Source organism: Homarus americanus, unplaced genomic scaffold, assembly GCF_018991925.1.
Source record: "Homarus americanus isolate GMGI-L3 unplaced genomic scaffold, GMGI_Hamer_2.0 scaffold41592, whole genome shotgun sequence".
NCBI classification, from domain to species: domain Eukaryota; kingdom Metazoa; phylum Arthropoda; class Malacostraca; order Decapoda; family Nephropidae; genus Homarus; species Homarus americanus.
Genome location: NW_024740109.1, coordinates 329,085 through 401,173, shown reverse-complemented (window position 1 = coordinate 401,173; position 72,089 = coordinate 329,085). Strand labels below are relative to the sequence as shown.

Genomic DNA, 72,089 nt, shown 5'->3' with positions numbered 1-72,089 from the left:
TAGTTCCTATATTAAAGCATTGGACTTTGATATAGCTGCAATCACTGCAGTATTTGAAATGGACAACATTTTAGCTTGATTGCAGCACCCTTCATGTGCTTGCATCTATTATGTCTTTGTAGTTCAATTCTGGGTATACAGTATGTACAGATAATAGTGTAGGTCAACAGCAAATGTAACTTTTGGTAATAGTGGTAGTGAAAAATAACTTAAGTACTGTACTATTTACTATTGCTGCTATAAAATTTACCTATAATTACTCCAACTGTGATCCCTAGTTGTAGTACTTCCCCAATTTTACTAAAATACATTCATAAAAGTTTCCTCTTCCCTTATAAGTTTGAAAACGAATATTTTGCATGGGCATTCCACCATGTACAGGATGTTGGATATCAATTTCTACTAGAAAATTTGGGATTCCAGTTCCGGGGAAGCTGTCTATTCACTTCCAACTGTATAAACTTAAGTACCCCCCTTCAAATGGGTTAGAAAATAACAAGCAGGTTTACTTCATTTATTCTCCTTTGTGACAGTAACAATGCAGTACAGGTAATGAGAAATTAAACAGATTTACACTCCTGAACAGCATCTTTCATAAAACCAAGTTGATCCATTTAAGTAACAAGTACCAGCAACTGCTTGAAGCGGGAGACTTGAGGAATAAAGTACCTGTGAATGGGAGATTTTATTTTATTACAGTCATAAAAAATTATAACACTTCACCAGCATGAACCCTCAGTAAAATGAAGTTGACATCAAGTCTCAGCCGAAAGATGGTAAAGCATCATGTATATTAATTCATTATCAACTACAGTAGTCAAAACCTTCACTCACCTCTGCTCAATAGGCCAGACAATCTTGCATCCAAAACAAGGTACAAAATCTGAAATAAAAGAAGACGAACATGAGCTACAAGACGTATATATTATTTGTAAATCAAGAGACCCATTCCCCAATTGTGGAACTGTATATTTTCAGCCTTCCAGCTGCCATGATCTTTCAATAAAGTTAATAATTATTTATTATTATAATTTGCAAGTGCAATTTAAGCACTTGCACATCAATGTTTAACACAGTACTTCCACCAGATTCAAAGGGTACAAATCCTTCCAATCCACACTATAATCATATATTGTATACACTAATGGGACTGTCACCGTACCAAGCCAAACCTGAAAGCTTTTCCAAGAGTGGGGATGACACAGGATTGACTCCTGAAGGAAGCAAAGAAATACCCACGAAGTAGGGGATATTAGGGAAAATGGGATGCAATGTAGCATCACCAGTTTTCTGTCCATTAACCACACTAGCAAGGGTTTGCCATGATTACCTGGAGGCCTCTATTACAAAGTAGGAACTGGACATTATATGCAGGATGTCCAAGCACCCTCTCAGCTAGCAAGGCAGAGGTCACTACTCCAAGAGGTATTCACTTGCCTTTAATGATTCAAATAAAATTTACAGAATATTTTGTAAATTTCAGATCATTCTCAAGGTTGTCAAGCAAGTCCATTTAATTATTTTGTCTGGGGGGGCGGAATGAAACCTTCCCTTGTGCAGGGGCATAAGCAAGGTACAAGAACCCTGCAAATTAACCGCTTAAAGTGCCAAAAATCTTTTAAGGATCTTCTGTACATGTACAAGTTTATTAATCCTTCCAAATCTTTTTAAATTTTTAGTAATCCAATGTATTGCAGAAGATCATAGGCTCTTTGTTAATGAGCACCTCATAAAATTTCACTAAACAGTCTACTGCAAGTCTGGGAGATTTCTTTGTGATCCCCAGAAGAGGAACTTCACTCCCACCCACAGTGGGATGTGAAAGTTCAGTTGAAAACCTCTAGGCCTAAGCCCCCAGAATGTAAATTTTTCTAAAAAATATATTAAACCTCGACTTAAAATCAGCTTACCTAAACACAGACAGTGTTGTGATGAAACTGCAGAAGGCAACCTGAAACAAATAAATCCCATTAGTCTGAAGTCTCCCAACTTGAAAAAAACTTACAAAATCATTAAGAAATCAGTGTCAACAAGTTGTCACCACGCAATGCGTTGGAATCTGAAGACCGTCGTGACAATTTCATCATAATATAACTGCAGAACATTATCAATACTTGAATATTCATTGAGGTTATCTTGCTAAAGAAACAATTTTGTCCCAGGATCCTAAGATAGCAAGAAAACTTAGCTAGCACTATTATAAATATTCCACATGGTTTAAGGAGCTATTAGAAAACAATCTCTTTGGTCAAGACCGTGTCAACAAGTTAGATTCTGAAGACTACCATGGGACAATTTTTACTACAGAATTTAAGCCTTTTGTCGAGCTCACCTCAGCCATGCCGAATTGTTAACATCATCATCTCCGGAATGAACCAACCTGGAAAAAAATCAGGAATGTACAGTACTACCCAAATGCTTTTAAGACATTATATTCACAAGCAATATACTAATTATTACAGTAGCTTAGACAAATTCTTAAATTGTCAATATTTACATTGTATTATGTCTCGGGAGCATTAAGGAAAACTTCCCTCACGCAGGTTAGACATAAATTGATATAGCACCTTACAAAATTCCACATGATATAAGGACCCATGAGAATTTTCACGCGCTAAGTGCAAAAAATAATACAGTATACGGACTTTACAAGATTATGAAAGCTTATGACGCTCCCAATTCTCATAAATATGTAAACAATACAATATTTTACAAGATCATAGGCTCTATATTAAGAATAAACTTCACAAAATTTCACTACATAATGACAACTTACCATTTTCTGCACTTATATAATGGGTCCTTCCAACTTTCTTAGGAGCTTTCAAAGCAGAAATTTCACCACACTGTAGACTTGCTGCTCAGTTTACTCACAAACCCCTGCAGAAAAAATATTAAAATAAAGTATTAATCCTGTTTTTAATGCAGAATACATACTTATCTGAAAATCATTACAGCAACATGCAAACTACAATACGAGGAAGAGTAATACAGGTAGTACATGTACTGTGGATATATGTAGTAATGAACATACCATAAACCATGTTTAAACAACCCCCAGAGGATTATATCCCAACTCCCAAATGAAAACCTCTGGCTAAACTCAAAATGTTGCAACATTTATCCTCGACCTCATATTAGCTCACCTAAACAGATGCAGTGCTGTGATGAAACTGCAGGAATCTGCCTGAAACAATAGAATCCAATCAGCTTCCCTACCTAAAAATATTTTATTTATTTAAAAATTATAAATCAGTGTCAACAAGTTATCACCATGTATTGCGTTGGATTCTGAAGACCGTCGTGACAATTTCATCATAATCATTACTTCAAAATTTAATAACATTTTGTCGAGCTCACCTTAGCCATGCCAAATTGTTAACTCTTTTTCCTGGGACGAACCAACCTGGAAAGATAAGGAATGTACATTACTTCCCAACTGCCTCAAAGACACAGATTCACAAGCAATATATATAAAAAAAAAATGTATATTCTAATGTGGCCTGGAGCCTCCCTCGATAGCTACACCTTCGCCACCACTATATTACCTTAAAATTAAATATCCATGCAAACGCAGCTACCCTGTGTTGTGTTAGTCGGGGCCACAGATAAATGCAGCATTCAGCGACTGTCACCTGTGTATATCTGCAACCGTTGTCAGCTTTGGGGCCAAAGATCTCGTTCCCCTGAGGTAAAGCAAAGCAGAGGACAGTCAACACCTCAACTAGGATGTAACAACTTTTGGGCTGCCACTTCCATTCCGATAACACCTCCGCGAGTCTGGCATAGAAACATTTTGCACTTGGGCCCACCCCACCAGAAGTTGTGAACACAACACTCAGAATTCTCTCCCCACATGCCCTGATCTTGTCATTCTCGTTTTTCCTGTGTGCAGCGTCGAGAGCTAGGTTACGGTGACATGCGGCCAGGGGAACGAAAATCCTTCTGTCAAAGGCATGTTGTCCCCGCGTCCAGAATACCAAGCATTGACGTCCACACGAGCTTCGTTGGACGTGTTTGAAGTCCTGGGATGGAGGTTCTCGTCGTCTAATGATAGGAGGGGCGGTTTCACCATGACGTGACAGATTTCCTTCAGTAAATTTGCTGCAAGATCCCTTACTTCATCATGCCTCATGCATACGAATCCCCCTTTCTTGCACACCGTAAATTCTTATTACAGTATGTAGTTTAGGTAACTTCCTAAATTTTCAATATTTACATTGTATTATGTCTCGGGAGCATTAAGGAAAACTTCCCTCACGCAGGTTAGACATAAATTGATATAGCACCTTACAAAATTCCACATGATATAAGGACCCATGAGAATTTTCACGCGCTAAGTGCAAAAGATAATACAGTATACGGACTTTACAAGATTATGAAACCTTATGATGCTCCCAATTCTACACAAATATGTAAATAACGCAATATTTTACAAGACCATAGACTCTATATTCAGAATAAACTTCAAAAAAATTAACTACATGACAACAACTTACCATTTTCTGCTCTTATATAATGGGTCCTTCCAACTTTCTTCTCAGGGGCTTTCAAAGCAGACAAAACATTCCACAAACACCTGCAGAAAAATATTAAAATATAGAAGCATTAATCATGTTTTTAATGCAGAATACATGCTTAACTGAAAGTCATTACAGCAATATGCAAACTGCAGAATGAGGAAGAGTAATACAGGTAGTATATGTACTGTGGATATGTTTTGATTGATTGAAACATTTTATTTAGCCAGCAAGAAACAGATAGAGTGGATAATAACAATATTAACATGGCTGAGCCAGTTGAGAACCTGAGCTCTTTGAGGCACCTGATAAATACTATACATTTATCTCGAGGAAGTGTTATGTAACATTTAGCATCATCAAGTAGGTCATTGTCCGTACAACTCTCTTTTGTGCAGTAACCAGAGATTGTTAGCCAGTTTGAGGCGCCCACCTCCTGCACTACAGCTACTTTTTTTTAAGTTCTGGCAATTGCTGCAGTTTATCTCTTTGGGTATGCTGCGGTTCTGTCGTAATGGACAGCCGATTTTTATTACAGTAGTTTAGATAAATTCCTAAATTTTCAATATTTACATTGTATTATATCTCGGGAGCATTAAGGAAACCTTCCCTCAAGCAGGTAAGATAAATTGATATAGCACCTTGCAAAAGATAATATAAGGACTTTTACAGAATAAATTTCACTACATAATGACAACTTACCAATTTTTCTGCCCTTACATAATGGGCATCCTTCCAACTTTCTTCTCTGGAGCTTTCAAGGCAGATACAACATTACACCACACTGGATTCTTAGTTTAATCACAAACACCTGCAGAAAAATAACATTAAAATCCTAATAAGTACCAAATCTACATTTATGAATATCATCTAATCAGAAACTTCACATTTTCATTATCCAATATTCAAGGTAGGTAAGGTTATGTCATCACATTTACCCAAACTTCACTTTACCCCCAAAACAATAGTAGTCAGAACTACTACAGTATAAGTTTACTATAACTTAGCCACTAAACTTTGGGTTACATGGTAAGGTACTTTTAATTCTGCTCTGAAATCATGATGAACTTGTATTGAAGCACAGAGGACTTTAATAAGATGATGCAAATGAAATTTGGTTTTTTTAATTAATTGAAAGATTATTGCATAAAATCATTCTTCCTTACTGTTCAAGTGATGGTGGAAGACACACCTATACACATAGAATAATGTCCAACACAACCTGAGGAGGAAGAGAGTACACAATTAGACAAAATATTTCTAACAACCCTTCCTGAAAGTATTGTTGCCTTTTCAGATTACCATATCGTCACAAATGCTTTCAGAGACTCTAGTCTGAAATTACGGTAGGATTTCATCATGCTTAATGCTGGTGGGACCTTCGACATTTGGGTGTACATGTAGAACGGTAATTGTGTAACAAAATTAAAAGAAAAGATCACATTTCCCAAAATTTATAAGAATAAAATTCTTATGCAACATTAATAAAGCTTTTGGCTTCTTATATTTCATAAAATAAAATGCAAAACTTCAGTATGCTATACATACTATATATACTAACTTACCAATGCTAGAGAATGCCATTCCTGTCCAATCCAATACCAGATTCTGTAACAATAGATATAATATTGAGTACAAATACATTGAATACAGTACGTTACATTATAATGTATTCACTAAAAGATCTATTTAAAACATGCTCAGTAATTCTATCCCCAACACATTCAACCAAGCAATGACCAGGCTGTGACTGCATACTGGTTAGGGCTCCTGGGCTATCACTTGGCAACGTGTCATCTTTGAGTGACCAATGGGATGCCTGAGCAGTGCAGTGTCCCAACTCCACACACATTTGCAAAATGCATTTGGGAAACCAGCAGTACTGTACAGATTTTCCTCGCCAATTAGTAGTATATTACATTTTTGGTCATTGGAACATGTTTTCACTGTGATCCAAACTAGTAAAATGTCTACTAGTTAATGGTCTGCATGTGACATTATTCTTCCCCGAACTTCTGACCAAAATTTATATTTCCATAAATTTGGTGGATGAACTGTCGGGCGATGAGAAAAAATACAAGTAAACTCACTTTTTTGTAACACTAGTTCCAACAGTCTAGCATACCCAGTCTTCTGTAAGAAGAGATTTGGAAGAATTATAATTTGGACAAACTTAAAGACAGCTAGCAATAACACTACAAAAACTTAACTGGTTTATCACATTACTTGTTCACTTTAAACGACCAAAGTACAGTGGTACCCGATTAATGAGCACAATTGGTTCTAGTCACTTATTAACCGAATATGAAAATTATTATTATAATATGTATATATATTATAATAATAATTATTTTCATATTCGGTTAATAAGTGACTAGAACCAATTGTGCTCATATATATATATATATATATATATATATATATATATATATATATAGATATAGATATAGATATAGATATATATATATATATATATATATATATATATATATATATATAAGTACAGTCAGTATTATCAGACAGGCAGGAGAAATTTCATCATAAGGCTTCAGCAAACAGTTGCGAACCCTCTCCATTATCATCATATATGTATTTACTTAGTCACATAAAACTGTGGTTAAATTAGATCCCATAATCACCTTGTATAATGTCTGGGCCTTGGTGAATCAATGGTGAAGTTCCACAACCCTCTAATGTCTGAAAGAATAAAAAAATAAAAATGTCAATAACCAAAGTTGCAATTAAAGCATGACTGTTTATTATCAAGAACTAGCTTCAACTACGGAAATCTTCAAGTCACAAAAAAGGCCAAAACCATTAGTACGCCAAATTTTGTACTATGGCTAATTCAGAAGACTTCATACTCACAGCAAATCGTTTATTTTACAATCTGCATCCTTGCTCTGAATCTACTCTACGTGATCAAATTGTAATTTACTTTTACTATTGTCCAATCGGCTTAACCAATTCTTAAAAATTTTGACAATTTCTGCTAGAGAATTTGGTTACATCTGCAATTTTAATGTTAATTCCAACATCATAACCTGCTAACTAAACACAAGTTATACCAAAATAAATAAGACACTATCCATGTATAGTCTATTAAGATGACTACCACGACTATAGATTTTTTTTAAGATTACCCATAAATTCAAGACAGCTACACCATTCCCTCTTTCATTTGCATTGTCTTGCATCCACCAAATTTAGCTGTACAGTACTCGGTCATCACAAAAATGCCGACTAATAATTCTTACAGTTGTTAAACATATCGGAATAACATTTGTTTGAAACATTCTAGAAAGACTCTGGTTATTATTAACCAAGCCTGCTGGTTGTTTCTCATGCTCTCCCACGGTGCAAAAGCAGAGACAACAATGTAACCGCTGATCGTCTAGTGGTTCTCATTACCCAGAATACACACATTAAACGTTTACTTCTCAATGCAGTACTTCCTAAAAACTTTTTTTTAAACCACAGTACCCTCCCAATTCACTCCAATCCCCGAGTAGGATTAATTTGGACAAATTGCTGTGGCACCAAAGTACCACTGCAATCACTTTTGTACAGTACCATCAAGAGCACACACTACACTTACTGGAAAATGCCTTCACCCAGACTTTAGCTGAAAACTTCTATCTTCTGTCCACATCCCATATCTAAAATATGCAAAGAACAAATAAGCATAATGTAGAGTATACATAATATTTAATTAACACTTAATGAATCAGATAAATCCTTTTTCAATATCATATATAATCAACATCGCAAGATAATCATCATAAACTTTATGTAAACTACCTTTGGCATTTAAACTTACAGAAACAAACCAAAGTTAAAGAAACAATATTCTAGAAAAGCCAAAGTACTTACCTTTCAAGTTAATTTTATCCATTGTATATCATGAACTGGACATCTCATTTCATCTGGAATTTGTGTCCATCTGTCACCTGGAGAAAGGCAATTGGGATTTGTTAAAATACTGATATTGTTGTAGTGTCTCCATAGCATGGCTAGCCTGACATCACACCATTCCAACTCAATTCTCATTTGCAGTGTGCATGAAAATGCTTACCATATACATTTGTTTGAAACATTCTAGAAAGATTCTGGTTATTATTACCAGAGCCTGCTGGTAGTTTCTCATGCTCTCCCACGTTGCAAAAGCCGAGACAACATCATGTAACGACTGATCGTCTGGTGGTTCTCATTCATTAACCACAATATATTACCCCTTACCAGCCAGATACCAACAAGTTTTCTTTTCATTACTTCCTTAAAGCTAAATGATAAAATCCATTAACTGCTACATTTATGGCTCAAATTATGCTAACACAAAAGCCTTTACCATATAAATAACATGGTTTAACATACTGGGAACATGTAACAAGACTCAGGGACAGTTTCTAGTATCTGATACAGTACTCAAAAACCAAATAAATAAATCATACCAAAGGGCAACAAGAACATAATTATGAAGCACACTTAAAAATATAATCTTCAAACCCAAATCGTTTCTCCAACAACAGCCCTCAGGATTTTCTAGTTGAAATACAAGGGCCAGATCAAGCACTAATGTAGTCTCATTCTATTATGCAATGGGTAATACTGTACTGCACTCCACTATTTTTGGACACTTGTACAGGTAAACTGCTTACGGGTATTTTCAAATAACTTTCTGTGGGGGACTTCATGAAAATTACAAATAATGACAAGGTTTCCTTCAGACAACCTTTTGTCTTGCTTGTCTAACAACCTAACAACCCCAAAAACCCTGCAGAAGCCATTTTGAGTTCATAAAACATATTTCCTAATGATTTTCAATTGCACAAATCACTTCAAGTAACCACCATTACAGTATATAAAATACTTGTTACCAAAAAACCCAGCACTTGGTTGTCATTACAGGTACTGCACTTGCTATTTCCCCAGGGCAGGAAAGTGATCTCCGGTAGATAGCCCCTCAAAAATATGGAGCTGACCTACAACACCAACAGTGTCCTAGTACAGTATAAACATCCAATTTCAAAAAGGCAACTCAGATTTACTTCAATTAGAAAGTAAAATTTTACCCAAACAAACTAAAATGCACATTACTATGGATTAGTAAAGTAACACCCATAATTCTATTACTGTACTTACCCATGACTGCTGAAGTTGATAATCCCTTCTCCAAGCAGTTGACAAACATTAACCACTTTATGCCCTGGCAGGAGAAACTTCCATTAAGATCTGTACTGTATATGTATAAGTATAGTAACATTTAAATAACAGTTTCCTCAGTTCTCCAAGGTAAGACATTGAGCCGTCATCCATTATGTCCAGCATCAAAAAAGAGTTATCATCATAAACTATTGAACACTAGCAAAACCTTTTGACTAAAATGCACAAATTTCTACAAATAAATAAACTAATCTGAATTAGGAAGAGCTTCCATAGCCAATAACCCTGCTTTCAAAAGATTTTTAATGTTTATTAAATTCATGTTAAATTCCCAAAACAAATATCTAATCAAAGAATAACCTGGTTTAACATAATGCTAACATGTAACAAGCCTTCTATAGGTATAGTTTTTTTTTAGTACCTAGTACTCGAACAAATTATTCTTACCAAACCATACGAGGCATGCTAAATATAAATCTTCAAACCCAATCGTTTCTACCCCAAAAGCCAACGGGATATTCTAGCTGAATTGCAAAGGCCAGATCAAGCACTAATGCAAAGGGTAATACTGTACTGCACTATTTTTGGACACTTGTGCAGGTAAACCACTTATTTTCCAATAACTTTTTATAGTCAACTAGCTTACCCCCATGAAATTTTCAAACAAAGACCAGGCTTCCTTTGAACAACTTTTTCACCCTTGTCAATTTATGACCACGCTTAACATTCCCGTCAAGGTCACTCTGACTTTACAAAACTCAAACAAACGTTTCCCAATGACATTCAATCTCACAATCCCATTATGACAATAAAAACTCCAGCAAATCAAATTGGATTCCTTCTCATTACAGGTATTTGCAATTTCCTAAGGCAAGAAAGTGATGTTCAACAACAGGTAACCATCCAAAAGTTGGGAGCCGACCTACAACTGTCCTAAATAAACATCTTGTTCCGAATTGGCAACTCAACCGATTTATTTCAATTAGATTGTAATATCTTATCAAAAACTATAATGCACATTACTATGAATTAGTGAAGTAACACCCATAATTCTATTACTGTACTTACCCATGACTGCTGAAGTTGATAAGTCCCTTCTCCAAGCAGTTGACAAACATTCAACCACTTGATACCCTGGCAGGAGAAACTTCCATTAAGATCTGTATATGTATAAGTATAGTAACATTTAAATAACAGTTCCTCAGTTCTCCAAGGTAAGACATTGAGCCGTCATCCATTATGTCCAGCATCAAAAAAGAGTTATCATCATAAACTATTGAACACTAGCAAATCCTTTTGACTAAAATGCACAAATTTCAACAAATTAATAAGCAACTCATCTGAAGTAGTTTTAAGAACACAACAGAGGCAACCGTTAGGCAGACCAGTTTACTGGTAACTCCTATTGCTCATGTCTATCCAACCTATTTTTGAAGCCTCCCAACGTGTTTTACTTCGTGATGGTTTGACAACTTGTTCCACTCTTCCACTAGAAAACAGTGCGTTAATGTTCGAAATAAGGCAAACAGAGTATTGGGTTTTATGTCTAGAAGTGTAAGTAACAAGAGTGCAGAGGTCTTATTGCAACTATATCTTGCGCTAGTCAGGCCGCACCTCGATTATGCGGTTCTGGTGCCCCGATTATAGAATGGATAATTCACTAGTCGGTGCAGCGAAGAATGACAAAAATGATTCCGGGACTTGGAAACCTTCCACATCAGGATAGGTTAAAGAAACTTAACTTGCATTCCCTAGAAAGACGAAGAGTGCGGGGAGATATGATAGAAGTATTTAAGTGGGTGAAAGGAATCAATAAAGGGGATATAGATAAAGTTCTTATAATATCCGAGCAGGATAGGACTCGGAGCAACGGATTCAAGTTGGATAAATTTATGTTTAGGAGGGAGATAGGAAGAAACTGGTTCACAAATAGGGTGGTGGACGAGTGGAACAAGCTCAGCAACTTTGTAGTAAGTGCGGGAACTCTGGAAAGTTTCAAAAGGAGGCTAGATAGATTCATGGATGATAGAGTGGTAGTAACTCTCGACAGGAGCTGCCATGCACAGGCCAACCGGCCTATTGCAGACTCCTTATGTTCTTATGTACTAGTAATGTAGGGTGTCATACAGAGGCGATTTTTTTTTTTTTGGAGTTTGAAAAATCGGCCCATGGTATTAATGATGTAGTTCTATGTGCAGAATCATGTGATATCTTCAGATTTGAAAAGTTTTCATTTTTTGCTAGGTAAATTTTAACTTGAAATCTTATGAAAATTCAGTATTCCCACCCTTTTACCAACACCACTAAATAGCTTATTTAAAGTAAAGTAAATGTATCAGGTTAATTTATTAGGATGAAAATGATCCAGAATAGTGAAATGAATGATCTTGACACATTTATTGAATTTAATATTCCTTTAGAAAACAAAATCATCAAATACAAAAACCGGTTTTACTACTACTACTACGACCCGGTGTTGCTGCACACCATAGAGAACATGTCTTTCTTGCTTCTGTTTCTACTCATCACCTCCCTGCTGACCACCTGAGCTCGGATGTAGCCTTCCCTCCTCTCCTGGCTGTACACGTGACTGCTGGCCTCGCTCACTTGCTGTACACAACGCTCTATACTCTGGGTGTGCGAGGGCCAGGCAGGGACATGCATGGGGTTGTCCAGGAAAGCTCTGACTTGAACATTGGTGAGGCTGCAGGTAAGAGGGGGCTCACTGCCAGCCTGGATGTTATCCAGATCTATGAGATCAGTGAGGGTCTTGGCACCTAGATTGACTTCAGGAGTCTTCCTGACCCTGAAGGAATCGTCACCAACTGATTCGTCATGCCCAGATCCTCTCATAAGTCTCATATCCAAGATCTTTTTGACTGCCACTCTTCTCTCCTCCTCATCCTTACTGCAGAGCATTGTCTGCAGAACTGCCTCGGGATGAGCATACCAGGAAGATCTCAGTCTGCTCCACAATCTGAATAACCTTCCTTGGCCGACTCCTCAGGAGCTCAAGCTGGAAGAGAACATGCCTCGGACCTTCGGAGAACGATGACTTGACCTTGGTGTTGAACCAATTTGGCAAGTAGACACTCACGATGAATTGGACAACAAGTCTCAGGTTGTGAGGCTGGTTCCCTTTCAGTTTATGATGAGCGACCCAAATTCTGCAGAACCTGAGAGCCATTGTGAGCCACCTAGAATGTGAGACTGGACCTATCTGCAGGTAATTAAGTCTATCAGGCATGACCCCAGTTTTGATGGCACTGCAAATCATGTAACCATAGTACTGGTCAGTACTCAGGTCGTCAATGACAGTATGTGCAAGCTCAACGAGTGGAGGGCCAACTGTGATTTTTTCAAAGCTCGGATTTATTTCTAACTCAGTGGCAGAGTCCAGCATCTTGCCAAGAGGACCAGACCATCTGTTTGAAAGTCTTGCCATCCAGCTCCTGGATCAGATGTCTGAGTGGCAACTCGTTGGTGTGGAGGTCACAAACAATCCAGACCAGCTTCCTCCCAATCTTCCGCTCTATCCACTGTATGACCCCCCCTTGCCACCCTGTGTTCGTGTTGGTGCTGTCCTCCAATGGCCTGCAGGGTCTGGTCTCGTTCCTCTCTCTGAGCCAGTTCACAATGTTATCTGCCACTATCTCAGCTGGTTTCCTGATGTCATCTTTCTCTGGAGTGAAATGCCACAAATACTTCCCTCCTGGTTCACTGCAGCAGGAGTAGTGTTCCTCCTTCACCATGGCAGGGAACAACTTGTCAGAATCTCCAACTTTCATGAACACTTTAGTGTCATCCCTTCTCCCATCAAAGAACAAACAATTGATTCCATTTTCTCTTATCCCCTTATCAAACTCCTCTTCTAGGTTACTGACAAGTTTCTCCTGAGCTCTCCTTACTTTGTTATGATCTCTCACCAGGTGAACATCATCAGGTGTTATCAAACCACCGTCAATCCAGGCAGCTGTTGCTATCTCTGCAGTTTCTCCGAGACCAGTGTGGTGTCGCATGCTGGCCAGAACTATGCTCGGGATATCTTTCCTATTTCGAATCTTATGCCTGGAAGGTTTGGGATCATTATTTTCTGGGTTAGGGACAAAGTCACCGTTCTCCTGGTCAGCACTCGGATCAGCCATGGCGGAAGTCATTAAACTCTGAATCAGCTTGACTCCAATCATCGGCCTTTTTTTACCTCACCCTGGGCCTTCTCAAGTCTCTTTTCCTCGGCAACTCTTCTCCTCTTCTAAGTCTCTTTACCTCGGCAACTCTTCTCCTCTTCTGTCTCTCTGTGGCAGCCTCCTGTCTCTTGGACTCCGGAATATCTTGGCTAGAAATCATGAGAGCCCCTATACTGCCAGTCTTCTCTCTCTGTGCTTTGACAAATGCCAGTTCGATCACAGGAATCTTCAGTTCACGCTTGCAAATACAGGAGATGTGGGCCTCGGATTTACAGTCACGATCGCATCCAAACTCAGGACAGAGAACAATTGGGCACTTGCAAGTAATTATGTCAAATAACTGGTCCAGTTGCTTGGCAAACCTGTCCTTAACTGCAAGTTTTCCTCTCCCAAGAGAGATATCTCTTGCCTTTTCCCAACTGGCTAGCAGTCTCTCACTAATCTTCTTCTGACTTGTTATGACTGGAGGCTTGAACTGAGCGTTAGCCAGAGTGTACTGTGCCAAGACAGCTTTGGTCATATCACTGGCAATGTCTTTGTTTGTGTAAGTTCTTGGGTTCTTTTCACTGATTTGCCTGATTAAAACACCGCATCTCAAAGCATCTCTCAACGTAGGCAGCTCCGACTTCAGGAGCTCTCTCCCATACCCAAGATAGTGACGGAGATGGCTGGGTTTTTGGTTCCTCGTCCTGACACAAGCAGCCATCGCAAATATTATCAACTTATAAATGCATCGGAATCTGAAACAGAAAAAAATATTGTTAATTGGGTTGTTAAAGAATGAAGTCAGAAAGCAATGTTCACTATTTAATTGTACTAGTATTGTCTGATACCTAAATCGAAGTTTTTCTAATTTAGAAACATTGCTACCTCACTCGTGGCTGGATAGTTCAGGTACCTTACCATTACCCCCTACATCTTCTCAGTTGGATTTCTCTATCAACATCGTTGATCTGATAACTGGTCTCCGTATTTATCTCCTACGCTACAAACTTTTCACATTAAATTTCACCTGCCATCTATCAAACCAAAGTGAATATTTAAGTGTTAGATCTTCCTGTAGTTTTGCTGAGTGCTTGTAAAATTTGATTACATGCCCTATTTTAATCAACTATTATACACTTAGTCAAGGTACCTTGCTATGCAAACTTCTATATTCAATAGCAAGGGCATACAGATAGTCACACTCCGCAGAGCAGATCAATTTACTCTACAGTACTATACCCCACTGATATCTCCCCCCCCCCCTATATGATTAAGCCAATTCAAAAAGCAATTTATCACCTTATAAAATTTGTAACCATGATAAAATATTGTAGCGTTACAGAGCGTCATACGGTTCTGTGGCCTTAATACCTGTATTGCAGTTACATAACCCACAGGCTACAAAGCCATGACCTTGCATTCTAAGTTAATCTATTTCATTCAGAATTTTGCATTACAATGTCAAATCATTCAGCAGGTGAACCTAAGCAACAAAATATAAGATATATAATCTGGAAAGCTAAATACCCATGGCAACAGCAACTGCCCACAATGTTAACTGTGACCTGATATGGCCACAGGTTAGGTAGACAATACCAAGGCCACGGAGCTACTTCATAAATATGGTATTTATCGTTTCGATCATGCACCTATTTTCCGATGGCCAAATTCATTGAATATGTCAAAAACTTTCTGAAAAACAATTTCAACCTATCAACCTAAATTCACTGCACGACCGAAACGATATTACCATAAATACAGCAATATCTATTACCCCTCCATCTGAACTAACTAGAGAAAAATCAAAGTAGGGTAGGTTCAGCTTTTCTACTACAAACTACAGCAAAAGCCTTGTCTGCAAAAAATAAACCACTTAACAATAACTGTCCAATGTCTAATACTTTATTAATTTTGCCATGTGACGTATGTAGAGGCCAGGTCTACAGTTCTAGTCACCACAAGATAAATGAATGGTTTAAAATCAAGCCATGCTTTAATGAGGGTCCACAGAACACCCACAATGCTTACGAACGGCTATTATGTAAATGAACACTGATCACAAGCAACACGGACACGTGGGAGTTACAAGTTGAATATTTTTTCCAAGATTACTCGTGTGAATAATTATTTAAACTTATTTTTATTATAAGGTAATTCATAATGCTCAATATAAACTCCCATATGCCCACCCTGGTCACCACACATGAATATCACGTCCATATGCACACGACCTTCACCATAAGGAGTGGAGACGTGCACACATGAGGTTACTTATATAAAACACATTTCCTTGATTATTCCTTCAACTGTACTCAGGTACCGAAACAACTATCCGTACCTGAATACTCGGAGATCAATATCAGCACTACAACATCACAAAATTAATAAAGATGACATAGATATACCTTGATAAAATTAGTCGACTGGTCTGGACTGAAGCGCAGGAGTTGTGAGGACGATAGAGCTCTTCCATGGCCAACGTCTCTTTCTCATCACAGTTGCCAATTACTCTTACATTTTAATACTTTAACTATTTCGTGTATGATTATAAACGAAAGTCATTAATGCCAAACATAATATCTGAGTATATCCTTCAGCATGAAATATTAAATGTTCTTTCTATCTTTTGCGAAAAATAATTATAGCTTTAAAATGTCTTTGCTCCAAAGTTGCCAGATGAGTCAATACTTTCATTATTTTATTATTCGTCTCCTACAAAACTTATAAATTTAATAATAAATTATTTTATTACAATATTATAAATATTCAAACTAATTTATAGTATTTTTTTTGTAGTATCCTATTGATTTTTTGAAGTATTAATTTTGGCTATACATCTGTCGAATTCTTTCCTGCGCAATATCATCTAAAAAGTCCTTTCACAGTATATTTACCTTATTATATGAATATATATATTTATATAAATATTTGAATAGGCTATTAAAATTTAAATATGGAAATAACAAAAATGTAAGCAGTAATTGTAAGGTGGAATGCCCTTCCAAACATGGTTACAATTTAATTTGTTCTTGTCCATTAAAAAGATATATTTCTCTAGAAGGATAATAATTGGAAGTTAGAATATATAAACCTGAATTATAATAAACTATCACATTCATATTAACTATCACATTCATATTAACTATCACATTCATATTAACTAACTTATGTTTGGAATATTTGATAGTTAATTTCTATGTGTTAATGTGTCTCGGGATTTTATTAGATTACAAACATCACTTAACGTCTATGATGATGATTTGAATCCAATGCAATAATAAATATCTTCTGTATATTTGTTCGAGTAACTGACAAACAGTGGTGAGTCATCAGGCTTAAGCAGTTTAAATACGTGACTCCGGGAATTAAGTATATATCATTAAAACACAACATTCCTTATAAGACTTTTCAAGCCTTGATGTGTCTTGCTGTTGTGTCACGGTTGATGTTTTGTAGATTTTCAATAAATTTATTTGTCACCACAGCCCAACATAAGGACTCAGCTTTTAATGACTTACTACTCTTTGTTCTTAACCTACTCTACAGTATTTGTTAACTACCATTGTATACCTGCAGTGTTTGTGTGTGTATTTTACTTTTGCCTCTTATGTAATGGCTCTAATATGTATATTTACCTGCCTCAGTGTTGGTCAAGTCTGATCTTAAGTGAGCTCTAACTCGGTGCCGCCACAACACTGGTAGATTGTTCCAGGAGTCCACAACTTTCACTGGAAAAAAAGTTGGTTAATATTAGACAGAGAAACCTAAATCATATACCGGTAATGAGCCTAAGTTATATACCACTGTTTGTAGAGTAATGACCCAGTGAGTATAATGACCAGATGTGGCTAGGTTAGGTTAGCCTCTTTTAGTTTTGTGGTAAATTCCATATAGTATTCCTCTTTGGCATTTCTGTATTGTACTGTAGCAGATGACTAGCACCAAAAAAAGTTTGATTTCATTCATTTTTTTCCATAGATGTTCTTTGGATGATGGTTGATAGTAAGTGATAAAGGCAATATGACAACTTTTTATTTTAACTAAGTATTTTTTTTATTTTGTCTATGAATATAAATTAACTGTAGTGTGCAGGGTATGAAGAATGAGGGAAATTGTGGGGTAAAACACACTGAAAAGCTGATCATATACAGTAACACTAAATTGCTGTCTCGACGTGCAATATACGTGAAGAAATTAATTATTTACCAGAGATATTCAGCCAAAAAATACTTATAATTAAAATAAAAAGCTGTCGCCTCTTTTAAAATACACTATAATGGTGAGAACATCTGTGGAAAAAATTAAGGAAATTTATCAACTCCTGGTGGTAATGTAGTACTGTTCTCATAAACTACCTCCTTTTTTTGGTGGGACGGTAAGAAGGGTCATAGCTCAATATTTACCGGTATGCATTTCCCCAAATTTTCATTATCACCATTGTATTCAGCCTGAAATACTACTGTAGAAAAAGTAGATTAAAAAAATTAAGGCTTTTTGCGGAATAATTACCCAGAATTTACCGACAATTTTTTTAACAAGTGGTTTCTTCAACCTGAGGATGTGACCTCTAGTGGGTCGAGTATCCACTAGTTCCAGGTATGACCACAACTGAATAATGGGTTAAAATTCGTTTCGGCCCCACCCACAATTTAATACTTTACATATTTCTTTTCATAGTTAAATTAAAAAAAAACAAGTTTTATTCTATGATTTTTTGGGGCAAATGCTTCTCTTTTGAGTTTACCCCTTTCTCCTCATGATATTAATACCCCACAAAGTGGGCAGGGCTTTGAAGAGAGGGAAATTTGGGGGTCAAAGTGATTTAAAGTAAGAAAAATTGAGTGCCACCAGCTTTTAGGTTAGGTTAGATTGGACTGGTAAGGATTTTATGAATTTCACACTTGTTTCTTGGGTTCAAGTTGACTCATGAGGGATGAGTTTTATCTTCTTTATAAAATACAGTAGTCGATATACCCAAGAAATGAATGTGAAATTCATTGAGCACATTGAAAGATACAGGAAAAACTTTATTTTGTCCAAAAAGATATCGTGAGCGGTATTAAAACTAATATTGACCATCCGAGTAATATCCTCTGAGGTGCTCATAGATTTTTATTAAATCTCCCCCTGCCCACCTATGATATAAGCTAGGCAAATTCAGGCATTCTAATGATCTAATCTCATGGTCTCTGGGTACCTGAGGTGGTGCAGGCACCACTCTAATGCCCTTTTTTTGGTCATTTTCAATTAACTGCCAGTCTCAATAGCATATCTTGGGTGATAGGATTTGAAACAGGAAAGCAACTCACTTTTGAAAAGCATTATGAGGGAGGGACAGACCATCTAGGTACAGTATGTGAACACTTCTTATAAGACCTACGGGCTAATTTGCTTGATTTACCTTCTGTGGTCATACAGCTTTAAGTACTTTTGCAGTACAAGTACTGTACTACTGCACAAGAGTATTGGCTGTGTTAATAGCCCAAATGTTTGGATTGGTGAGCTGGTACTGTATTGGGTCCAACAACTCCCTGCATTGAGATTAATAAAATAATCCAGTACAGTAGTGCACTGTATTAGATCAGCAGCTCTTTTAAGAAATAATTGTTGACTGTACTGTACTTGAGAAGTGTGATCCAAGGCTACCAAGAGGTGATCCTGATTTGTTTAATTGTGAGATCTCAGGAAAATTCATCAAATGTTTATGCTTGGTAACCGACCTTGGAGATACAATACAGTACTGTATCATGTTGTCTTGAACAGGTTGGATTTCTTCCAAAGATTTGATAGCTAACTAATCAAAACTGGATCAATCTCCCATTTTGCAATGGGAATATTTGGTAATACTGTATACTATGAGCTTTTAGAATATTGTACTCTACAGTTATTTCAATATATTCATTTACTTTAATTGTTTTTCCTTTATTACAGGCGTGAAAGACTAAGAATGCCACGAAACATTGAGATTAAGGCCCGTGTGAAAAACTTGGTGCAGCTACATCAACTTGCTGCCCAGCTGTCAAATAGCGAAGGTGTAGTGCTACACCAAGAAGATACATTCTTTAATTCTCCAAAAGGAAGATTGAAGCTACGGGTGTTAAAGGTGGTTTGCATGTCTTTTGTTAGTACTGTACTTTTGAGTTTTGATAATAATTGTTGATAAAAAGTTTTGTGTGTATAATATACAGTACAACGTTTTAACGGTATACCAACCTCTGAACCTTAACTTGTACTCCAAAATGCTATTTGGAAATTACATTTTGTACAGAATAATAATTATCATAACTCCATTACGTGTGTTTACAAATTACATTGTTAAACAGTGATGTTTGTCACCATTACAGTATTAAGTTTTACGGTAAGTACCGGTAGTATTTTCTTTAGGTCAAATGAAAGAAGAAGAGCAAAAATAGAGTTTGTGTTCTAGGGTTAATACTTTATTTGGCGAACGCCAGACGATTTTATTCAAATGACATGTGCTGTTTGATCCTGAAAGAGCTAAGAGTGCAACTAGGTACAGTTTTGAGAATATTGGTGAAGTTTTGTGTAGAGGTGGTATTGATATGTGGGGAGAATGGAAGAGACTAACTGGGTCAAGAGATGAACAAATTTAATGCAGGGAAAAGACCTAGAGGTAGCCCAAGAATGACATTAGAGTTAAAAACCTGTTGAGAGAGGTTGCAAGATATTCTTCAGCATGGAGCTGCCATCAGGTAATCACAGTGGGAAATGGCCATAAAATGTTGATGATACTGTACTTTGTCATTCTGTTAATTACACATTCATTTTCTTCAAACAGTGTATACACACTCCCTCAGTCTATCTCAGCCACACATGCCTCTCTTTTTGGCAGAAAAATATTCCCATAATACAGTGTACCCCATTATCTCCCTGATGACAGAATATCTTCTCTTGCATTTGTTAATGCTTCACACTGGAATGTTCTCACTCACTTATCTGTCTAACCTTGTCATTTACTGCTGACTTTCTGGCGTAAACAAACCTGACCTGGAATTTAGGATCTGAACTAAACTAACCTAATCTTGACTATTGAGTGTTTCATGGTCCTCACACTGTCGTCCTACCTGTACACTCGTATGACTGCAGTACAGATCCTGTCACAAAGCCCTTCTGAACAACAATACTGGTAATGGTGTTTTATTTCTTTTCCCATGATTTCATTTGGATCATTACCATTTACAGAAGCTCTCCCTTCGTCTCTGAAGCGCATTTCCATCTTTATAGTATATTATTTTGTATCAACAATACCTACTCTTTTCAATCTGGTTTTACTTTTTCAGTTTTCTCTTGTATGGCTTTGATAAGGATGTACATTTGTTTTTCACAGGATGATAAAGAAGAACTGATATACTATGAGAGACCAGACCAGGAAGGGCCTAAGTGCAGTGATTTTGAAAAGGTAATAGTTTAACTGTAATTCATTTTTGCTCTGGACTCTTATAACTCATGGTGCAAAACTTGCTAAAAAAAATACACTCAATAATTACCTTATACCTCTTCGAGCTATATAATTTTCTTGTGTACAGTAGTACCCCGATTTACGCGGTCAATTGAACCCATGGGGTACCTCGGAAAGTGAAAACTACGTAAAGTGAACAACAGAACATATGGGATTAATTCCAATAGAGACTGGCCCAACCCCCAATCTCCACTTTTTCCGACACAATAACTATGTTGTAGTAAAAATAACATCTTAATTTTATGATGGTATGCACACACAATTAATATTTAAGAGAAATACAGTCGCCAGGTTAATGTCCATTCAAATAATGGACTCCACTCCCCCCCCCCCTCCTCTTCCCAGCTCACTAGCTCCTACCTCTCTGAGAAATGTTTGGGTGAAAAACACTAGATTTTAACATTTAGTAATAAATAATACCTCCGACTAAAGTTAGGATAATATAATTGACATTTCTGGATTCCATGCAGGTCAGGGAATATTTTGAATGTAAACTTCATATATTTTGCACAGAAGATAAAATATTTGCTTTGTGTAAACCAAATTGTTACATTAGATCTAAAATTTGTATGTCTAATGCAAAATCCATGATGTTTATTTTCAAAATGATCATCATATTGTAAGAATTCCAGCAATGTAAATTATATTCTGGCTGAGTAATTTGTATGAATTTTATGAGCTAAAAAAAAAATAAATAAAATTATACTTCACCGCGTATATGAGTAGATGCAGGAAAGTGAAAGTCCGGTTCTAGCAGCGTACCGCGTAAAGCGGGGTAATACTGTATACTGTATTAGATTCATGTAAGGTATATTGTCATCACCACCATGATAATGGTATGAATGATGTATTTAAACTTTTCACGTCTGAAACAAATGCAGTGGTGACAAAAAAGAAAAGAAAAAAAAGAGTAGTATACAGGGTATAGCGAGATGAGAGTACAGTACAGTAATCTGAACCCCTTAGAATACTGTATCACAACAAAGCATTTAGAAACACTCATTGGTTTTAAAACCATAAACTTAAGGCTTTCAAATCAGAATGTACTGTTAACTTTTACAGTACAGTACTGTACTCTCTAAAACATAATTTCTGTCATCTAACAGCATCACTATGCTAACAATAATCTGAGATTAACCTTACAATACAGTACAGTATATTGTATGTGGTCCTCTTCTTGGGTTTTAAAGTCTGATACTGTACCTGCTCTTAAGACTTTTCTATACAGTACAGTACTCATTATATCAGCCATTGCTTTTCCTGGGACTACTGTTTTCTCAGTACTAACTTGATTTAAATTAGTCACCTGCTGTTTGCATCACTGTGGCAAACATAGCCCCCTTTATTGATCATTTACTTTTATTCCCTCTAAAGATTACGTTGATCTATTCACTTACACTACAGTACTACAAAGTTGATGTGAAAATACTGCATAATGAACTCCTCTGTTAATGTCTATTACAGTACAATACTGTACTGTATTGGATTTATTTTTATTTGTGAACTGGCAACATTTGCACCATATTGATTCTTTAAATAAATTTGGGTAGCCTATAATTATTTTACAGTATTACACAGAAACTTCTGCACATTTGATGATCTTTTATTTGATTTCAGGTTCCTGGAAAAATTGGAGAACTTAGTGGTGATATGTGTAGATTATTGACTCGATGTCTCGGGGTGAAGGGAATGGTAAAAAAGACACGAACATTGTACATGGTTGGCCAGACGAGAGTACATGTCGATTCCGTGGTTGGTCTTGGAGACTTTATGGAACTTGAGGTGGGTGTGTAACAGGAAGTTTACAACAAAATAAAAAATTACTGTTAATGTATACTGTTACAGTATTGTGTTTTGTATGATATACCGTACTAAGGATTAAAGGAGTCCTGTAGGCATTTTCACTATTAACTTTAATTATGTTGCCAGGTTCTACTACAAGATGATCAAACCATTGAGGAGGGGGAGAAGATTGCAAATGACCTCCGTGATAAGCTCAAAATAAAAAAGGAGGACTTGCTGTCAGAGGCCTACATGGATATGATTCTGAAGAATAAGTGACGTGTTTTTCTTCATTAAAATTAAGAAAGTGCATCTAGGCAAATTTTTTTTCTCCACTTCAGTTACTTTATAAATAAACTACCCCTTCTCTCTCAAACTACACCGACTCATCTGAAGTGTCACATCATTATGAAGTTTTGATCCTTCATGGGCCTACGGTATTTGAAAAAAGGGGGGCGGGCCTGGCCACATTATGTTGTCAAGTTGGTATTAATCTTTTACTCACTCACTCGTGAGAGCCTTCCAGCTTGTGTGATGTAGGAATCTCGCCCTTGACACACTTTACCACGTGTTTCTATCCCCCAAGTCTAATACAAATATTATGATCAATTACTAGAGCAGTAATAATAATTGTTAATAGTAATAACGTAGTACAACAAATGTCCTGTCCTTCATACCGATTACAAGTTAGTGTTGTTTACCTCAATACTACTGCATCACGCACACAAACACACGCCACTTAACAAACAATCTCAACTCTGCCTTGCCCTGTTGCCTACTTGTGATAAGGACATGTATTTATTTCCTGTTATGTTATGCATGGCCAGTTTGTACGACAAATTGTTTTTTAAATGTTCCCAAATATACCCTCTTGGGGGATGCTGACCATAGCCCAGGGGTTGAAGGCATCTTTCACTCCTACACATTTCTCATCTTGCTTTACCTCACTGCTTTGCAATTCTTATTAATGTTTTTTTTTTCACGGTCATCAAAAAACTTTTCCTTTAACCACCATAATCGACCAAGAATCGCAAGTTTGCCTCGAATACCAGTCACTCCACCTACTGTACACAGAAAGATATCAGCAATTTAGTGAGGTTATTGGCATCAAAATGTCAAGAAATATAAGGCACTGTCAAGTATCCACCTTTCATTCTCCCTTATAATTTGTGCCAGTGAATACATTAGAACCCACGAGCCTAGCCTTCTCCAGGTTGCTACCAACCAAATGTCATATTTAAGAAGTTAATGTTATGAAATATATTTGATAAAAACCTGGGTGGTGGCAGCTACCATGAGTACAGTATTGAAGATTGTATGGTAACAAGGGGGTATCCCAGGTAAACCTAAGATCAGAATATAATTAGATAAGAGACCAGTAACAAAATAGAAAATATTTGGAGTAATTGAATTAGAAAATAAGAAATAATTTTTAAAAGAATAAAGATATACAGCTACTCCTCGACTTACGACCGCCTGTCGTACCAAAATTTTTTCAAACTACGTACTTTCGAGTCCCAGCGTTGGTAATAGCGCTTTATACCGACAAAATTTTCGTTTGTAATTCACTTTAAAATAGCTGGCAAGCTTAAAAGTGAGTTTTGTGGTGCTGAGAAGAAAAAAAGACACCCATTTTAGATTTTCTATGTATTATTTAAGCATTTTCGACTTGCTACCAATTCGACTTACGGCCTGGATTTGGGTCCCTAACCCTGTCGTAAGTCGAGGAGTAGCTTTTATTATAAATAAATTATTATTTCTGCCCCACCCCCATCTATCACTGAAGAAAAAAATAATAAACTACAATACTGTACTACTCTTGGTACAAAATAATTCAACTCACCACGTTGTTAAGAACGAGTCTGGTAGTCATCGCCTGTCCCCTTTGAGACCAAGGAGACATCAACCCGAGTCCAACACACACTGGTTGGGAGGGGTGGGGGTGTAACCTTCATCTTGGCCTTAAAGACAACAAAATGTTTGCCAGATATTTTCAAAGTTACACTGCTCACTTCATTCACAAAAACACAATAATAATGATGGCGACAATTTTTTATGAATGAACATAAGAAATGTTGCTATAAAAGTGTGGTAGGGAATTAATGGGTTTCGAGTTACTGACCTGATCAATCTCTGGTGTCGGTGAGCATTTAGTGATCTCGTATTACTGACCTGATGTAATGTCAGGGTAGGGGATCAGAGCAAATGGACTTCACAGAAATTAAAACAAGGGAATCACTTCACAGTCACTAAAACAAAGTACAGCACAACATGAATTTTAGTGACATCCTTAATCTGCAACGTAAAAAAAACAAAAAAAACATTGAGCTCCATTTCTTACGCACATGTAACCAAGAAGAAACAATGCCTGGACTGTAGCTCACCAGATGGCCTTCGGATAGATGATGCCTCGACTGACAAATGATGTGCGCAATGCATTCCACATTCCGAGTTGGCAGGATGATGAATATCTTAATGCAGGTTTGTTTACATCAAAAATAAGATACTGTATCGGTCTTAATATATCAACAGCGTTAATGCGAACTATTGTAGATGCGGACATCATTAATAGAGATCCCCCAAAATTTTATATTTGCTTTGCTAGTTTTGAAAAATTTTGGTAGAAAGGCACAATAAACAGATTTGGAAAAAACAGACAATAATGAAGGAGATATTACGATTTTAAAGAATCTTTACTGGCAACATGAGGCTGCAGTGATAGTAAACAATGAACTAAATAATAATTGGTTCACAGAGTAAATAAAGTTTGTTCTATCTTCATTATATAATATATACAGGTATACAGTTTTTAATAAGTGATGATGAATGACAATATTAATGGTTAAGTAATATCAAATATATAAGCAATGCAGATGATACCATTTTTATCGCAGATTGTGAGGAGGTATTACAAAAACTTTATAGAATAGTAGAAAGTGAAAAATATGGTTGAAGAGGTAATGCTATAATGGTTGTTTCTACATGCAAATAAATCTCCAAGAAAAAATTAGGGTAGACAACAAGGAACTTAAGCAAGTGGAAAATTGTGTGTACAGGTATTTGGGAAGTAACATTAGCTGTGATGACAGATGTAAGGAAGAAATCAAAACAAGAATAAGGCAAGCATAAACAGCATCTAATAATATAAAAGACCTAATGAAAATGGAAATTAGCTTCAAATTGAGAAAAAGGCTGCTGAAAGGCTTTATTTGACAAGGACTGATGTATGAATTAAAAGCATGGACATTTTCAGCAGACACCAGAAAGAGGTTGGGGGCCTTTGAAATGTGGTGTTACAGGCAAATGCTAAGAATAGGTTACGCCAACATGAAAACAAATGAAGTACCAAGATTGACAAAAACTTTGAGAATTAGAGTATTTACCTGAAAATACTTATATAAAACAAAGGATATGCCTCTAGAAGACATTTTGCCCCTAATTTCCAGTACAGTACTGCACTATTTTTCGAACAATTTTCATAAAATCCCAATAAAAATTTCAGTGGTAGTTATAGGAATTTTGTTTTTCTAAATAAAAATATGTACCGTACAGTACTATAAATTACGTAATTATTATATACCGAGTAGCTAATTTGGGGTAAAAAAATGAGTGCCAAAGCTAATTATGCAGGGAATTAAAATATGCATTCGAATGTCCCAACATTTCAATGAAAGCACCATATCCAATAGCAAAGATGGTGGAAAACAAATACTTTATATCTTATATAGAATAGACTTAAGTTCTGGAGAAACAAACATTTGAGGTGGGGGAAAACTTGACTCATAAATGGCTTGTACTTTCATTGTCATTAAGGTGGTAAATAAAACCAATTGCTGAATAGACCCTTTATTTAGATCATTTTAGCAAGGAGGGTATTGACTTGGTCCTCCCTGTTACCAAAGGCACCTCCCTCTACAAAGTGTGTGGTCTTCTTCCTCCAGCCACCAGTAGGATTGTTCAGCTGCAAGAGAAATACATTTCAATGATAAATCTGAGATTCTTGGTTGGCAAAGAAAATTAATACAGAAATGGAAAAGCAGCTGTAGTGAAGTTTAAGCCTAAAGCATTAGGATAAAATAGAAGAAAGTTTTTTATATATACAGCATAGCATTTTGTACTCCATGAACTTGAATTAATAAATGGTATAATACAGTACAAGTTCGGATAGTATCCATTCACAAGCCTCAGACATTATGTACACAAACACTTAATTGGCATTTTTATGCAATGACCTGGGTCTCCAAAATTTTCAACAAGTGTATAACTATTGTGTAGTACAGGAGTGAAAAATTTGGTCAATATTCAATCAGAGACATTGAGAAAACAGGATCGAGATAGCCTGATGCATACTTAGACAGGCAAGCCAATAATATTCCTTAAGCTTATGGCAGGGACAATGCAAAAATGTAATTTACAAAAACGATTTGGAAATCATAATTTAAGGAAGCACTTGAAATAGCCTAGAAACTTTCAGTGCTCCATCTTGAATGATTTTTTGCATAATCCTGATACATTTAGCTGGGATATTAGTATTGTAGTCAGAAGTTACAATATTGCACTAACACTCTCACCTCGCATGTAGGGGAGAGTAAATTCTCCATGTACAATATGTGGCAATAGTTTAATCAACAATGAAGTACAGTACATTGTTTGGGTATGAAATATTATCTCTGGATGCATGAATACCAAGTTGCACTCTTGGAGACGAGAGGGGCAATTAAGTTCAAGTTGCAAAGTAGTAACAAGAAGGAATGAGAGCAGTGATATTATAAGAAAAGTAAACAATGGTAAAAGGATGCACAAGCAGAGCACATGAAAAATTGGGGACCATTTTTAATAATACAAAGACTTAATTGACAATAAAACTGATTATTTTTATTAATATTTTTTTTTGAGAAGTTATATGTATTTGTACCAATATATCAAATAACAAACAAGATATTTTTTCTTAATACCAATGACAAGTCTAAATTACTCCATGTCAAGCAGTCGTCTTCGAACACCATGCATACAAAGTAAACCCTCGATATAACAACCACCCTAAACCTGTTGGACAAATCCTCTGGATAATGAACAGGTGTCCGTTATCCCGAGGAGTTGTCCGATTGTTTGTCACTGCATGAATACTGTACTGTATGTAATAAAAAATAACAGAAGCTGAAAATTAATGAAAAATACAAAAAAAAATAAACAATCATTATCACACATTATGCATCTGTCTACTCATCACCACACTTGCCTACCGTACACCCTAGATTTTGCTACCAGGACGAGGGGGAAAACTTCCGACCACTCCCTGCCTGTGAACTATATGTTATGAATATTTTCTAACCCGTAATATTGGGTAGCTAAATGTAATTATCTTGATTTGTTTTACCTTTTTTACCGAGTTACATGCACACACAATCCTACATACAAATTATGCAAAAATTAATTATAACAATCAGCAAAAGGTATAGCGCTCAAAGAACCTACAGGTTTCCACCGTCAAGTCGTTTGGCAAGTGTGTGGAGGTCATAAGCACAGAGCACCAATGCTAGGAAGATCTGTGTCCATGATACTACAAGGCAGTGTACACTACCTTACAGAATAATTGACCTTTTTGGGCTTTTGCTAGCATTGTTCTTTATATGCTTTTATCATTGCTCTTTATATGCCTACAATTTTAAGTTTTAATGTTACAGTATACAGCTAAAGCTACTTTTAGGGGTGAAGCTGGTGTATTTATTGATTATCAAAATGTATAAAAAAAAAAAAAATTTTATTTCAATAATCAGAGATTTCAACCCCTTCAGTGCAGGACCACTTCAGTTAATTTTATTTGACAATGCCAAACAATTTTATTCCACTCAGGGGTGACCCCCATACACAAGGGGTTAAGAACTACAGGTACAGTATACCCTCAATAACTGGGAATGGTCTTGGCATGTATTAGTGTAACTCAGGAAATGTCGAGATATGTAGAAATACAGTATCTTAGAAAATCTCAGAATATCTAGCCACCTGCATCACCCACTATGCCTGTCACCTATCATGCACGTGTCACCTACAATGATGCTTTATTTTTTGCATGCAGTGTTGGTGTGTTACTTTACAATTAGTAATTACATGTGCACATTTTTTTTAATGGAAGACTTACGTAAAATATTTCATTACTAGGAATGTATTTCAAATTTATACTATACTGTAGTAATGTCTCTATTTCAAAATATGTTACCGTATTTCAAACTCCCAATTAGTTTGAAATAATTATTGGGCAAATGGTTTTAATGTTCTTTTGGATAAGCGAACTTCCCCCAATTATAGTAGTCTGTTGTACCGAGGGTTTACTGTAATGAATAAATACCTTGAAGGGCCATAGGAAGTTGGTGACTGCTTGGAACTCTTCTCCAACGGTGTAAATCTCATGAACAACATCTTCCATACAGATGATTTCCTTGGACTCTGTAGGTATATTAAATGCAAATTAATTCCATCATAAAATAGTCTTTTACTAGAATTACAGAACCAGAATACATTTTGTGATCCAATTTGCAGGTCACAAAGCAAACAATTTTCATTCATAGCACTTCCTTTTGATCCAATAATTTTTAATATTCTTTATATCACAATTTAGTATTAGTTTGTACTCACTCAGGTTATCCTCAATGATTCTATTATCTGTCAATGGGACGCGACGGCGATTAACCTTGGCGAAGCCTCTCTTGTACACCAAATCCTTCACACTCTTGAGGTTGGGGTATCCCCAGGCAATGAATGGTTCAGCAATTCGCAGCATGTTGATGGTGGCCTGTGGGAGTTTTAGTGTTTAATTTTAAAAATAAACACAAAACACCAGACATTTACACACATCCCACTTAATTCAAATTATTACAGATAGGCAATTTACCTTGTTAAGCTTAACGAACACTCCGTTGTTGATTTGAAGAAGGCGGAAAAGTTGGAGCACTTTCCGGACCTTGGGATGGATCTGGTTCACACTGGGGAGAGATTAATTACCATTAGATCAGTAAAGGGTGCATTAGGCAACGGGAAGCCAGATTAAAAAAGAACACGAGTTACTGACATTAAATTAAAAACAATGTGCTTTGATTAACATTAACCAGGCTCACAATGGGTAGGTCCTATCTGATGGACTCAAGAACCTACTTATGGAAAATATACTAACAAACATTGCACATTAGATACACCCCTTTAAAAAGGTATGTTTACAATTTTGTGAAACAATGACAAAAAATAAAGGATTTTGACATCCCTACCAAGACAAGAGGAGTCATAGTGTTCATTTTTTTTAATTCATTGAACCCCTCCATTAAGATAGTGTTTGGGGTGAGCATACAAAGGTGTGACGTTTAAAGATTTGTGTGATGGAGGGGGGGCCCTAACCTGGCTAAATATGCAGGCTCCCACCTGGTCTTAGTTTTGGTTTCCGAGACTTTAAAGTCATCCCAGTATAAATTCCAATCTGTTTACTTCCTGACAGCAAATAATGTTTATACAAAAGACTAAGAATGAAAAAAAAAGGGGGGGGGGGGAATATACAATACTGTTAAAATAACTTTTCTTGGTACAGTATTCTTGAGTTTCTTTACAATCTAGAGTTAAGATACAACTCACCCCCTAATTCTGATGACAAAGGCCAACTTGGACTCAGCAGGAACAATGACAGATCCTTCCCTTTTAGCCTCACGAACCAGCTGGATACCTTGCCTCTCAATGGTGCGATACTCCTTAATATACCTCTCAGCACGACGGAAGATGTTGAATCTCTTTGCCTTCAGAGCTTTCTTGGCCTGGCGGAGAAGATTTTTTTTAGTCTGAAGGATGAGCAGGAAGGCTGAAGCCGGAACACACACTCCTCTATTTCTATGAATAAAACTTATCTCTAGCGTACGTTTAAATCAGGGAAATTTTTAATTATCTTGTACTATCTTAATCATTAAAAGTGCAACAGCACACTTAGGTATTTTATGCTGGGTAGTCCCAGACAATTTTATTCAGCTGATAAACTCCTGCCCTACAAAATTTAATTAAGCTCACAAAATCAGCTGACAACTACTTACCGTATATGAAGAACATGGGCAATGGGTTGTTCAAAATAATATAACATCTACCTTTTGTATTTCATTTACTTTCAAATATGTCTGCTTTCTGATAATTCCAGACCATTGACTTCTGGCTTTCAGAGGTTCTACTGTACATTAATATACAGTAATCAAAACCAGCACAGCCCTCTCCATAGATACAATAAATGCAACCTATAAAACCCCATTACTGGTCACTGGCCTCCTTTTTATGGGGGAGAGGGTGTACCTAACACCCTTGATGTGCTTTGGGAACAATGGTAGATCCAACACTTATAGTTTCACAAATCAACTTGATACCTAGCCTCCCAATGGTGCAGTACTCCTACAACATACTCCAGATTCAAAAACACTTAAAAAAAATATTATATTTGTCAAGACATAATTGCCCTCTGGTAAAGCCATATGGAAGTGATAATCAACAGGTGTCTTTTAATTGCATTGGTAACTATTGCTTACAATAATTTTCCCTCAACTGTATATTTGAGTTGATTTATTATATCTTGTTTCTAATATTTCTACTTTTTGCATACTAAGACATTTAGGCCAAAATTAGTCTGATTTGTTCGCCTCTGTTGAATTTTGTGCTCACCTTCACTAATTTTGTTTTATTGTCATTTCTGATAATTGTTAGTTTACCCCTTCGTTACATATTTTGTAACCACCACATTCTCCTCGACCTCATGCTCTTAATATTCACCTAACAGCTTAAAGACCAGAGGGGAGGAAAGGAAACCATCCCATTACAGGAATCCTCCCATTATGGGTTAGGGCTTCAATGAATATGCCTAGGATTGGGAGGGTTAACAGTATACGTATTGAATGATTTGATGCTCCATTTTTTTTAAAAGGCTCAACTTGCTCCTGGTGTCATGACCAACAAACTCTCTCAGAACTTTACATCATCACCTCCTGTGTAAACGAGAGGGTAATTTTTAGGAGCATTTTAGTGCAAGAGAGAAAAAGTGTCTTATACACAGGCAACTGCAGCCTTCAGACTGCTAAACCTTTTCAATAAACTGTTAATTATTATTATTATTACATGTATTAAGCATACACCGTGTAGAGTACAGAATTTATTTTTAACCTTGACCCGCATCATCTAATTTTTGGTATGCCACTTTCCCAAACCCCCTATTTCCCAATGGACTCAGTCCTGCATATGCACCCCTTGTTGAAAGCTTATGTCCATTACTTGCAGATAGTTATCATTGTATCAAATGCCCGAATACATGTACAGTAATATTGAAAATTTTACTTACTTGGATAACAGCAGTAATCCTGGTTTTCTTCTGAACACTCCTCCTTTTCCTTCGCTTCAAGAGGACTTCAGGCACAGCAGGGAGCTTCTTACCTGCATCAGTTTTTGGCTTTGGTGCTATCTTCTTGGGCCTGGGCAGGGGTTTGGTTTTGAGTTTGATTTTTGAGGGCACAACAACCTTCTTGGGTTTGGCAGAGGGAGGAGCAACCTTCCTGGCCGTAGGGGCAACCTTTTTCCTCAAGGCTGGATCAGTGGGCCGCTTCTTCCTCTGCCTCACCCTATTGGCGGGAGCCGCCTTACTTTCACTGGAAAACAAATTTTAAACTTTTTGTAAACCCGTAAAAAAGTATAATGACATTTCTGAAATGACAAAGCATAAAAATATAAGTACAGTACCACATATGGTTTTTGTTTATAGTAGTCATGCTCTCCTCACTTTATGGGATTTTCTCAAGGGAAAGAGCATCTATCTCCTACAGTAACACTACCCGAGTTCCTGTTATCATGTAATACTTGCCCAGCATTACTTAAACATTATTTAAAATTGTAATTTCTGAAAACAGCACTACCACCAGTTGTTGTTCGATTTTGCCACCTGTTTTTATCATTATAGCGAGTATTTTAAGACCACCCGTCTACCACCCTATTTGTGAACCAGTTCCTTCCTATCTCCCTCCTATACCTAAACTTATCCAACTTAAATCCGTTGCTCCGAGTCCTATCCTGCTCGGATATTATAAGAACTTTATCTATATCTTCTTTATTGATTCCTTTCACCCACTTAAATACTTCCATCATATCTCCCCGCACTCTTCATCTTTCTTGGGAATGCAAGTTTAGTTTCTTTAATCTATCTTCATATGGAAGGTTTATAAGTCCCGGAATCACTTTCGTCATTCTTCGCTGCACCGACTCCAGTGAATTGATATCTATTCTATAATAAGGGCACCAGAACTGAACAGCATAATCGAGGTGCGACCTGACTAGCACAAGATATAGTTGCAATGTAACCTCCGCACTCTTATCACTTACACTTCTAGATATAAAACCTAATACTGTACTTAATACAGTACAACCAAAATTGACCCTATTTAACAATGGCAGATCTTCTTGGCCACGAAGAAGTAACACAAATAAATGCATTACTTAAAAATTTAATTTTTGCACATGCTCAAATTCCTTCACAAATCCATAAACGTTAGTGACAAAACTAAAGGTTATATTTTCAAATCAACTAAAAATAAAAAAAAATAAAAAAAAACGATTTACATTATATTTTCCATTATTGCATCAAATAACTCTTTACCAAAGTTTCCTCTTAAAACTAAGCTTCACAAATACAATAGATACATAGGTATTCTTCTAGTTTAAGTCATCTGGTGGGGGGGGGGGCTAAGGTTAGATTTATAGTTCCTGGGGTATTATTATAGTTTCGGTCATCCAGTGAATTTTAAGGTTTTAAGTTACCCCCGCCCAAGAGAGGTTTGGTACTGGACAACTCGTACCCAAGCAAATCGTAACCAGAACATGTCAAGTCGCACTCAATTACAAGATAACTCGTAACCAGTTTACGAGAATTTTCGTACCCGTATATATACATACGAATATACCGTATATCACAGCGTATAAGTCGACCCGATTATTTTTAGGTTAAGTCTGAATTAGGTCTATTCTTGGCATACAAGTTGACTGCAGAACTTCCAAGCAGCTTCCCTCTGATCATCCTACGCCAAGTCCTTCGATAGTCATGTATCAGTCAGGTTATTCGGCAACTTTGTGATACGTGAAGATCGAAGGACTTGGCGTCGGATGATCAAAGGGATGCCGCCTGGGTCACTGACTGTGCTAATCTCTCGTTTTTGGAGGTCCACTAATCCTATGTGAGCGAGTTCAGTTTTGAATACAAGTTCAGAATTTGTTTCATAGCTAGAGTACCATTTCAGCCCTTGTCAAGTTCAGTACTTGTAGTGCAATGTTTGTGTGATGGAATAACATACTTATGTAATGAGATGCAACTATTTTTAAGCCTGCATTACATTTCACTATTTCCCTGCACTTTCAAGATTTACAAGGCTCAGTACTTGGACCATTATTATTTATTATATACATAAACGACATAGATATCAGTGTAGACAGCAACATAAGTAAATTTGCTGATGACACTAAAATAGGGCGTGTAATTAAATCTGATGAGGACTCCCCAAAACTACTGTACAGGAAGATCTAAAAAAAATTTTTTAATGGTCTGAAAAATGGCAGATGAAATTCAATGTGGACAAATGTAAAGCACTCAGTATAGGAGATGTAAACAGGGAAACCAGAAGAACAACGATGTTATTGATAAATCCGAATGTGAGAAAGATTTAGGAGTAATGATAAGTAGGAATCTTAAGCCAAGTAAACAATGTGTCTTTGCTCAACACAAGGCTAATAAAGTACTTGGGTTCATACAAAGGAGTGTTAGTTACAAGACTAGCGAGGTCATCCTAAAACTATATACTGTATTGCGCTTGTGAGACTTCATTTGGATTACGCAATTCAATTCCGGTCACCGTATTACAGAATGGACATAGAATCCTTGGAAAGCGTTCAGAGAAGAATGACAAGACTAATCACGGGCATTAGGAACCTTGAGTACAAAGACAGGATAAAGCATCTTAATTTGCACTCCCTAGAGAGACGTAGAGCGAGGGGCGATATGATAGAGGTGTATAAATGGAAATCAGGGCTTAACAAACGGGACATTACAAAGGTACTCAAATTATCCAACCAGGAGCAAACTCGTAACAATGGTTTTAAATTAGACAAATTTAGATTTAGGTGCGAAAAAGGTAAACATTGGTTTAGAAATAGAGTAGTGGATAAGTGGAACAAGTTACCAAACATCAACATTAACTCGAATACGCTGGACAGCTTCAAACATAGGTTGGATGGATATATGAGCAATAGGGGTTGGGTGTAAATGGGACTACCCAGTATGGGCCAATAGGCCCGCTGCAGTTTCCTCCATTCTTATGTTCTTAATTTTTTTTTAATCATATAAAAAACTAAAATGCATGGTATCTATACTAATAGGTATGGACTATCTCTTGAATTGGGTGTAAGTAGTCATGGGTACAACTTAAATTGTACGAGTTGTCTTGGGTACGAGTTGATCCCTAACCCACGTACTGCCACATCATTTGATGTTCTGGTTGTGTACCACATACTATGAAAACAATAAAATTTTAAATATCTCGTTTATATGTAATGTGCGCCGAAAATTCCATTGAAGAAAAGTGTCTTAAAATTGTCTAAATTCCATTACAACTGTAAAATTTTCGAGATTCATTTAGAGGCAACAAATGAAATACCCAAAACCTGGCAACAAGGATAGCAAAGAAACTAATTGAAAGCGGACATACATTAGGACTGGACTGAATAGTACAGGAAACCTACAATGGATCAAACACTACCCTGCACATTTGATTAAATAAGAGGCTTGTGGGTCTTTCTCACATTACTATAACAATCCACTAATACAGTACATAATTCTCATTCCTCTTTTGTTGTAACTCCATCAACCATGTAATCCTCAATTCTAACTTTGAACTGTATCTGCAAGGACTAAGAAAGGTTATATTACCGTAGTCTTCTGTGACTATAAACTACGACACAAATCCACTAATCCAGACGTACTATACCGTCAATCACATAAAAACATAAGTATGGAGGAAACTGCAGCGGGCCTATTGGCCCATACTGGGCAGTCCCATTTATACCCAACCCCTATTGCTCATATATCCATTCAACCCTATGTTTGAAGCTATCCAGCGTATTCGAGTTAATGATGATGTTTGGTAACTTATTGCATTCATCCACTACTCTTCCAAACCAATGTTTACCTATCTCGCCCCTAAATATAAATTTGCCTAATTTAAAACCATTGTGACGAGTTCGCTGCTGGTTGGATAGTTTGGGTACCTTTGTTATATCACCTTTGTTTAGCCCTGTCTTCCACTTATACACCATCATATCGCCCCTCACTCTACGTCTCTCGAAGGTGCTTCAACCTGTCTCTCAAGGTTCCTAATGCCCGGAACACATTTTACACTGAATTACATTGTTTGTATACACTCACTGACTAAGTACATACTGAACTAATGTTTATTTGAATGACTTTCTAGTGAAAAAGTATCAATCTCTTTTCCCATCAACAAGCATGTAAACCTTCACTATACACAAAATGTAAACATTGCAATTCATGTCCATTTTTCAGAGTTTTCTTCACAAATATTTACACAACACCATCGAATAATACCACCCAAATATTAGTCTACATAATGAATATCACTAATGGCTTTTGTCTCATCGGATGACGAAAATATTCCACGACAAAACAAAGTCCTCAGATCACTCACGTATCAGCCATGTCGTTCACTCCAGAAAGACCGAGGAGAGGATTGTGGGTAACGGCGAGCGAGGACCAATCTGAATCAAAGTATTTATTTGTATTTAATCATCCTATTTCCAATGGATTATAGATATCAATAGTATCCATGCAAGGAATATACAATCTAAGAATATATATGATTAATTAGCATCTTTAGGTACGTGCGAATTTTAATTTTATAGAATCAAAGAACTAAAAAAGAGGAATGTTCCAAATTCAGTACACAAATCACTAAGGTCTTCTCGTTGATGTCCAATATTTTAATCCTTTTTTTTATTCATGAGCTCCCAAGATTATGCAGACAAATTAAAAAATATAAATACACAAGACCTTCTTATTTGGTTATTCATTGGTAAACTGTATATTGTACACTAGTATATATAGTATATTTGTTAATTTATCTATCTACCTATCTGTCTATCTATGTATATCTGTCTATATACTTATCTATCTATATATCTTTGGTCTAACTTCTTATAAGAGGCCAGGGAATCTTATATCTCTGATGAAGACATACAGAATATATGTAACAGAAACGTGACCTATCGCCCAAGCGGCTAACGAGCCAATCAGTGGTGAAGAGGATAAAAGTAAAAAAGTTATTGAAAATTATTGAATCTATCTATCTATCTATACGACCGTTGATAGGTGGATAAAATATATATGACTGGTGCCGCCAAGTGGTGGCTGTGTACAAAATTAATCCAATTTCTCCTAGTGAAGTAATTACCCAAATTCCCAACTTTTTTTATTCTGAAAGGACAAAGATCATGGGAGAGAGGGAGAAACCTATGATGGATTTAACAGACTACTATATTATAGTAGTTTACTATATTTATGACTAATATATTATAGTAGTCTGTTAAATCGATCATATGTAGCTAGATATATCATTGAGTGGATGCATCTCCCTTCCTCCCATGATCTCTGTCCTTTTAAAGTCAAAGAGAAAAGGAATATTTCACCCAAAAGATTACCTAAATCTTATCAGTGTCATTAAGATTCTACGGTAAAAATAATAAGAGTTGGATTTTGGGTAATGAATTAACTCTGAGAAATTGGATTAGTTAATTATTTTTAGTTTTGTACACAGCGACCCCTTGGAGGCCCCAGTCACACCAAACTCGGGTGAAGTTGTGAATGTGTGCGCCCATTGAAGTCAGGGGATCTCTTCACCTCACAGGGCCTCCTAACAACCCTTGGTACTTCATAAGATAACCGCGTCGGTGGCTGATTAGCGGTAATAAAGAATGCAGACTTGGTAAAGTGGTATGAAGTATGATAGTAATAGTGTTTGGTATAATAATTAATCAGTAGAATCATCATTTACTTTAGCTAAGTAAGAAGTTAAACATTGTACTGAACTATATCCACGATAACTTGTACTCTCTAAAGTGAAATGAAAAACTGAAAAGAATTTGAAAAGTATAAATTTCAGACAAAAATGCTGTAAAGTATTCTTAATTTTTTTATTTATCTCCCTACCTTAAGAATACAAAGTTCCTTGCATGGTCTCTAAGAAATATTTACCTTTTTGAGTCATCAGATTTAATTATACTGTACACCATTTTTTTGTATTGTCATTAAATTTATATATGTTTCTGTCTACTATATCGATATAAATAATGTATATACACCGGGTAAAAAATAATAATGGGCCAAGTACTGTAATAGTATACTGTACTGAACCATGGGATGATGTTACCCTCGTCAGATACTGGAATTTACCTTTTGAGGAGCTTTTTCGGTAAATTTGCATATACATATACATATATATATATATTTTTTTTTTTTGGTGGGGGGGGGGCGGCGTTTTCCGACAAAAATTCTGGCTCAGCGAATACAAAATACACAAAAAAACACTAGAAAAACATGAACCTTACCTAACCTAACATAACTGACTCTCACCATTTGATGGAATCACGTATTTCTTACCTTACTGAAGTCGGGAGAACACCATGAGATCAAAAAACTGCTATAGTTCCTTCGGTTTTTTTCCCAAAAACTCGCAATCAGCTCCATATAATTGAAGTGACACCCATCGCAGACTTCCATGGTCAGAAATTAATTTGAATTTTGAAATACGAGAGACCCAAAATAAGAATAAAATTTGATTGGGCCCAAAATACCGAGAATTAAACCACAAATCATTTTAATTAGTTGCCCCCCAATAAACGCTTTTGATTGGCCGCGTGACGTGTACGAGAACGCATGCGTGTGATGATTTATGAAGGAGACACGCAGTGTGGGAGGTGAGGTAGGCGATAATGGCGGAAGATTAATGGAAGAAAATAGAGAAAATTTTGGATACGCTATCTCCGTTATTATATATTTGTGACGGTAATGTAATAGAAGAAAATTATCTTATAATTAGACATCTTATTCAAATATGAGAATAGATTAGGGGTAGGAATGTTGTGTGTGGAAATGCAATAATACCGCTTTTTCACCCTATATGTCAAAGATATGGGCATTTTCCTCACCAGATACAGATATATTCTTCGGACCGAGGGTGACTGTTCCAAGAGCAAAAAAAATAGGCTAGTACAATAGTGTGTATTGTCTTAGAAAAAATTTGCATCTGTCTTTATCAATTTCATATGTTACAATATGAAGTACTGTACTGTACTGTACTCAAGAGGAGGGTACTCAGAGGATGTCCCATTTCTTTATTTTTGTTGTCGTCTTGGCAGTATGTTAGGCACGTTGGTATTATTATCGTTTTGGTCATGCAGCGAATTTTTCGGATTTTGAACGATTCTGACCTACTTCCAAATAGGTGCATGACCGAAATGATAAAATTTTACCGGCACTTTTAGAGTTGGGAAGCTGAAATTTTGGCACAATGGCCAGGTACCCACCTCCCTTTATTTTTCTTATATTGAAGGCTACACGCGGTACTACTGTACTGTATTTTTATCTATCATTATTTTTTCATGCTGTCACCTGTAGCTTTATCTGCTATGTAGTTTTTAATTCTTTGATCCTATTACATGATTTAATTTTGTTAGGTAAATTATTCCATTCCATTAAAGTTGTAAAACATTAAACTTTTACTTGACCACTTTCACTAGGTACCATAACTTTTTATCCTCTATCCTAATGCTTGTTGCCTTGGTGGTCTCTTCATTACAGTGGTTGTCTTGGGTATAACAGAGGTGTGGGTTATTGTGGAAGTTGAGTCTTGAATATCAAACAAAAGCTTCAGTCATGGAAATTCAGTTAGCAAGTGAGCTGCCTCGAGTGAAGGCGATGGTTGGTGTCCAAGGATCAGCAAGACCTCGGCTAGTTACTCCTGGAGAAATCATATCCCAAGACACAAGCTTTATGAGGTATGTAACTTTCAGGCTAAGAGTTATTAAGTAAGGTATTATTTAACTTATGAATTGGCAGAGGACATTTTGTCATGTCATGTTCAGAGTTACCCTAGTAGAGATGTAGTGAATGGTAAATGTATACAATAAGAACACGACTGAATTGCCCAATTTTTGTTTTAGAAAATTTCCTATTTAAAGAGGCACTGAGACTGAGAGTGATTGTTAAAATAAATGTTTAAGTCCTTTTTTTTTGTCATGGTAGATGTGGTATTATCTACCTACTAAGAAAATGAGCAAATTGAACTAATAAAATCCAGATTAACCTACCCAGCCTTATCAAACTTGACTAAAATACCCCGTACTGTATTGGGTTGGTTGATTTATTCTGCTGTAAAAGGTGGTTGATAATTAATATATTATTTTAGGTGCCCACCTTATTACTGTCATGAAATATTTTATTTTTTTTATTTTTTTTAAAGGAAGTCAATTTTAACAGTACTGTAGCTGTACAGTCCAATACAGTACAGTGCAATAAGTAAATTACAAATGTGGTAGAAATTGTGTCTTTTAAGCTTGTACACTTGTGTGTTTTTGGGAATTTCACCAAAAGGTCTGTTTGTGCAGAAAATACAATTCTGGTGTGTGTGTGTGTGTGTGTGTGTGTGGCATGAGAAAATAACCACTTTGAATTTACCTAAAAAATGGCAGGTGGTGACAAGCTCAAAATTCAACTTTTTTTTTTTTTTTTTAAATTTTCAGTTTTAGTTTTTCATTAATGTTTGACGCACAAATTATTGGCTTTTCATTTTTTCATAAATGTGCAAATAACTTTTGACACATTTTTCGTTTCATACATGGCACATCTACAATTAACTGCCAGGGTCAGACCATTCCATATGTGGCTGGTCTACATTGAATTAGTAAAGAATCTTACATGGGTTTTTCAGGTAAATTCGATAAACCCTGTGCACTGGAACTGGGTAATGATTGGTCTGGGCTGTTTTAATCCCTTGGAATGTCCAGCATCCCTGAATATCTTGTATAATGTATATTTGGTACTTTGAAGCAAATGCTAACCTTTTTAATCTTTAATGGTTTCTAATATCCTTGGGATGTTTTCAAAACAGGATTTTAAGCTCAATGACATCTTTTTACTGTATGGTCTTTGAAGGATGTGGATTAACCTTTTCCTTCTAACTACAGTAATTAGATGCATATGTTTGCTTCAAATGGGGAGTTTTGTTGGCCAAACTGGTCTTCTGAAACCTCCTTCTGGGCTAGGTCTCATTCACCATGCTGGTGGTGGAGGTCTCCCAGATCTGACAACTATGGGTATTCACAATCCCCACTTGTCCCCCTGATATTTTCACTAAAAGTTGGCTGTTGTTAATGCTGCTCAAATATATATTACACATTTATTAATAAATTCCATTGTTGAACTATTGAGAGACATTTACTTGGCCATTGTATGGGTATTACAAAGCTTCCAAGTTGAGAGAATATATGCTCAGAATTTAGTAAAAGTTAGAGAATGGATTTGTTACAAACCTCAGGTCATTCAAACTGGCATGAAAATCTTGGCCATGAATACCATGACTATTCCCAGAAAAAGGTTAAATCAACCCCCTGTTACCTGATGAGCATAGTTTATAACAAATTTATGGTCAACTTTGTGTTTTTATGGATTCAAAAATATTTCCTCATATATCAAGCTATTTTCTTTTGCAGAGGTCATGGAACATATATGGAAGAAGGTGTTCAGGTGGCATCAGTTGCAGGTTATGTGACAAGAGTGAATCGGCTCATAACTGTGACTCCTTTACGACAAGTATATCAGGGTAAGATATGGCTTGACACGCCTATTACATCCCATTGAAATAGGTTTGATTACCATATATACTGGCATATAAGGCAATTTGGTGTATAAGATGACCTTAAATTTTAATTTAAAATTTAAATTTTACGCTATACTGTACTCATCTTATAAAACAATTATAATATAGTGTATGAACCTTCATTATATGGTTTAGGTTGTCACCATGGGTGACCAGTGAAATCTAAATGCATAGGCTTATAAATAATAAAAAAATTATCCTTCCATAATGTTTATTTTAAATGAAAAATGCATGATGGTTTATTATTATTATTATTATTTTTAAAGTAACTATTTTACCAGCTCACGGAGACCCAACAAAGTTCTCATAGAGCTAGGTATGCTGGTCTAGCTTTGATTTTTTGAGACAAGCCTAACTTATTTCTCTTCATGGTTTAAAGCCTACCTGATAATAAGATACTCACTGTATCAGAAGTATGAAGCACTGGCTCAACCATAGTTTGACTGGGTGAAGACCTTATTGCAGCAAAAACCCTCGTCTGCTCATTTAACATATCTGGTATGGGTCTCATGGGTCATTCATTTCTTTCCCTCAGTCATAAAAAGTAGGTTTCATACTTTTTTTTTTTTACAACAACTTTCTCTTCAATTTTTACAAGTAACCTCTCGTAATCTTAACATTCTGCTCAAATGAACATTTTTATCATCCAATATATTATAATTGGATCTTAGGGACAATCTATTTATTGATTAATCCTGTTGGTTCATGTTACTGAAAAGATTGATATAATACAGAATTAAAGATCAAGTGATAAGTGTACTTTCGTTTACAGGAGCAGTTGGTGACACAATAGTTGGACGCATTACACAAGTTCAGAACATCAGGTGGAAAGTTGATGTCAATTCTAGATTGGATGCAGAGCTCAGACTGTCAAATATTCAGCTACCAGGAGGAGAGCAGGTAAAATGAATTGGTGTGGAAATTAAAGAAACAAAAAAAAATAAAATAAAAAAAATATCCCAGAAGTGCTCTGCACCAATTGTGTGTGTATATAAATAAATTATATATATATATATATATATATATATATATATATACCTTAGTCAGTTAAACTTCAAAGGCAAACTTCTTCACTTGCAATATACAGAGTATGATTGAGACCTGTCAACACGTGATGCAGAGAGTCTTGGTTGACAAGCATAAACCTAAGTTATTGGAAAAATCATGTGGAAAATGCATATAGAAAAAAAGAAAAAGTCTTTTGTTTGTTCATCTCATGATGCAATGCTTGACATGTCAAATCACATAGGTAATAAAGAAGGTTTACTATACCTGCATGTGATTTGGCAGTTGAGTGGATAAAGTGTTTGCTGCCTGTGCTGAGAGTTGCTGGTTCTCCACCAGGGAATCCCTTGTTCACCCAGCTGCTGATGGTTTCCTAAATTTACAGTTGGGGAAGCTAAAGCATTTAAGTACAGTGGACAGTATAATGGGCTGTCAGATTTATAGGACCCACTTTAAATTCCACTGTACTGTACCTGAAATTACATAAGCCCTGTGCAGTGATAAACTGTTTTTTACCTTGTACTTTTAGGTGTTTTTTTTTCAGTTTTAGGACAAAACGGGTTTCTTGTTACTTTTTTAATACTGTATATTATTTCTCTTTTTCTACTGCCATATCTATTTTAATATTTTTTTGTATGTAACAGTTCAAAACACAGTTTTTAACAAAAATTCCTGTGTTTCAGCGTCGTAGTAGTTTAGAAGATGAACGTGGAATGAGAGGACTGTTAAGAGAAGGTGATTTGGTGTGTGTGGAAGTTCAGAAGATAAGTGATGATGGACTGCTGAGACTTACTGCACGGTCCAATAAGTTTGGAAAGGTTTGTTAAGAATTGTTGGATAAGTTCATTTTAAATTTTATCAAATGCCTATGACAAGTAAACTATCCCAATACTGGATTAATTCTTGCAAACCTGTTACATTAATGGGAAGGTCTCCTTTTCCCACCATTGCTGACCTTGAAAATACAAATCTTGTATGGTATTGAATATTGTACAGTTTACTTGTACAATACTGTACTGTATATAGAAATTCAGCTTACCTTAATTATTTCTTCAAAGCACTGTACAGTATTTCATAAATTGCTATTTTCAAAGTCCTTTAAAATTAACATGGTTTTGAAAATTTCAAAATTTGTGCACTGCCATCACTACTTTGAGTGGTCTCTATAATTATCTACTCCATGTTAGGTGAATATTAAGTTCTACTTATTTAGTACACATCATATTTCCATTTATACATAAGGCTTTATTGAGCTTATTTTGTTATTTAATAGGAAAAAATAATTGCTTATGTGTGCATCTGCTAACCTACCGCAATCAGGTGTTTTGATCCCATCACCAGTAACTCTTGTTTTGTATTTTCTCAGCATAATTGTTGCTCACCTTTGCTTCCTTTGATATACAGTATGTTCTGCATCTCAGGATGGTGGATAGCACCTATTCCTAGGGTGTCTATGAGGTCAGTGCAAGGAGTCTATTAAAGGTGTGTGAGAAGCTTCAACTGCCTAGTGTATGGTGGGAACTAATGACTTTAATCTTTGCAACTGTCACAAAACCCAATTCCTCACATAACTGACTGGTCACAAGATGGAGTGACAGCACCAATTTTCATTCTCAAAATATCTCGGATGTAGCAGACACTTTATTCCTTTTTCGACATTTTCCCTACAACATGATAGAGTACAGAAATTTAATTTATGCAATCTTCTTTTCTTCACACCAGTGAAATGCAAGAGATTTAGTAGATTTTCATTCTGAGAAATACTATTGCAATTTTGTGACTACTTAAACACTTCACAAATTTTGTCTTCAAAATATTTTCATGAGAAAAGACAATCCTTCAAGTTAAAGATTTTGTTCTCTTGCAGCTTTCCCAAGGAACCCTGTTAGCTGTTTCACCGTCACTCATCGTACAGGACAAACAGAGGATGCATGACCTGCCATGTGGTGCCCGAGTTGTGTTTGGAGCAAATGGATATGTTTACATAACACCAACAGTTCCCCAAGAGCAAACCTCAACATACACAGTGAACTTTGAAGAGGTAACACACTCTCTCTTTCTCTCAACATTTTTACAATATGTATGGATTACTTTATAGATAAAGAAGCGTTTTGATAATTAGGTTCTATTTGAAGTCCTAATTAATTTGTCAAAATTTTGAAAATCATTGAAAAGAATTTTAAGTTACTTGGAGCAACATCAAGGTTCAAAATGTCATTCCATACAGCTGTGTACCTTTATACTCTACTGTACAAAAATTATCTGAAAGTGAGTGGTGTTAGGTTTGGCCATGGGTTATTAAAATGAATTATAGAAGTACAGTGAACAGCAGAAAAAAAATACTGTACTACAAATTGTGGCTTAGGAGAAACTGCACAAATTCATTGTTTGGTGGAACAACTGCACACAAAACACTTAGGCATTTGGAAGAGCATTAAAATTGTCAAAGTCATAAGAGTGAAAATACAAATTGTGGATGAGTACAGGCTTCACAGGGACAATATATTGATGGAACAAGAGCACACAAAGGACTCAGTTTTAAGAAGATGTGAATGGAAAGTGTCCAGCAGGCAGCATCCTCATATCATGTGGATCAGGTTACCACTTTAGCTAATCAGAGGCTGAGGCAGGTAACACCTCACATAAAAAATTACTCATGTAAGCGATAACCATGTAGGCCATCAAGGTTTTGTATCACACATTCAAGATTTCAGACTTCTGAAGTACTAAATATATGTACAATAACTATAAAGTTTCGAAAATAAGCCAAATTCCAAAATGTTGGCATGCAAAATTGTGAGATTGTACTGCTGTATATGGCAGTAAGGATGTGTCAAATTTGCTGATCATTTTAATTATGGTAAATTAGTAAAATTTTAACATGAAAGAATATCTGTGTTTTATGCAGCTGATCAAAAAGGAGCAAACTTCAAAGGTACCGCTAAGTCTATCCATTACTGACATTTTTGTGCCCTATATTGCAGTCCTTATATGAGGAGCTCCGGGCCATAACCTACTAAGAGCCAAATGTCGCTGAAACGTGTTATGTATTGCGTTGTATTCCCCAACCTCTCCTTTGTCCCCTGGGTATGTCAGAGAGCTAATTGGGAACCTGTACATCTGGGTGAGAGGCATCTGAAAAGACTTGTATGTCACACATTCCTCCCTGAGGATTTTCCTCCATTTTCTATTTTGGCACTTCGCAGATTATGGTCTGGAGCTCCTCATATAACATCAAGTATATATTCAAATGCAAAATAAAACATAACAAATTTTAAATGCTACACAGTATGGTTCCCCACACACACACCACTCTTCTCCACACTTTTTCTTATCCTCCTGCATTAAACATTGCACAATTCCTGGGTAGTGGCAGGTTCTGTCTGTTGCTCTTTATAGTGGTGTATCTTGCATGTCATTTGTTTTATCTACTCGGCTATAAAATTTGATATACTACTGTACCATATATGCCTCAATTCTCCAATTTTTGCAGGTGACAGTTGACGTTCGAAAAACAATTGGGCGTTTACGTAACTGTATTAAACTTCTGGCATATCATTCCATTATGATTTCACCAACAAGTGTGATGACTGCATTTGATCTGTCCACAGAACAAGAATATGAGGTAAGTTACTTTTGAATTTTTGGAATTTTTATCTGATGGTGATGATTTAAGGTTTGCACTTGCTTGCATCCTGTGTTATTGTCAAAGCAGTTATATTATCTCAATCAACCTCCAGAATTTGACCATTAATACTGTCCTTCAGATGCTTATGGTCCATGGCTCATATATTGATGAGTCTTGGACTGTATGACATTGGAAAGTTATTAAAGTTAGTATCGTTGTCCCCTATTATGAACTGTTTAAAAGAAAGGTTAATTTTCCTGTGAGGTGCAATACCACTTTAGCAACAAAATATTTAGTATCACCTCTTCCCATTTTTAGCTGGCATTAGATAGTTGTGCTGCCTAGTGAAGTGTGGCTGGCCGTAAAGAGAGGATTAATCCTGAAATTCTCGTGATTGAATGAAGATTGATGCCTGGAGAATTTATGAGGTGTGCACTATAGTCTTGGAGATCATATGCTCATTCAACCTCCTTCCTCTACTTTCCATGAGGGAAAAGCCTTTGTTTTCAGATACTTTACTCCATTCTAAGAGAGGTTTACTGATCATTTAGAATTTTAGATTAATCTCAGCTACTAATGTCAGGTCTTCTGGGCCAAGAGCAGTGCCTTAATGCTTACAGTCAAGCCACCTAGCTCCAGAGTTAATCTTTAAATAGGATTTTAGGGTCAATTCTTTATTTATCCTCTATGATTTTGTTTATACGGTTGTACAGAGTAATTAAATGTGTAAGAAAACTGTTTATAGTAGTTTAAATGTACTGTATATGAAGACTATGTTTTCCTTGTAGTAGTGCTCAGAGATATAATAAAACTATAATTTGTTAAAAGTAGTGCTCAAATGTATATAAAAAAATATATTTTCACCTTTGCATTCAGTTACTGAATGTACAGTACAGTATTGCTTTATATCATGAATACTAGACTGACAAATTTTTCTTATCTTTTCAGGTTAAAGACTTGTTAAAGCCTGATATAATGCAGGATGTAGCTATGGCAACAGTACAACTGATGAATGAATAGGAACATTGAAATAATTTTTACATCTCTCAGCAGAAATAGACAACTTTTTGGTTTATATGATTAATAAAACCTGTAGAATACCTTGCTGTATGGGGCACTTGTTAGAAAGGAAATGGCATAGAAAATAACTTGCATCTGACATCCAGTTGTCATTAATAAAGTACTGTAGATCATTTTACTGCTGTGTAAGCCATCAGAGGGATCTTCGATATTCAGCCACATTGAACTCTTGTGGCCATGAGGTCATCTTGTTGTTGAGTACAATAATTCAGTTATAGAATGACATTGTTCTTGAAAATAATGCAACCAATGTAAAAACAGCTACTGCTCAATCAGTTACATCCAGAGCCCAATAAAAATATTATGCACTTCAGTATTTTACAGACTAGCATAAGTACTGTACTGTAATACAAGTATAGGAGGTCCTCATTATATGTTGGGGGGTGTGTTCCAGAGAAAAGCCACTTTTAGTGAAACCTTAATACTGTAATGAGGAATTTTCTCTCTACACACACACACATATACAATACTAACGGTGAAATAAATAATTGTCCTAAGGGCAAACACATAAAGGGAATATACATTTCTTTCTACACAAGTAAAAATGTAACCCCCTCGCCCCCGTTCAGCAAATGTTATTCGCGGCCATTTTGAGAACCTAACCCCAGCGAATTTGGGGGGGGCCCCTGTATATGCATTCCAACATGTACAGTACAATAATACCCCTTGAAAGCTCAGAAAATCGGCATACAACAAGGTCATTTAACATACTATACACTATACTGGAGTATAGTATTTTATATGGAGACACATTGCTAGCAACATTATTTGTTACCTTCGAGTGATAAATAATGGCTCAATTTGGCTACTTTTACAGTTCGTCAATTACGGAGTAGGCAGATGCATAATAGTGCACTATAATATTATTTATGAAGTGTTTATAAATACACTACAGTATTATTTACTAAGTGTTGACAGTTGTTTTGATAAACACCAACCACCTTGAACAGTGTCAAAAGAGATGCCTGAGAGAAGGAGAGCACTGGCAATACAGCGAGGGGGAGCAAGGACGGTCACCTATTTGTGCTTTGTGAACAAAGCACTCGGAATTTAATACAACGCAATAACTTGGCTTGGGTGAGGTGTGGGGTTTATTCAGGAAAATTTTTAGTTTACAGAAATATTTTATTACCCAACACCAAATGAACAAAAATAATATGATAATTATGCTGAAATTGCATACTTTTGTTTTAACCCGGTCGAGGGGATAAGCAGTTGTCCAGCCATCCACCTCCCATCACTCCCACACAGAATCCACCTCCCATTCTTAATTTTTCTTATTTTACAGTATAATTTCTTTATTTCTAAGTTGCATTAGAGCATTGGAATACAGTAATATTTCCACAACTTTTATGGTTTCTTATGTAACAATGGCACATGCACAGCCTTCATAGCTAACAAGTGCTCATGTGTTATAGTGATTTCTAGACTCGATGTTCTCCCACACAGACTATACCCGTACACTCTTATTTTTTCTTATTTTATTTTATATCTATATTACTGGACAGTAGAGTATACAGTATTTTCTTCATTCAAAAATCACACTGGCTCATTGAAATGACTTAAACACAAATTCTGTGGTTACAGTGCTTGCACATAACAGGCATTAATTAGCATTCAGTTGTGTGAGAGGCGAGTGATGTACAGTATATTTTGGCATGGTAGAAACTTAACACTTGGAGGGCTTTTTTATTACTTATCATGGTTATTTTTACATTAATTATTACATTCCAGTATAGTATGTGATTTTAACGCCATTTATGAGTCATTCGCATACACACAGACTTAATATAAAACAGTGGATGATGCAGACGACATGGATGTGAAACATTTGACATACTGTATAATGAAAACTCTTTCCTGTATTTGTTACCAACATATACAGTGGTCCCTCGGTTAACGAACGATTCGATTAACGAATTCCCTCCCATAATGATCTTCAATTCGGTTAACGAACAAAACTTCGATTGACGAAATCCTTACGAACATCACGTTTTGTTTTGAGCATCAGCTGATGGGCTAGTCTGCCAATTCAGTAATCTGTTCTATGTTTACATTCGTTTCCAGTGGAGTAAATATCAAGAAAGTTGTGCTCTTTAATATTTTTGCATTTTTAATATTAAAATTATTAGTCATTTTAACATTTATTTAACATATTGATATTATATGCAGTACAGGGAGCTAGGTTTTTGTGCGCCCATCAGACGCTTGACTCGGCCACCAGGTATCAGTTGGGCTTTGTTGACAGTAGAGTTAACATCTATTTTGTTGGTGTCTTGAATATTTTTGCATTTTTACATTGAAATTATTGGGCATTCTGAAATTTAGTTACCATTGATAATATATAGCGCAGTGCAGTGTTGATGTAAATAAAATAATCTTGAATTACACCTAGTGAACTTAAAATTTTATTGGTGAAATGACTGCACCAAGCATGGGTCCCCTGAAAGGTGATTTTTCCTCCATCACCACTTCCTTCTCTTCTCCCTTCTCCTCCACCCCCACTTCTAATTCCCATCATCATCATCAGCCAGGAACCTTCTACATACACACCTCAAAGTAAGGGTGGTGGACGAGTGGAACAAGCTTAGCAACTTTGTAGTAAGTGCTGGAACGCTGGAAAGTTTCAAAAGGAGACTGGATAGTTTCATGGATGATAGAGAGTGGTAGTAACTCTCGACAGGAGCTGCCATGCACAGGCCAACTGGCCTATTGCAGACTCCTTATTTTCTTAGGTTCTTCTTATATGGCCACACACTGGCAGTATGTCCCTCAAGCAGATGTGAGCAAGACTAAATGTAAAGCGTGTGGCCAGACATATGGCCACACACTGGCAGTATGTCCCTCAAGCAGATGTGAGCAAGACTAAATGTAAAGTGTGTGGCCAGACATATGGCCCGTAAATGATTCCGGGACTTAAAAACCTTCCATATCAAGATAGGTTAAAGAAACTAAACTTGCATTCCCTAGAAAGACGAAGAGTGCGGGGAGATATGATAGAAGTATTCAGGTGGGTGAAAGGAATCAATAAAGGGGATATAGATAAAGTTCTTATAATATCCGAGCAGGACAGGACTCGAAGCAACGGGTTTAAGTTGGATAAGTTTAGGTTTAGAAGGGAGATAGGAAGGAACTGGTTCACAAATAGGGTGGTGGACGAGTGGAACAAGCTTAGCAACTTTGTAATAAGTGCTGGAACGCTGTAAAGTTTCAAAAAGAGGCTGGATAGATTCATGGATGATAGAGAGTGGTAGTAACTCTCGACAGGAGCTGCCATGCACAAGCCAACCGGCCTATTGCAGACTCCTTATTTTCTTATGTTCTTATTTCCTGCTACTAAAACCGCTACTACCACCATTTCCTAGTACTAATACTGTACTGCTATTACCATCACTTCTTGCTATCATCACCACCACTTCCTGCTACTTACGCCAGGGGTGTCAATTCAGATTTTGCATGGGGGGGGAGGGGGTGGAAACACCATTACATGTAAAGAGTAGGGGTAAAAATCCTGCTCCATAGTATTTAGAATTGACCTTGCAAACCTTTGACGTGATGACTACAAAATTAATTACGAAAATGTCATTAAATAGCGTATAGTAAAACTGCTGTGATACATTGTGGGGTACGTGATATTTGGTTCACACTCAGGATTGGATGGAGAAAGGAAACTCACAATGTGCTCTCTGTATACATATTATATTGGATGTACAATGCAGCTTGGTGGCTGGTGCTGGGAGGAGGCAGCGTGGTTACAAGTGTGAGTAGGGAGAGCTGGTTGGTGAGGGTGCTCAGAGGAGGTGTTGCTTGCTGCGGCTGTAGCTAGAGGAAGGGGCAGGTCACGGCCAGGTGTGGTCTTATATAGCAGGGGTAGGCGTGGCTTGATGGTAGACCCCCGCTTTGTTCGGCGTCGCTGGTTACCTGACCTTGACCACGAGGGATACGCTGGTAGATTCGTGGGGGGTCGGCCAGTCAGCGACACACGGCGTTTGTATGGGAGGAATCCACTACAATACTCCCCCTCCCCTCCAGGCGGTGCAGGAGACTCATTGTCGGCAGGGTTGTATCCCACATGTGAGACAACGGGCGGGGGTGTGGATGAGCTGGCGGCTACCGGAGATGACTCTGTCTAGAGACACGAGGTCTGTAGGAGAAGTAGAGGGAGGAGTAGGTTTGTGGATCAGAGAAGGTTTTACAGGTGAGGAATGTGGTGCTTCTCTCGCAGCGGGTACGCAGTCCTCAGTGGCACAGGGTGGGGCGTCTGGGTCTGCGTCAGGAGCAGGGGCCACGTCGGGAGGAGGGTGCAAGACAGGCGCAGTGGGTACCTGAGGAAGAAAAGAGGGTGCCCAGAAATGTTGTGGGCGAGGTGGTGCTGCAAGGGGTAATTGTGGGCAGACTGGCGGAGGAGGAGTGGGATTAATGTGTTCAGGGCGGTGGGAAGGCTGGCGTGGGGCAGTAGCCTTGAATGCAGAAACCGCCTGACGTAGTGTTTGTAGTAGGTCGTGACGGGCAGCAGGAGTGAAGTGGTCAAGGTCAGAAGTAAGGTGAGTGATGTGCTGCTTGATAGTGGCGGAGGTTATGGCGCCTACCCGTCTCCGTCGATGTAGCTTCCCCGTGTGGTTGCAGGGGGCCTCACAGCATCTAGCATTAGCACCAAAATGTTGATGGTACCAACAGGGGGTAGATACACTGTGCTGGGGGCGGCGTCTGAGGCAGGACGGGTGTGTTGGGGTCGGTAGGACGTGGTGCGTGAGTTAGGACCAGGTCCAGCAGCAGGCATGGAGGAGCAGAACTGTTCAATGGTGTCCATCCTGCGGTTCAAAGTTTGTAACAGGTCCCTGATGTCTTGTGAGGTATTGCTCGGCTGAGGGGTGTTGACCCGGCTTACAAGTTCGGAGGTAGGTACTGGTGTGGTCGTTGGGTTGTCCGCGGCAGCCAGGCACGCAGCCGCGCACTCGTTGAATATTCTGTCTGCCGCGGTTGCGTAGAGTTCAGGTGTCGTCGAGTAATCTACTGCGGACAGGATGATACGTACTTGTGTGGGGAGCTTTTGTGCGTGAAGCTGGCGCAGGATAGGGTCGGGAAGTCTGTCTGCATGCCGGGAGTTCAGCCTACACATCTCCCAAAGAAGTCCCGGAGTTGAGTTTCCAAGGGAGACAGAAGATAGGTTCTGCAGGAGACTGGGGCGGGTCCGTTGGCAATGCGTTTTTAAGGCGTCCCACAGGGTGGCGAATTTGTTGTTCTCTGGAGGGTTGGAAATAGTCCGTGAAACATGCGTGGCGACTTCCGTGGACAAGGAAGAGAGCAGGGCGCCGTACTTTTGCTCGTCAGTAGCTTGAGAGCCGATGAGGATTGCTTCCACATGATCTAACCAGTCCTCGACGTTGTGGTTGAAAGTCGGTAGAGAGATCCGTCCGTCCATTCTTGCGGAAGTGTGTCACACGGTCGTGAGATGGTGTCGTAGTGGGGTAGGACGTGGTGCGGGTAAGGCGGTTGGCCTAGGCTGGCAGCAGGCAGGACGATCTTCTCAGCTCCAGGAGTAAGGCAGCAGAGAGGAGTGTGGTGTTCAGGGGTCACCAATTGTAGGTTTACACGAGATGTTTCTCCTCCATCCTGTGTGAGTGCGAATCTCCGGGGGTCACCATTTGTGGGGTACGTGATATTTGGTTCACACTCAGGATGGGATGGAGAAAGGAAACTCACAATGTGCTCTCTCTATACATATTATATTGGATGTAAAATGCAGCTTGGTGGCTGGGAGGAGGCAGCGTGGTTACAAGCGTGAGTAGGGAGAGCTGGTGTTGCTTGCTGCGGCTGTAGCTAGAGAAGGGGCAGGTCACGGCCAGGTGTGGTCTTATATAGCGGGGGTAGGCTTGGCTTGATGGTAGACCCCCGCTTTGTTCGGCGCTGGTTACCTGACCTTGACCACGAGGGATACGCTGGTAGATTCGCGGGGGTCGGCCAGTCAGCGACACGGTGTTTGTAGGGGAGGAATTCACTACAACATAAATCCATTTTTTTTAATTTTATTAAGAAAAAATTTTCCTTGGAGAGAAAGACATCTTTTGAGAGGGACAGACCAGGTCTTGAGGGGGGGGGGGGTGTGTGCAAATGACGCCCCTGACTTATGCCACCACTAACTATTTCTAACACCACTTTTGAACACTAAGGCGAGGGCAGGTGGTATCGTAACTTGCTATCCACGAATTGTAAATAAATAATAGGCAGTGTTTAAACATACTGTACTTACACACATGTATGTGAAGTGTGTAGGATGAGTTTTAACATGTATACAGTTGGAATATACATCTGTGTATACAATACACGTTAAAATATCCTATACACTGTATAAGATATTTTAACGTAAAATTTACATGTGTAGGATTACTTTCAATAAATTGCTATATATAGTAGTCCAGATGTTCACATGTATAAGCACTGCTGATAAATCTCAGCTGTTAAAGGTGAAGAACCTAAACACCATGGTGATACTTAAAAGTTTGGTAGTAAACTTTGATTTTCGTCTGGGGAAAACTTGCAACGAGTCGAAACATGTCTTTGTTTTACCCAAATTAATTTCCTGCCTTACATTGAATTGCTCTCTTGATCGCACATTTCTTAGTAACTGTACACATTCATTTGTCTTCAGAATGTTTGTTTTTAAAACCATGTTCTTGAAAAATTGAAAAATGGATTGAGGGACTCCATCTTTACGTCTTCTCAAGACCGTATGTTTTGGTCAGAATTTCTAATACTGTACCCATCTTGTCACCTTTTACTCATATTACACACAATTATTCCATAAGTAAATGTATAGGTACAAGTTTTTGGTGTATATTTGCGCTGGAAATCGGCATTAAATAAAGGCACGTAAATTATGTCATTGGCTGGCAACGCAAAGGTGGTCGTGACGTAATATATGACACCCGGACACTGGAACGAATTTCTGAAAATTTAAATCTCGTATTTTCTGGACAAATTCCGAGAAAATCTCTCCAAACCTCTCCATTCTGGGCCTGGAAACTAATTTTCTGATTGCATTATGCCCAAGTACATCCCCACTGCTATGTGGCCTACTTGTTTGAGCTTGGTAGATGATTGGACAGTGGATGATGGCTTAGTGCATATTCTGCTACCAGTGTGTTAGGCTGTGCTCTTGCTAGCTGCTGTTTTTGCTTATAATTTGTGTTGTGCAGTACTGTACATTGCTGTACCAGGACACAAGAAGACTGATAAGACATAAACAGTTATTACAGTTACATGTACTGTACATTCAAATAAATGAAAGTACCGTATGTACAGGAAAAAAGAAACTGGAACACCTTGGCTTTCGTGATTATTGACATCTTAGGCCATGAGACCACTAATCCCCTAACCCGACAATGGGCGACCTGACATGCATCAGGTCAAGTCAGTAACATGAAACCCACTAATCCCCTGCCATACCTCCTTTGCAAGTCAGAAGATGTAAAACGTGTTTAGTTACGTATTCTGTACATTCAGCGGAGTGGACTGTGTATACCTACTGTAGGCTCAAGACGACAGCATCTGCTGGTGAGTACAGTACTGTACAGTAGTTGTAATACATTAATTTGTTTAATTTATGTACAATATATTGTATTATGTACAGTGGTATTTGCGTAAATAAATGATAAACTCTTGTGTCTGTCCGTGCGAGATGTGTAGATCCATGGTTTAGACTGGAAAACTTTCCCCGGATTGGAAAATCCCAGTCTCATATATATATATATATATATATATATATATATATATATATATATATATATATATATATATATATATATATATATATATATATATATATATATATATATGTGTGTGTGTGTGTGTGTGTGTGTCACTGTAGGTGCGCGTGATCCAAGTATATGCTGATAACCACAAGGAAACAAGAAAACACGAAGTTCCCAAGCACTTTCGTGTAATTCACATCTTCAGGGGTGAGTACAGACTAAGGAGAAGTACTTGACAAGGCTAATATATACAGTAGAGGATAGTGAGATCAAGTCCCTAGGGGACAGCGGGCGTCCACAATGTTCCGGTCATAAGGCAGTGACCGTTACTAATCTTAATAAAAAAAAAAGATTAGTAAGGGTTGGGTCACTGCCTTATGGCCGGAACATTGTGGACGCCTGATTAAATTAAGTTTACCAATTTTTTGTGTCTTCGTGACACCAAATACTAGTCGAGAAGTGATTGGCAGTCCGATTTATTCATGTAGGACCATTATTTGACTTCATTGTGGCTACATTGGGGTAATTACTCGCTCCCTCGGTACATGCACTCGATCTATTAACTCAGGTTAAATCAAGTTTACCAAATTTTTGTGACTTCGTGACACCAAATAGTAGTCGAGAAGTGATTGGCAGTCCGATTTATTCATGTAGGACCATTATTTGACTTCATTGCGGCTACATTTGTGTAATTAGTCGGACCCCTTGAGTGGTACTTTAAAAAAATGAATCTTGTTTAAAATCTCAATTAAGGCCCATCCACACGATCGAGCAGTGCCCAGCGGGCACGCGCTAAATGCCAGTTATCGGGCAAAATTGGCAGGCAAACCAGCGGAGAGACCGTGCCCAGCGTTGAGCGAAATCATGGTCCGCCTGCCTGGTGGTTTGCTGCCAAATATGGAGCGACGACTTTAAGTACTGCAAATGTGATACGTATATGTTCCCCGCTCGGTCCAGATGTCCAGTGTATAACCAAATAAGCTTATGCAATGTACATTATTGGCGTGACAATAAACGGGAGATTGTTTATGTAATGAGGACATTCGTGTGTTCTTCGTTCCTGCCGCTCTCCTCACTCTAGTCCCATAGCTTCCTCTCTATGCATATCATAATTCTAACATTATTCAATAAATTTTTATGTACTACAAATCTCACCTGCAAGTAATCTTCCTTGAGTACTTCATACATGGCTTGACAAGTTGCCGGTATTATGCAAGACAAACTTTGTTTTGATATCCTCGTTCTATACCGAAGTGACGTGTAGGTGCACCCAGTTGAAAGATATATGAGCGTTGCCTCTAGACGAGCCTCTGCTCGTGTTGGGGTCCATTCTCATGTAATTGGTGAAGTCTTGCTCATGTCCATCTTGCAGTTCACGTAAAATCGTGGCATGACTTCCCAATACTTTTCTTCGACCTAACCACTCTTTGCACCATTCCCTTTTCTGCATTTGGTTCTTCTTTTTGCACATAGCAGCAATTATTATAGTACACAACGCTATGCTCTTCGCTTCAACTGTCCGGCGATTATTCCTGCGACACACCATGGTGATCGTACCGCACCCGCCACTGCCGACCACCTACTAGCTACCGGCGCCCGACTACGACTGCTGCCAACCAGCACCTCCCTGTGTACAACACACAGGCTTTGCCCGCTTAACTGGCAAATCCCGCCGGGCACTGCTCGATCGTGTGGACGGGGCTTTACTCTTTCAAGAACATGATTGAATTTCTGAGTACAGTCGTGTAATTGGTGTGCTACTGACCTTTGGCACATCACCTTATGTTAATGCATATTTTTGCTTTGTTTCTTTGTGGTTCATCATTCTATTTTCAGATATTTACAACACTCCTCTTCCTTTATTTAAGCTATATTTTCATTTTGTCTACTAATTTTCATAATTTTTTTCACATTTCCGTAAACTTCGTGTACACACTTCTATATTTATTCGCCAATTCTTATAACTTCTGAATTGCTCACCAAAGGATTACCATCTGCCAAGACTAGCTGACTCGCCTCTCAATTGCATGTATTTTCAATATTTACCAGAAAGGTACTGGTATTTCTTTTTATTATCACCATGGCGACATTATAGACCCTCAATACTTTAGCTGTAGTTCTACCTTCCTTGATAACCAGTTCCCCTCTTCCCCCAAAACACACATGCTTCAAGCCCTCTAAAATCTCTGGACAGTAGTCAAGCTTCCCACTTAAACTTTTTCAGTACTTTGTGGGGAACAGGTTGTTTGGTTCACACTCAGGATGGGATGGAGACAGGAAACTCACAATGTGTTCTCTGTATACATGTTGTATTGGATGTACAATGCAGCTTGGTGCTGGGAAGGCAGCATGGTTACAAGCATTGAGTAGAGAGAGCTGGTTGGTGAGGATGCTCAGAGGAGGACAAGCTTGTGGGTCGCCATGCTCGCCGGCGGGAGCGAGGGCCGCCAGGCAGCGGCGGAGGAGGAGGTGTTGCTTTCTGCGGCTGTAGCTAGAAGAGGTGAGTGGTCACCACGAGGTCAGGTCTATTATAGCGGAGGTAGGCGTGGCTTAATAGTTGACCTCCGTCATGTAAGGCGGCGCTGGTTGACCTAGACACGAGGCATACACTGGGGAATTCGCGGGGTCAGCTACTCAGCGACAAACAGCGTTTGTAGGGGAGGTATCCACTACAGTACTCCCCCCTTCCCTCAGGCGGTGTAGGAGACTTGTTGTCTGCAGGGTTGCATGGCACATGTGAGGCAGAACGGGCGGTGCATGCCACATGTGAGACATAACGGCGAGGGTGTAGATGAGCCGGCCGCTAGAGGAGACAACTGTCTAGATACACAACATCTGTGGGAGAAAAGAGGCGGGAGGAGGGTTGTGGAGGCAATGAATGTTGTGCTTCCCTCGAGACAGGTACAGAGTCCTCAGATGCGCCTACTGGGGTGTGTGGGCCTGAGTCAGGAGCAGGGGCTGCATCAGCAGGAACGGAGGAGAGTCCGTGACAGCAGCTGGGTCCACGACAGCAGCAGGGTGCAGGACAGTAGCAGGGGGTACCTGAGGGAGAAAAGAGGGGTGTGTGTGTCCGCGTCTGGAGGAGCGGCAGGGGGTACTGCTGGGCCGGGGCGGCGTCTGAGGCAGGACGGGTGTGTTGGGGTCGGTAGGACGTGGTGCTTGGGGCAGGAAGAGGAGCTGGTGTCTGCTTAGAGAAGCAGTGCTGCTCTAGGGTGTCTAACCTGCGGTGTAGAGACAGTAGCTGTAGAGCTGATTAGAGCTGCTTCTGGGTGGATAAGCCAGTCTTCCATGTTGCTTGAAGACTGGGAGCATGATCTGTTTCTCCTCCATCCTGTATGAGTGCGAATCTCCGGGTCACCATTTGTGGGGTACGGGTTATTGGTTCACACTCAGGATGGGATTGGAGGAAGGAAACTCACAATGTGCTCTTTGTATACATGTTGTATTGGATGTACAATGCAGCTTGGTGCTGGGAAGTGGCAGCATGGTTACAAGCGTGATGTAGAGAGAGCTGGTTGGTGAGGATGCTCAGAGGAGGACCAGCTTGTGGGTCGCCATGCTCGCCGGCGGGAGCGAGGACCGCCAGGCAGGAGGAGGAGGATGTGTTGCTTGTTAGTTGGTGTAGGTAGAAGAAGAGAGTGGTCACCACGAGATCAGGTCTTATATAGCGGAGGTAGGCGTGGCTTAATAGTTGACCTCCGTCATGTAAGGCGGCACTGGTTGACCTAGACATGAGGCATACACTGGGGAATTCGCGGGGGTCGGCTACTCAGCGACAAACAGCGTTTGTAGGGAAGGTATCCACTACAACTAAATTGCTTTTTCCAGTATATCACATACTGTACTATACTCTTCTAAATACTAAAAGGAGAAATAAAAGTAAAGATACTGGAGTGCTCTACACACTTTAATTGGTTTGTCACCAAGAACACATCCCTGTAATCTAGTAACCTCTACAAAACCATTAAAATAAAATCCTCACCGAAATGATTACATCTTACAATGTGATGCTCATCTGAGGAACCTACTTCTTTATCAGTTACATTCAGAATAATCTTTTATTGCTGTTCTGCATATCCAATAAATAACTTTATCAACTGAAAAGTATAAGCAGAGGCAGATAAAGTGTATGAAGACTTCTTTGGTCAAATAAGCAGTCCACTTATAATTGCTTGGTTGTATTTAACGAGTGGGTGGACTCCGTTTCAGCAAGGCTCAAGGTGTGTGTTTGGGAGGGGGGGGGGCACACATCTAGCCTTACTCAAACAAGTCACTTACACACCTAGATACAAACTTTGCTATTCCCCCCCCCCACCCCCAAATCGAGTGGTTGAACATTGTACACTGCTCCTTACAACTAAGCATTTCAGTCTTCTGCCCACCAGCAGGAACATTATATTTTTCATTAAATTTTTTTTGTCACTGCATATTTATCACCAAGAGGAGCACCCCCCCCCCCAGCATACTTCACCTGATACATCCTAACCCAACCTTGAGAAAAAAAGCTTAGTAATTCCTGGGCAACATATCCCTATTCCACAAGATTTTTTTTATTTATCTCCAAAATCTTTATTCCTTGCAATAGCCTATTACTCCAATTGATCTTAAAATTCTGACCACTTGCAAATCAGATATGACTAAGTCAGCAACTCATCACAGACTTAAAACACAAAAGAATACACTTGAGTACTGTCTAATGTAAAAGGAGGTGAATGATATGCTCTTCGAAAAATGTTCCTTTATTTATTATGGAGAACCTGTACATGACACTAGTGCAGCATATCCATCTACCAATGGGGGACATTGATGACAAGCTTTATGGAGGAATTTCATTGAACACTGGGACAATATATCTATATACATCATGGTCACCTCCATAATAATTAAAAAATATGGAAATGTGGTATGAGAATGGTTTACATAAGTTACGTAATCCTTTCTCAAGTTGACATTGGCTTATATATACACTGGGAAACCAGAGTGTACTTTCATAGTAAGCACAGAGTTGGGGAGTGATGTTTAATATACATAATATGAAGATAAATTTTTATCCAACTTATACCCCGACTTTCAAGCCACTCAAAGACAACACAAGGACATCCTGTGATTTTACCTAGACCTCGCTCACTCTTAAATTATTTAACCCTGGAAAGTGGAAATGAAATCCACAACGATCTTTTTTAGCTTTGCGTCTACGTCTGGGGTGATAAGCCCCTCCTTAGCAATGCTGGTGAGAATGTCCTGGTGGCTGGTTTTCATCATGCCCATAAACTCCTGCTCAAACTTCGTGATCTTTGCGGGGTCCATCTTGTCAAGATGGCCACGTACACCACAGTAAATGACTGCTACCTGTTCCTCAATGGCCATGGGTACTGAAGAGAAAAAATAAACAAATAACAAAAGGAAATAATGTCATTTGCAGGAGATTTTTAAGTGATATTTCTCAGTACAATATATATATATATCAAACTTTATTTCACTCAAACATACCATACTGTCCCTGCTTCAGCAATTCAGTGAGGCGGACACCACGGTTCAACAACTGCTGGGTGGAGGCATCCAGATCTGAACCAAACTGAGCGAAAGCTGCTACCTCACGGTACTGGGCCAACTCCAGTTTCATGGAACCAGCAACCTGTAAAATGTTTTCATGAATTTTGGGTTTCTAAAAAGCAGTATTTTGTAGTGCTGATGTACTAAATAAAACAAAGTACAGTACAGATATGAGAAAACAATCCATGTCAGAAAGTAAGTATGAAGCCCAATAGTCATGCATACATTGAAACAATGGTTTCGGTTAACGAGCAACCTTCTGGAACGAATTGTGCCCGTTAACCGAGGGACCACTGTACACCACAAAATTAAGGAACAAGTCTTTAAATTTCAAATCAATATTTTTTATTCACACCTTATAGACATTAAAAACCTTGAACCTATCTTCTAATTTGTAGTTTCATAAAATACTAACACTTTAGATTAAAGAATGCCTTACCTGCTTCATTGCCTTAGTCTGGGCAGCAGAACCTACACGAGACACAGATAGACCGACGTTGATAGCAGGACGAATACCCTTGTAGAAGAGCTCAGTCTCCAAGAAGATCTGTCCGTCAGTGATGGAAATGACATTGGTAGGAATATAGGCAGACACATCACCAGCCTGGGTTTCAATGACTGGCAGGGCAGTGAGAGATCCACCACCATTTGTGTCATTCATCTTGGCAGCACGTTCAAGAAGACGTGAGTGAAGATAGAACACATCACCAGGGTAAGCTTCACGGCCAGGGGGACGACGAAGCAGCAGAGACATCTGACGGTAGGCAACAGCCTGCTTTGACAAGTCATCATAAATGATGAGAGCGTGTTTGCCATTGTCACGGAAGAATTCACCCATGGCACAGCCGGCGTAAGGTGCCAAGTACTGCAGTGGAGCAGCATCAGAAGCAGTGGCAGACACCACAATGGTGTACTTCATGGCATCTGCAAACATCAGAAAACTGTCAATACAAGAGCAAATCAATCCAACTCAAAACAAAAGCAAGATTCAAGAAGTGCATCAACACCAGGGCTGACATTTATGAAATTCAAGAGAGAAGCTCAACATTCATCAAAGCTCAGTAAAATGTTGCTAACTACAGCACACACACCAACCAATTCTCAACTTATTCATTACAAGATCAGCCAGACAATGAATTACACAAAAAACATTAATTCCTTCATCTATGTTGAAAAATAAACCTGAATAATGTCTGAAGATTATTTAGTTAAACCTACATGCACTATACTAAAGACTTCAAGCTATTTGTACAAACACCATTGATTACAAAAAATACGATTGCTTGTCAGTGCAAGTGTGTGTTTACATAATTAAGTCATCTTATGACTTAGGTACAGAATTGAAACAGTTACATTCCAGTATCATGTCAAATAAAAAAATACCTTAATACTACATCTTCCTCATTCTTACCAGCATCAGTGAGCCTCTTCACAATTTGGGCAACAGTAGATCTCTTCTGTCCAATGGCAACATAGATACAATACAGTTTCTTCTTTTCCTCAGCACCATCGTTAAAGCGTTTCTGGTTAATAATTGTATCAATGGCAATGGCAGTCTTGCCTGTCTGACGATCTCCAATGATCAATTCACGCTGGCCTCGGCCAATTGGCACCAACGAGTCGACAGCCTTAATGCCAGTCTGCATGGGTTCCCTTACAGAGATACGTGGGATGATGCCAGGGGCCTTCACACCAACACGTGCCCTGTAAACAGAGGAAACTATTATATTTCTGAAGTATTACCCCAAGCAGGTTTAGTCTAAGTAACCTAACCAAAGGAACAAGTCATGAATTATACAACTTCACCTCATGTTAAGTCTCTAACTCTTGGGTTAAAATTTTTAAAAATATATATATGAAATTACAAATGAGCAATTGTATGTACCATTTTTTTTGGCTTTAATAGCATTCTTAGCAATTAGCATGTGTTAAGCACACACACACTTGTCACTATTCAGAGAACAGAAAAGTTTCCCATTTTTCTGGCATTTGTAAGATTCTTTATCCTCAGTTTATTTTGTATGACCCTGCAAGTTAAAATATAATTTCCAATAATCATACGAAGTCATTCTCCTTGGAAAAGCCTTTCATGGTTCGTAATACATCTACCTAGGTGACAATTTAAAGAATATCAAAGGAAGGGGGGGGGTGTCCAAGACGACGTGGGTGAGGGGAACATGACAAGCACAGTGAGCCCACCCAGTTTTTTTTTTTGGGTGGTGGTGGGGGGACACTGTTAGCCCCACCCCCTCAGAATATTTTTTAAATCTGACTTTCTATAGAAATTCCTTTTACTATACAAAAATGCCTGAATACAATACTGCATTAAAGAAAAAGCATTGAAATTTTCTGATGGGGGGTTCCTTTAACCCCCCCCCCATGTACTCTTCAGATTCCAGAGTATACATGCCAAGAGGTATAAAAATAATCACCAAGTGTCATTTACTACCTTATGGTCCCAATCGAACTATTCTCATTATTTCTTAGGCCAGATATTCCTCAATTTGAGCCAATTTGATTTAAATGACAATCTCTGTCTATTATTAGCCTTGGATAATGAGAACCTCCTATATGTACTTTTAGGATCAGTTCTATGGATTTACCTCTTTCCTCCAGTAATGGGTCCCTTGCCATCAATAGTATTACCCAGAGCATCAACGACACGTCCAAGAATACTTTCACCCACAGGAACGTCCACAATGGCACCAGTACGTTTCACAATGTCACCTTCACGAATGAGCTTATCATTACCGAACACCACAACACCAACATTGTCGGGTTCCAAGTTCAGGGCCATACCTGGAACAGATGCAAAAATAGGTAAATATGATCAATGGCAAAAAATTTTCTCGACACAAAACTTAAATACACGAGAAACAAGGACTGAATGTGCATAAACTTACAATATTATTACATCATAGGGAGAGCAAAGAAGGTATAAATTTGAACAATAATATGTATCTGCTTACCTTTGAGGCCAGAAGAGAATTCTACCATCTCCTCTGCCTGGATGTTCTTGAGGCCATACACACGAGCAATACCATCACCAATACTCAGGACACGACCAGTCTCCTCCAGGTTTACCTTGGGGGCAGCGCCTGTGTAGAAAATAACACCCAGTGACCTTCAGTCATGTGAACTTAAAATTATACAAATAATTTCATAAAAATAATTTATTTTTTGTCACCGAGATTTCAGTTTAATGTTTATTAAAACTTGAAACTATGACCAGTACCTGACTTATCATCTATTCAACTTTGTTTCCTCTAATTAAGCAGTAGCTATTAGAATTGAGGTAGATAAGTAAACAATATGATCTAATATGTTGTTAATATCACGAAAAGAAACAAATTTATGAAAATCGTCATTTTGGGGGGGGGGGGCTATCACAATCATCTATTAATTATGTTATGTAAGAAAAAAATTCAAAGTTATTACACCAACAAAGACCAAACTCTTATTAAATTACCAAGAATGCGCTCCTCCAGGATGGTGGACACCTCTGCTGTATAGGTAACATTGGTGGTAGAAAGTTTGCGGGAAACAAGAGAAGCTGCTGGCAGAAGCTTGGCCACCTGAAAATATTACAAGCTTTACTCTCAGGATCTTTTACTGAAAACAATGACAAAAATTAAATTAAACAAAATGTATTCCTCGTGTACTTGAGGTAAAAAAGCGTCAGTAGTGGGGAATTTCTTGAATTAATTATAGCAGATAGCATCCGATCGCATCTAGAGAAAAGCAAATTAATCTACGACTCAACATGGGTTTACAAAAGGAAAATCTTGTCTAACAAATCTGCTGACGTTTTTTAGGAAAGTCTTCGAGGTAGTAGATAATGACGAAAATTACGATGTTATTTACTTAGACTTTAGCAAAGCATATGACAGAGTACCACATCAGAGGCTTCTGAGAAAAATTAAGGCTCAAGGTATCAATGGGAAAGTTTTAAATTGGATAAAATCATGGCTCACCGATAGAACTCAGAGGGTCAGCGTAGATGGTGTTAAATCTGAGTGAGGCCGTGTATCCAGTGGGGTTCCCCAGGGGTCAGTACTAGGCCCACGCTTGTTCATGATCTACATAAACGATCTAGATACTGGGATCAGCAGTGACATAAGCAAGTTTGCGGATGACACCAAAATAGGGCGGCAGATTAATTCAGGGCAGGATGCAAATGCATTACAGGAGGATCTAAATAAACTGCAGGGGTGGTCTGAAAAATGGCAAATGAAATTCAACACCAGCAAGTGCAGCGTACTTAATATTAGAAGAACAAATACTGATAATGTATACAGCCTAACATCAACCTAGAGAAGTCGACTTGTGAGAGAGACCTAGGGGGTACTTGTAAGCCCGGACCTCAGCCTAGAAAACAGTGCGTTAATGTTCGAAATAAGGCAAACAGAGTATTGGGTTTTATATCTAGAAGTGTAAGTAACATGAGTGCAGAGGTCTTATTGCAACTATATCTTGCGCTAGTCAGACCGCACCTTGATTATGCGGTTCAGTTCTGGTGCCCTTACTATAGAATGGATATCAATTCACTAGAGTCGGTGCAGCGAAGAATGACAAAAATGATTCCGGGACTTAGAAACCTTCCATATCAGGATAGGTTAAAGAAACTTAACTTGCATTCCTTAGAAAGACGAAAAGAGTGCAGGGAGATAGAAGTATTTAAGTGGGTGAAAGGAATCAATAAAGGGGATATAGATAAAGTTCTTATAATATCCGAGCAGGATAGGACTCGGAGCAACGGATTTAAGTTGGATAAGTTTAGGTTTAGGAGGGAGATAGGAAGAAACTGGTTCACAAACAGGGTGGTGGATGAGTGGAACAAGCTTAGCAACTTTGTAGTAAGTACTGGAACTCTGGAAAGTTTCAAAAGGAGGCTAGATAGATTCATGGATGAAAGAGAGTGGTAGTAACTCTCAACAGGAGCTGCTATGCACAGGCCAACCGGCCTATTGCAGACTCCTTATTTTTTTATGTTCTTATATATTTATACTTTAAGCTGGAGCAAAGCAGAGCATTAGTGGTTGGGTTAATATTCATTTCCATCCCAATCGGATGTTTTACCATTATCACTAGGATTCTTTTATTTTTTAGTTAGGAATCGACTTTCTTCTATGGCAACAGGTTACCGGTAGATTAGGTCGCCCAGTTAATATTCGTTTTTATCCCAGTTGGGATAAAAACGATATTTTTACCACTGGTTGTTTGGGTAAAGGCGTAGAAGAGGGTGACCACCAGAAGGAATTGTCCGAATTGGTTGAAATTTTTTCTACACACTATTATATTACACAAAAATGTAAATGACAATGCATAGAACCTAATAGAAAATGACTTAACATAACCATAGGTGGGGTATGTTAGGTCAGGTTTTATTAACATCTATGCATTATTTTGTATTTATTTTTTTATATAATGCTAATATATTAAACACAAAGGGAAACGACAAAGCATAGAACCTGAATCTTTGTATATACTCTATGCTGCTTCACAATTCTCCTCCCGGAGCCATTTTTTGTTTAACTCGCCGAATCCCTCTTCAAGAGACATTTCCTAAATGATAGTGAACGCTTCCACATATTCCTCCTTGCCATTGCTGATGTATATCAACCTAAATATTCAGACAAGTTGTTAAACACAAATTAAAATGATAATGCATAGAACCTGACCTAACAAACCCATAGGTTGGATATGTTAGGTCAGGTTCTACGAATTGTCATTTCCATTTTTGTTTAATATATTAGTAGAAAAATTTTCAACCAATTCCTCCTGGTGGTCACCCTCTTCTACACCTTTGCCGGTTTGTTTTTATTTACCAAATTATTTACGTCTCCAATGAGCGAAAATTAGTTGTTGCAGTTCTGTACACATGAAAAAATAATTCTCATATCCCAAAAGTATCCCGGAACAACCCTAACGGTAAATCCCACTTTTTTTATACACAATTTCCTTAATAAATGTACAGTTTAGCTACAAACATGAAGATTCAGTATTACATAATAAATTAAATGTTCAACAAAATCCCCAATCTGCTAGTTAAGTGACGCCTGTGTTCCTAACAACAACCTTCACTGATAATTGCTATACAATGTTATTAGAATAAGGTGCTTAACTTAAATCAATATCAGGTGATCCAATTTTCATGGGCGTCCACCCCAGAAAGATTAACTGCTGAAGTAACAATACTACTTATAATGTCTCCCTGTTGCTTATCTAATGGCATTAATGTAATAATCAAAAGAACAAATAATGTTAGCAAGTCATGTAGAGGCGGGTGTAAACCATAGTGGATATAGTAAACAATTAATAGTCAACTCGATCAGCTGATCTGGTGGGCCAGCACCAGCCGGCCGGTTGGGAGTACAACACCTATAAACACTCGCCTTTTTCTTGTTAAAAAGTATTTATCTAATTACACAAGTCCTACTGTCACTACATGTATTTATGATTTCAATATTACCTGAGGGGTGCTCCTAGGTAACTGTCTGGCCACGGAGGCGGCAAGTCGTGCGGAGAGGAGAGCCATCCTGTGATATCCTCACTGGCCGAGCAAGATGGAGGAACGAACACTTGGTTGTGGCTCAGACCGGCACTACAAACCACCAGTAAAACCTTTTTTATAATTATTTATACTTAAAAAGATAGTTGGAGTGTAAATTACTCACAGTACACTAAAAAAAATAACTTATTTCTATATTATTATGTATGATGAAGAATCATGTACCAAAAGATTAATATAATATAGTATGAATTTGGGTACGAGATAGACGGTGGGTGGGGGGGTTGGGGGGGGGTTGGGGATGTCGTCTGCAGGGGGCTACAAATGAGGGAAGTTTGTAAACGTCAGCGAAGAGGAAACCAAATTCCCGGTGTTTTACAGCTTAGAGAAAGCCCTTATGTATGTGTGAGCATGTGTTTTCCAATTGAAACAATATTTCGCGTCCATACAAGCAGTAATTCTACTATCTTGTTGATATTCATAATTTGTCACCAGTCCACAGTATTTGGACAAAAATGTAAGCGTAAGCAACTAGAAGAAAGTCTATGATATCGGTAAAGAGCTTTTTATGCTCAAATGCATTTAATGGTGTGGCTTATATACCCCAAAATAATAGATATACAGTATACCACCAGGAATAGCTTTAATTTATAACTCTGGTTGTAAACATGAACGAGAGAAAACGGAATTTATAAGTGAGAGGGGAACCAAAATTATCTTGGCCAGTGAGGTTGATGCCAACTCAGACGGTGACGGGCGCCGGCTACTGTGACAGACGTGTACCACATATTATACCTCACTTTGTGGGTATTTTAAGAAGCATTATATTGACTTGAAACTTTAATCATTACTTACATTTACTTACCCTTCTCGCCCCTGGTCAGCTTACTAGCCGGACAGGCATTTTTTTTAAGTTGTACAGTAATTAAAAGAATCAGGCAATTTCTTTCATCAATATACTGTACATGCTTACACTTACCTAACTGATCAAGTAAGCTATGAATTAATATGTATCTTGTCAAGTAACCGTCAAACTCATTTGATGTTACAACTTTGTAAGATTATATTGTGTATTTCTCAATCAGTTTGGTGTTTACAATTAATATTTGTAGATATTTTCATAAAGTAAAGTTTCAATGGTTGGTATTTCAACATTCAAGCTGACTGTAATATTTTTTATCATAGTCTTACTGGCACAAATTTGATCTCGTATTGTTGACAGCGAATGTTATGTGTGGTGGCTGGTTGAACTTGGTCTTAGTTTTGTATTTTTTTTTACAGGATTAACCCACCTAGGCACAGGTCAATGACCTACATCAGGGCCTGGGGGCGAAAGTATAATACTACTACTACTAATAATAATAATTTAATAAAAATTAAAAAAATATAATAGTAATAATTATGATGATAATATTAATAAGAACTCACATGAAGAGTATTACATATAGGTAGAATATTTATATTAAGAGGAATGTAAAGAGAGGAAGAGTTTGGTAGCGGGGCCGGTTAGTGATTTACACTGTCAATACACTTACATTATCTTATACGTCAATACACATCTATTACGTTCTTAAGGACGACTTCTCAAACACCGCTTCCTTACAACTATTTATTAATTACGACATTGGCATGGACACATTAATAACACCTTCTATCGAGGTTACGAGGACATTATTTACGTTACTAGGACAATATATTTACGTTACTAGACACTGATTCTCGAACACAAACATGAAATGAATACACTTCCCACGTAAGTAACTCATCCTATGGATAGCGCTGACAAAAACTCACGTGACCTGAGGAAGGCCTAGCAGGTGATTTTGGGCTGTGTCTATGGGAGACTGCTTAGCTGTGACACCGGTGTTGGGAGGGAAGTCGCCTTCTTGACTGGAGGGAGGGCTTGCGTGACTCTCCCTCCTGTGAGCAGGACTCGGCTGGCACCTCTAGCTGTGGTGGACTTCCTCCTGTGATCCCTCTGTGTGTGTGTGTGTGTGTCGTGAGGGAGGGCTACGACGTCCTGTATATTGGGAGACGAGCCGTCAGTTTGAGCTGATCGGGCGGCAGCGAAGGGTCCCCTTACATTTGACCTCACTTATGTAGGGTCAGGTCTGGACTTTTTCTGAGTTGTAAGTTGTTGTATTTATTGGAGGCAGGTGGCCTCTTCTGCTGACTGGGTGCCTCTTAACATAGTTGGTGGGGCCGTGTGACAGGGATGCTGGCTGATTTGTAGCTCCTTGACTTGCGGCTGCGAGGGGTCCCCTTACATTTGACCTCGCCTATGTAAGGTCAGGTCTGGACTTTTTCTGAGTTGTAAGCTGTGGTTTGATAAATAAACCTTCATTACATATATATGCAAGTAAATCACTGTAGGTGCGCGTGATCCAAGTATATGCTGATAACCACAAGGAAACTAGGGACTTGATCTCACTCTCCATACATAAGTACATTTGGTAAAAGGTGCAATGAAAAGAAGAATAGACACGAAGAGTTTCAATTAATTTGTATTCCCAATGCCAGTAATTATCTCACACTTTGACCTCTCTACTTATTTCCTCAAAAAATTTCTTATGCAAATTAGCAGCTTCTTCATCATCTACATTTGCTACCATTCTCGAATGAAGCTTAAGCATCTCTCATGCTTAAGAGCTGCTCTGTGATCTCTCTTGATAAGCTTAAGCTGACTAAAAGGGGTCGGCTAGTCAGCGACAAACATCGGTTGTAGTTGTGGTTGTAGGGGAAATATCCACTACAGTATAATTGTTAATCTTAATAGAAGGTGGTCAATAAACAAAGAACCATTAAGAAGTGTTATAAATCCCCCCCCCCTCCCCCTCTTGGTGTTGAATAAAATATTTGTCATACATGCCTTTGGTGCTATGCAGTGATACAGTGACCCATTAGTAATAAAATAACCATATCCAGTGTCCTCAAGTGTCTCAGTTACCACATGTTATTCCTTAGTCCTAGCTTATTCCCTCCTCCCTAAGACTCCCCTCATCCTCCCTTCCATATTTTCCCTCAGTATGGTGGAAGGTTGACCATTAGGAGTGATTACCCACACTCCTACCTTCTCACATTCCATAGTCCTCGTTCTCTCCCTCACTCCCACCTTCACTTGTCGAAACAACGAGTTTTAGTTAGTTTAACAAATTTATTGGCAAAGCTTGTAGTACAGTTTGCCTATTCTGAGTAATTGAGTCAGGTCTTGACACCTAGGGTGGTATCACTTCTCACTACCACGCAGGACAGAGGTTCATACACAAGGAAAGAAATATATCATGTCCATTAACAGCTATATATGTATAGAGGTCAGATTTATGTGGGTAATGTCACTGTTCACTGCCATGCATGACAGGTTCGTACACAAAGAAATACATCATATTCATTGACACTATATATAGGTCAGATTCATGTGGGTAATGTCACTGTTCACTGCCATGCAGGACAGAGGTTCGTACACAAAGAAAGAAATGCATCATATTCATTAGCAGTATATATAGGTCAGATTCATGTGGGTAATGTCACTGTTCACTGCCATGCAGGATAGAGGTTCATACACAAAGAAAGAAAGAAATACATCATATTCATTGGCAGTATATATAGGTCAGTGGTTCACATACATTGGAGTCATATTCTAAATTGAAGACTAATCAGTGTGGGCTAGCAAATTTGGGATAAACAGCAAGAATGTCCTCAAGCACCCCCGATTCAATGTAGTAATTACAAAGTTCAAGATACAATAAGTCAGGTGGCCTGAAGTCTTTGACAGTGTCACATTCAATAATATAGTGTTCAAGTGTATGTTTTAAAGGTTTATCACAAAGTTTACATGCTGAGTGTTCCGGTATGGGTACAGCGTTACTAACTTGCCAGATGTGTCTATATCCTAGCCTAATTCTGGCCACGACTACATCACATTGTCTGGTTCTGTCCTTATGCTGGCCATACCGGTACCTCTTGTCACAAAATTTGTCATATTTACTAATGCTACAACTGCCAGGTCTCTCTGCATTTCTCACTTCTTCTAGATCAGTTCATGATTCTGACTTGAATGTTTTTAATTACAGCATTGGACAGGCCAAGGTCACGGTCAACATTTTCTTTCTTACGTGCCTCATTGGCCAGTCTATCAGCACGGTCATGATACCTGATTCCAACATGGGACGGGATCCACACAAATTCGATACGAAAGTTCTTCTCATTGGCAGTTATCACATTCCTTTTAATCTCACATACAACTTTAGACATAGAACCTGACAGGCTGTTCATTGATTTCAAAGCACTTTGAGAGTCACAGAATATCATCCCACCTCCATTTTCTTTAAGGTAGTCTGTGGCTAAGTAGATTCCAGTTAGTTCAGTTTGTGTTGTGCTGGACCAGTTGTTCAGCCTTTGCTTGTTTGACACTATCATCTCTTTTTCTTTATATATTATAATTGCACAGTAAGAGAA

General features: G+C 38.0%; 4 protein-coding genes and 1 long non-coding RNA gene across 15 annotated transcripts; 2 read left to right on the top strand and 3 right to left on the bottom strand.

The window, feature by feature from the left end:
• Positions 1-500: 500 nt before the first annotated feature.
• Positions 501-12,202, bottom strand: LOC121875212. Of its 4 annotated transcripts, none has more exons than XR_006090564.1 (18): positions 12,145-12,189; positions 10,752-10,817; positions 9,663-9,726; positions 8,394-8,470; positions 8,119-8,179; positions 7,160-7,217; positions 6,611-6,653; positions 6,086-6,128; positions 5,687-5,742; positions 5,223-5,331; positions 4,500-4,579; positions 3,361-3,406; positions 3,147-3,187; positions 2,777-2,880; positions 2,333-2,380; positions 1,911-1,951; positions 835-883; positions 501-669 (listed from the first exon to the last, which is right to left on the bottom strand). It is a non-coding gene; the product is annotated as an uncharacterized LOC121875212 (long non-coding RNA). The 4 variants fall into 4 exon arrangements; XR_006090565.1 differs by having other exon boundaries at positions 3,147-3,183; XR_006090567.1 differs by having other exon boundaries at positions 6,611-6,650.
• Positions 12,203-17,062: 4,860 nt separating this feature from the next.
• LOC121875211 (adenylate cyclase CyaB-like) lies at positions 17,063-24,259 on the top strand. 6 transcript variants are annotated; one of them, XM_042379669.1, is made up of 5 exons: positions 17,063-17,176; positions 19,787-19,958; positions 21,204-21,275; positions 22,953-23,117; positions 23,265-24,259. In XM_042379669.1, exons 2-5 carry the CDS (start codon positions 19,803-19,805, stop codon positions 23,394-23,396), a joined length of 525 nt encoding a protein of 174 aa, XP_042235603.1. In that variant the 5' UTR covers positions 17,063-17,176; positions 19,787-19,802; the 3' UTR covers positions 23,397-24,259. The 6 variants fall into 6 exon arrangements, with proteins under 6 accessions (XP_042235603.1, XP_042235601.1, XP_042235605.1 ...); XM_042379667.1 differs by having other exon boundaries at positions 17,164-17,224; XM_042379671.1 differs by lacking the exon at positions 17,063-17,176 and adding an exon at positions 17,208-17,231.
• Positions 24,260-26,951: 2,692 nt separating this feature from the next.
• LOC121875209 (60S ribosomal protein L7-like) lies at positions 26,952-36,965 on the bottom strand. Its single transcript, XM_042379661.1, has 7 exons — positions 36,863-36,965; positions 32,464-32,767; positions 30,735-30,910; positions 30,007-30,097; positions 29,751-29,907; positions 29,464-29,561; positions 26,952-27,078 (listed from the first exon to the last, which is right to left on the bottom strand). Exons 1-7 carry the CDS (start codon positions 36,871-36,873, stop codon positions 26,968-26,970), a joined length of 948 nt encoding a protein of 315 aa, XP_042235595.1. The 5' UTR covers positions 36,874-36,965; the 3' UTR covers positions 26,952-26,967.
• A 718-nt stretch (positions 36,966-37,683) lies between these two features.
• On the top strand, positions 37,684-48,127 carry LOC121875210 (exosome complex component RRP4-like). 3 transcript variants are annotated; one of them, XM_042379664.1, is made up of 8 exons: positions 37,684-37,903; positions 40,030-40,226; positions 41,940-42,049; positions 42,879-43,006; positions 43,795-43,929; positions 44,979-45,152; positions 46,605-46,736; positions 47,688-48,127. In XM_042379664.1, exons 2-8 carry the CDS (start codon positions 40,105-40,107, stop codon positions 47,757-47,759), a joined length of 873 nt encoding a protein of 290 aa, XP_042235598.1. In that variant the 5' UTR covers positions 37,684-37,903; positions 40,030-40,104; the 3' UTR covers positions 47,760-48,127. The 3 variants fall into 3 exon arrangements, with proteins under 3 accessions (XP_042235598.1, XP_042235596.1, XP_042235597.1); XM_042379662.1 differs by lacking the exon at positions 37,684-37,903 and adding an exon at positions 37,976-38,134; XM_042379663.1 differs by lacking the exon at positions 37,684-37,903 and adding an exon at positions 37,990-38,155.
• A 12,169-nt stretch (positions 48,128-60,296) lies between these two features.
• Positions 60,297-67,727, bottom strand: LOC121875208 (ATP synthase subunit alpha, mitochondrial-like). Its single transcript, XM_042379660.1, has 8 exons — positions 67,596-67,727; positions 64,593-64,698; positions 64,093-64,221; positions 63,727-63,922; positions 62,535-62,827; positions 61,563-62,047; positions 61,061-61,205; positions 60,297-60,942 (listed from the first exon to the last, which is right to left on the bottom strand). Exons 1-8 carry the CDS (start codon positions 67,659-67,661, stop codon positions 60,710-60,712), a joined length of 1,653 nt encoding a protein of 550 aa, XP_042235594.1. The 5' UTR covers positions 67,662-67,727; the 3' UTR covers positions 60,297-60,709.
• Positions 67,728-72,089: the final 4,362 nt, after the last annotated feature.

What these genes read in the sequence shown, in the direction of transcription:
- LOC121875211 (XM_042379669.1), top strand. Translation starts at nt 19,803, where the DNA reads ATGCCACGAAACATTGAGATTAAGGCCCGTGTGAAAAACTTGGTGCAG. An exon ending in AGTGCAGTGATTTTGAAAAG is followed by an intron (nt 21,276 to 22,952) that starts GTAATAGTTTAA and finishes ATTTGATTTCAG; the next exon opens with GTTCCTGGAAAAATTGGAGA. An exon ending in GAGACTTTATGGAACTTGAG is followed by an intron (nt 23,118 to 23,264) that starts GTGGGTGTGTAA and finishes TTATGTTGCCAG; the next exon opens with GTTCTACTACAAGATGATCA.
- LOC121875209 (XM_042379661.1), bottom strand. An exon ending in GGATTACTGCTGTTATCCAA is followed by an intron (nt 30,911 to 32,463) that starts GTAAGTAAAATT and finishes CTTCTCCGCCAG; the next exon opens with GCCAAGAAAGCTCTGAAGGC. An exon ending in TGTTCGTTAAGCTTAACAAG is followed by an intron (nt 29,908 to 30,006) that starts GTAAATTGCCTA and finishes AAACTCCCACAG; the next exon opens with GCCACCATCAACATGCTGCG.
- LOC121875210 (XM_042379664.1), top strand. Translation starts at nt 40,105, where the DNA reads ATGGAAATTCAGTTAGCAAGTGAGCTGCCTCGAGTGAAGGCGATGGTT. An exon ending in CAAGACACAAGCTTTATGAG is followed by an intron (nt 40,227 to 41,939) that starts GTATGTAACTTT and finishes TTTCTTTTGCAG; the next exon opens with AGGTCATGGAACATATATGG. An exon ending in ACACAGTGAACTTTGAAGAG is followed by an intron (nt 45,153 to 46,604) that starts GTAACACACTCT and finishes CAATTTTTGCAG; the next exon opens with GTGACAGTTGACGTTCGAAA.
- LOC121875208 (XM_042379660.1), bottom strand. Translation starts at nt 67,661, where the DNA reads ATGGCTCTCCTCTCCGCACGACTTGCCGCCTCCGTGGCCAGACAGTTA. An exon ending in CCTGGAGGAGCGCATTCTTG is followed by an intron (nt 64,222 to 64,592) that starts GTAATTTAATAA and finishes TTTTCTACACAG; the next exon opens with GCGCTGCCCCCAAGGTAAAC. An exon ending in CCCATTACTGGAGGAAAGAG is followed by an intron (nt 62,828 to 63,726) that starts GTAAATCCATAG and finishes CTCTGTTTACAG; the next exon opens with GGCACGTGTTGGTGTGAAGG.